Here is a 72,089-nt window from a genome sequence, read left to right on the forward strand (position 1 = left end):
CCCCAACATGGGCTGAAGGAGAACAGCAAAGACCCAAATCTGTAGCAGTCATGCAAGGACTGCTATTTAACAATACACAAATGAAGTTGCTAGTCAACTAAAGAGCATTGCACTTTCAGAAATTGCACAAGGATTTTTTTTAAAACCAAAAATTTGCAGAAGGTAAATCAAAAGACAACAAGAATAGAGAAGCATTTTCATATTTTGTGGTTTCTTCAGCCATGACATTCACAAGACACCTGGCTGAATCCAACTCCATAGTATTGGGTGAAAGTGTCTGGTGAAGCAACACTCAAGCCAGTCATTTGATCCATTCTGAATGTTACAACCTATTGATGCACTTTTAGTAACTAGAGCACAAAATTCTGAGTGTCGGTTTTAAACAGATGTGATCGGACTATTTCCAACATAAAATGTGTCTTGTCTTTACAATGGTGCAAATGTGTGAACAGATGTTTCTACAAATATGCAACTGAAAAGGAAGCGTTGGGAGTCCCACAGACTATTTTTGTATAACATACCTTCATATATGTAATGTTATGTTAGTAAGCCAGGTTTCATGTGAAAACCCCTTATTCAGTTTTGCCAAGACTAATGCACATGATCTATAAACTGCGCCATTAGCATATGAGCAGGTAGTTGGCAATCACCCCTGAAAAGACCGCCTCCTTTTAGCAGTGGGGCAGATGAGAATGCTACTGACCAAATCCTGCAAAATAACACAAGCTGCACCCCTGTGAGAGAAAAGAGTACACAAAATCTACATTAAATACAGCCGACAAAACATTTTATTGTCATATAACTTGAACAACTTTCAGAAGGGGGAGGGGGGGACAAAAAAAAAAAAGTAATTCCATTTCTTAAGCAGTCTGCAAATCAGTGAACCACTGCAAACACTGTAGCTTTAACATAATGGGCAAGGAAGCACTGAAAAGTACTGTTGCAAAAGATATTCACAACCTGCTCCAATAGATATGCACATCCAGGGTGAAAACCTACCCATATAGCAAACGTGTGATGGACGTACAAAGGCTGTTCAAACTATATATTAAAAAAAAAAGTAAAACATGGGAACAGCATTTTTTTATTATTAACTAAAGAGTACCAGCCTCGAAGTCTGGTGGGGAAAAAAATCTGCAAATTGCTTTTGGGATCAACTCATGAAAAAAGGGTGGCAAGGAGTATTTGATGCGCCACCAGTCCTCTGATAACATGCGAATGTGTCACAATTGTGAGACCTAGACAAAGCTCCTTGATCACTGTAAAACATAAGCAAACAGAATGATTACTTGTTCGCTACTTAAGTGAGCTTTCTTTATTTTTAAACAGACATATTCAGCTTTCCACAATTCACTTTTTATATTTGTTGAGGAGGGCTGGTCAACTTGAAGAGGATGCAGGTTAACGGCCAAGATTAACGTTTTATACTGCAAGAAAAAGCACCCACCTTTATGCAAGGTTCGTTCAGTTTTCGTTTTTTTTTAATCCTTGGCTATCCATGCACTTCTAAGAAGGTGAATAATAATTTATTGGGACACCATGGAGGGTGGTACGTGAAATGAAGTATTGGACTGAAGGCTCATCGGGAGAATACAGTTTATTTTTAATCCCCACCAGGTATTGCATCCTACTGCTCTCCCTCACCCATGAGGTCATTCCCAAACAGGTTTGTCATTCTGTGCGTAAAATTATGTGGATGCCAGAATCGGAAAACACTGGTCCGCTCATCTCACCAGGCCTCAGTGCAAAAGACGCATCTTCAAATGGTTTCTGCATGTGTCCTGAATAAAAATAAAAAAAAGGTTAGTTCCCCAGCCAGGTTTAAAGTTGCAATCCAAAAGTTTCACCAGCTTAAAATTACCCAGTCTAAATTACAGAAACCAAAAAGCTTATAGTTAAAGAAAAAAGATGGTTAATAAACCACCTTTACCAAGCGTCAGTCCACAGCCCAGAAAGTGGCTGGTACTAGACGCCTTCTGAAAAACTATGGTGAAGAACTATTTGAAAATTGGTGACCCATCCCACGCCCACAAAACTTCCACCCAATCTGTAATGTCAAACTAAAAACAAAGGAATGCCCCATATCGGTTCAAAATTATTCAAGCACTTACATCTTCCTTTGCTGTAAAGTAAAGAAGGGTGAGAGCACAGTTGCAGCCTGCTATGTTAAGTATTATCGTATTGCTTTGTATATATGTGTTTATTTTCCGAGCGGTATCAATGATCTTCCTAAAGATAAATGTAAGCTAACAGTGCATTCAAAACTGCTAGATTCGTCAGCTCGAAGATTACAGCATGCCAGAGTGGACTAGGGGCAAAGAACGTCCTGGTAAGTGGGACACAATTTCCTTCAAGATATTATGGGGGCACTTGCAAGTTAAAAGCCCAGGGCTTTCACAGCTCTTAGCCAATGTTGGCCTAGGTTCTCAAATTGTCAGGCTTTATTCAAAATATTCGACAGAGTATACTTGACAAGGTTTGTCAATGTTACCAGCATGTCCGAGCAGGCGCAGCAGCCTTTAAAGCGCACAATTTGATTTTAGCAAATTGAGACATGCCCATGCTTCACAAGATTGTCATAATCCAGTATCCTGGTATGCAACCCTTCATTCCACATCAACCTGCATGCATTGGTCAGGGATGCTACAGACAGGAACATGTCCTACCTCTCTCAAAGTGCCCCAAGTCACCGCCTGCCTTTGCCGAGCTGCAATCACTGAACTGGGATGCCAGCGCTTCAAAGTCCTCGTCTCCAGATTTAATTTTCTGAATGTAACCTGTTAAGGCAAAGAAAGTAGCAAGCATTAAAAAATGAGCACCCTTAATACAGAAGGCAGTTACCACTGCTGTGACATTCAGAAATGCGAAAATTGGTGGTGAAAATTGAAAAGAAAAAAAGATAGCAAAAATGAATATCCTAGAGGTGTAGATACTAATAGACTATGCACACAAGCTCACAAACATAATGCGTCACTAAACGAGGACACAAACTATTGTAATTACAGAAACCATAAAGGTGTTAAGACAAACAACATTTAATTAATTTGTTGAGACTATTGTACAGGCATGCATAATTTTAAACCAGACACTTAAGCAACAAAGAATGGCGGAGGCATTGGATAAAGTCAAACCTATTCCATTATATCAAACATTAGACATAGATTGGTGATGCAGTAAGTAGGCTAACAATGTAACATAGCGTAGAACCGCTCCGTAACATCAAGAGAGCACAGCTACTTTGCCCCGTAAATAAATTAGGAAGCACAGAATACCACTCAAGTCAAACACAAACAAGTTTATGAATTAGTTGTAGATGTATAAAAACACACATTTACTTTTGGCGTTTGACAGCCAGTCGTGTGTTTCCAATAGAGGGCTTGACAAAGTTGCTTTTTGGTACTTTGTGCAATAAAGGAGCATTGAATAAGTGGTTTCATTCAATGCAGGCTGTAAATAATGTCCAAATGAGTGGGCACTGCGGGAGTAGGGTAGTTTTCGTTGAAAACAGCATTGTAGACAAGCATCTTTCTGCAAAGAACACATCAAGTGGTTCTTGGAGCACCATACAGCAAGCATTGGGATAGCCAATAGGTCTCGCATTTGGGACTTTATAAGTGTTTAGCCATGCAACAGTTGGTGTTGTTGCACAAAGGATATTCTGCTGCATAACTAAGTACTTATAGGGTCCAAAAAGCAAGACCTATTGGCTATGCCAATGCTAGTTTGTTTAAGTTGCCAGATCTACAATAGCTGGGCATGATTTTTGTTAACAGTTCTTTGCATCAAATTAACTTGTTTTCATTGTTCTGAATGTTGTTTCCATTCTGGTTGTAGGAAGCAGTCATTCCCAGGGGTGTGAGGGCTGCCTAGCTGTTCGCATGCGCCGAATTTTACAAATGAGAAAAAGCCTTGTGCAGGCACAATTTACAAGTGTTGAATGAGTGAGCCCCAGGCAGCATGACTCACACAGTAGTTCATGCACTGCACCTGCATACTCAGCATGGTTTAAAGAAACTCGACCCACTCCGTCCCAAGCATCAAACAATCTCACTATGGATTTGCTCAACAGCCTAACATAAGCAGCATGGTACTATCCCTACACGCTAGAAGTTATAAGACAAATAACATAAGAGTGTGGAGCACTTGTCTGCAAGCCTTCGCCTGGAATGCACAAGGCCTTATGGCTGCATTAACAACCTAGGATATTTCCTAGGTATATTTCTGCTGTTCAGCAAAGGCTTTTCATAATCTAGGTCCAGTCTTTTTGTGGTCAATGGCGACGGTTGGGCCTCCTTCACCCTCGCCATACTTTACCAAGGTGACATACCCATGCACCTCTACCAAACATTTAATAATTAAAAATAAAAAAATAAATCAATATACTGACAAAATTGAAGGTCAAAGGAACAAAACTTGTTCCCTAACCCCTTCGGTGCTCATGACGGAACGGTTCCATCATGAGTCAGTTGGCCTGTGCTCATGACGGAACCGTTCCGTCATGAGTCCATAGGTTCTTTAGAACCTTCAGCACTGCAGAGGATGATTGATTACAGCTATTCTCCCAACTAAACTAAATGCAAGAATGAAAGGGGTAAAAAAAGGCAATCAAAAAGTTTTGCTAAAGTCAGTCTTACCAGGCTATCCGCCGTGAAGTACAGATCGAAAAAAGAGTTTTGTAAATGTATGGACAGGCCTTCAAGTGATGCCTTTACACATTTCTGAGATGTATCAGCTTTAACCTTCGTAGACTGGGATTTACATCTGTTAGGCACAGATTAATTTGCTAATTGATATTTCAGTAAGGCACTACAAACAATTAACCTTGAAATTAAGAGACTTTCTACTTGCTACAACCATTCCAACGAGACAAATTTACAAAGGAGAGTTCAGATTGCCTAACATCATAAGTATTAAGAACACTTTCCACAGTGAATGAAGGTTTCGGAAACAAAGTTGGCAAAGAAATGGTCTGACATGGAAAACTATAACGCCTATGGGCAGATAAGTTCCAATGGTTGTCTGCCATGAGCAGAGGCTATAGTCACTAGAAAAGCAGCTTTCCAAGTCACATGTTGCAGAGGAGCCTTAGGTGTAGGCTTACGTGGTGGGCCCATCAGGTTAGAAAATACTATCCTAAACTCCCGAGATGGAGATCTAAAGAGGAAACACTTTTCTTTTACCCACTAAGAAATCTGTCACTATTGTTGGAGATTACCTATAGGTAATAATAGCTGCGAGGTGTACATTAACAGAGATAAAGGCAGCCCAGATCTCACCAAATGTAAGACCAGGAAGCAGCTTTTCTTCTTGGTATCCGGAAGGATCATAGTTATTTGGAATGCCTATATGCAGAACCTCTTCCATTTGAAAGTATTAAGTTCTGGTGGAATGGTGAATCACCCCTTCCAGTAGACCCCACAAGTCATGTCGCAAGTTCAAATGCCTGTATTATGCAAGCTCAAGAGCTAGGCCACCAAGTTCAACAATGAGAGGCTGGGATGCAGAATCAGGGCTCCAGAACGTGAAGGAGAACCAGTCTTCACAGGAGCTGCTTGTGCATAGCCACTTCCAGGATACGAGGATTATCCGGGCATAACAGTGGGAAGGCTTGATCAGTGCCGATGAGACCCAAAGGATTAGAGGAAATATGTAAACACATTTCCCTAAACAATACATCTAAACGGCACTTCCTTTATATCCTGGATGACAGTCCCTGGAGGCGAAGTATGGACATGTTCTGTTTCTGCAAATAGGTCTAACTGTAGAAAGTCCAATTGCAAAAGCTGTTTTACAGTACTTAGTTGTTGAGAACCTACTCAAGGTTTCCATGAGACAACACTTTGAGTCTACCCGTTGCATTTTGAACACCTCAGAGGCAAACAGCCATGTGTAAAACGCTAGATCTGAGACAATTCCAGATCATTTGAACTTTTAAGAAGAGTGGTCTGGAATATATCCCTCCTTGTTAGTTCAGACCGTACATTGTTGTGCTCTGTCTGAATAAAAAAGGTACTTTAAATCTTGAAAGATGAGCAAGTATTACAGAAGCCAAGCAGACTGCTTTTAGTTCCAGCAGGTTGATGTGGTAAACCTCTCACTTGCTGTCCAAGTTCCCTAAACACGATGGTTGTACCGGTCAGTACATCATTCCAGAAGAGAGGTATCCATAAAAATGTTAGATCTTCAGTTTTCTTGTTGAAAGTGGATGCCCTTCCAAACATTTGAAAGAAATGACGAACCATTGTGTGCTATAGAGTGACAGACTAGGTCAGGACTTTGAGACGGTGTTGCTGTGGGATTAATCTTTCCTTCTTCCTGGCTCATAGCATAGTTATCAGCTGAAGTAAATGCTTTTTGTAATCCATCCCAACGTCTGAAAATAGGTGTGAGGAACAGGCTCAACTACAAATCTAAATTACCTCTTACTAAACACTGTAGACTATCTCGAAGAGCCTACATTTCTAAAATGATTAGAACCCCCATCTGTAATAAAACTCTGACCGGTTATCTTTTAATTAGAATACATTTGCATTGCAATTATGGTTCAGCTAGCACTTTCCGGATAGAAGTTCCTGTTGAAGTTTTAATCCATATTTTATATTGGATACATACATTAAGCTTAATTTTAGAAGTATTTACATTTAAGCATACAAGTGAATCATTTTTTTTATTCCAATTTCACGCATCTGCACTCTATGTAGCAGGCGATGTAGTAAAGTGGTAAATATGGTAACCTTGCACTACAATGGTTGTGCTTTTTAGCAGAGCTGATATCTGAGGTATAATCAGCAGGGTTTAGAAACTGCATTAGGAAAAACCACCTAAAGTTCAGAGTCAAATTAAATGATCCATGGAAGAAAAAAAAATATGAAATTCCTGACATGCCTCGAGTAATCAATCAAAATTCACACATCACACGAACACATGCCATTCAAATCCTGAAAAGCCCTAGTTGGATAGGTTCAGAAAAAACCCTGACATCACTGAATAATATATCTTTTGTTAGCAGTAGACCAGTACTGGGATTATTTGGATAAGTAATCTTCACAGATAGTTGAAAGACTGTTTAAAGAACAAGCTGCTTCTCAAAGTGCCATCATCAAATTCTCAAAAGTCACATACATGTTTCAATAACAGCTCATTTAGAAATGGAATAGACTGTTTTGAGGGGGGAGGGGCAAGGTCCTCTCTCTTAAGAACATACCATTAATGTGCTCCAAAGCTTCTTCTTTACTGCGAGTTATCTTGTCCTGCCTCCACGATGAGGGTCGCCTGGACTGATTGTGTTTCACCAAAAGATGCGAACAGCGGACTTTGGTTGGCTCACCCTGGTCCATTTTGCCACAGCCACTGGGTCTTTCCCACTGGCTAGCGTTGGTCATGTGGTTGAAGTAATACACACGGCCTCAAAAAGAAAAAGGATTTAACGTGAAAACAAATTGTAGCATTCACTTATAAAAAAACTAACATCTTTAAAATGATCAGATATTGAATTAGATAATGTAACTACTCATCTGACTTGAGTTCACGTGAAGGGCAAAATATTAACAAAAACAAGCTTGAACTCAGTAGCATCAGCCACAGCTGGATGAAGATGACAATTGCATTTTGGAGTCAGTCAACAAAAGAATTTCTTTCTCCTACTGCAAATGGCTGAAATGTGTATTAATCTGCAAGTGTGCACCGCCACTGCAACAAGTGAATGGTGAGCCATTCATGGACACCAAAGGAGACTCACAGTCTTCATATTCCCACAATATTCCCCATCAGGGGTCTCCAACCTTTTCTGTAGTGAGACCGACTTAGAACAGTGAAAATCATTGCGAGTTACTGAAGGCTAAGCAACTCTGGCATAGTTATCAGATGCCCCAACATCAAACCATTAATTGGCTTTAAACCTAATGTCCAGAGAGTCTGATGCTATGGTTTGAACAAAACACTTTGAAAAGGGGTACTATGACAGGGCTTCCATATGTGTTCAGTGAGAGCGTGGTCTTGGGGGGGGGGGGGGGGGATGTTATGACCATGTGTGCGTATGAATTGGATGTATGTGTGAGAGTGACAGACTGTCATTATGTACTTGTGGCACAGGACATACCTTTCATCGTATGTTGCACCTTACATGTATAACACAAATGGGAGACCTTTGAACTGCAGAAAAGTGCTAGGAAAAATGTGCAGAGTCTGGACAAAATGTTGGCACTTCACAATTCTTCAGCTTAAAATAATAGCTGTATGACTTATAAATATGGCACTATAAATCGAGAAAATTAAACTGAAGAGTTAACTTTGTTTATGTGGGTTCCATAAACGTAATATAAATGTTCTCCTATTTCCAAGTGTCACATTTCCAAACACCAAGCATCTTGCCCCCAGTGGCATGTAGGCATGGTGCCATATTAAGGTCAGAAAAATAAAGTGGTTTAAAAGGGATTAATTTTAAATGAATAAACCAGGCTTCATAAAACAGTAGGGGGTATTTGTCTTCATTAAAAGTGGAGAAAGACATTAATGCTTAATGTTTTAGAGAAAAGATTTTCTCCATTTTTAACTTCTCCCATTTTAAAAAATTACTATTTTTCAGTTATAAATACCACACAGTGTCTACTGGCTACTAAGAGCTTGAGACCTCCCTTTTGTAAAAGCAGCACTCTGAAATGGGTAAAAATTCAAATGAAGAGTTCATCATTAAGGTAACTTTATTTTTCTCTCATTCTAACGCATTCAGAAACTATTTTTGTTCAATCCTTTACTGAAGGGTTAAATACTTCAGTTCTTCACCCCCACAGCTCAGCTTGGCCCATAAATCTGACTTAGCACTGCTTATTATCAGTCTGCGCTATAAGCAGCATGATGTGAATGTACAGTAAATGTAAAGTAAGTAAGCACAGACTTTACTCAACCTTAAAAGAAAAATGTATCCCAGGCTTTATTTAATTGAACTCAAGGCTGTGACCTACTTTGAAGGTGTCAGGGAAGCTACTGGTATCTGGATGGATTGGTTGGAGATGCCTGTTCTAAATCTTCTCTAAATCCTTCAATAGCCACTCATTCTCCTCTTCCTATGCACCTTCTTCTATCGCAAATATGCGATTTGCGAACATCACACCTACTGCTAGCTTTACTATCCAACCATCTGGCATACTTCTGCCTACCATACTCCAGCCTAACATACTAAACAGTTAATTTCCTCTTGAACTCTCAAGTCAGCCGACATGCTCAATGGTCTCCGGTGACTCTCATAACAACAAAATACCAGAGGGTCTCTAAAACAAATGATGTGTGTGAAAAACGCTTACAAAAACTGCAATGAACCCAGTACAAAAAAGGGGGTTTCTATGACAGCCAAGTGGATGGTCAAAGATACCCAGTCACCACTCGGAACCGCCCTTCATCATTTGGGTTTCTTCCATCGCCATCTACCAAAGCAGGTCATTCTCAAAAAGAAAAAAAATCAAGGTGTAAATTGATTTCTTCAGTAGAGAGAACCGGTAGTATGGTATATCACTCCTTTGCTTGAATGAGTGAAAAAATGTGGGGCAACTGATGCAGTGCAGTGATAAAGGTGAGTTTAAATAATAATACAAAAAACGAAGTGTGTTAAAATTTGGATGAGGGAGTACAGAACAGACTTTATTCAGGTGATACTCACTCCACCAAAGATAAAAGAGTTTTCATAAGGACAGTTTAAAAGTATATACTGCCTATAGATGGAACCAGGTCTACATGTTTCAGCAACCAGGGGACAGTTGTGTCCTTGCTTTCTTCAGGACCTTTACAATTCAACTAACTGCTACTGCAAAAGCAAAATTATAATATGTGCAAAAAATAGTGACGAGAACATATTACCAAGATAAGTGCATTTGTCATCTGAAGCATCTAGGTGACAGGGCCTTGTCTCCTTCTTAACAAGTTGTGTCGTTCACATAACTTGCAAGACATAAAAGCCTCACCCCACCTGGCAGCGGCTCAGGGAAAGAGTGAAGCACCGCTCTGTCCGTCGGTACTTCAGCGCCGGCATCTAAGCCGACTGGGGACTCTCACCAAACACTTGCTATCAGCGTATATACAGGCACTGAAGCGAATGTGTACTATCCACTTAGTTTCTCCCCCCCCCCCCATAATGCATTTGAAAATAACCCAAAGTCTCCCACTGGGATGGATGGATAAAACACCACACAAGAGGCTTATCAAGAATTGTTGCTCTTGGGTTGTAGAGTGTGGGACCCCTTGTAGTTGGTCCCATGACTGCAGTGGCTATACAATTAAAATGAAGAAAGACTGATATACGTGCTGCAGTTTAAATGCTTTAATGACAGTACTGGAGGAGAACAATGCTAGGTTTGCTCTCATGAGTTCATTTGAATGGTGAGCTGTCAATGGGTGGCTGATGGCTAAGGGTGGCTCAGTAACAGGGTTGCTCCTGATAGATGTAGTGGTGGCCCCTTTGGAGCTGGAGGATGGGTAGCTAGTGCCCTGGTTTCTGCAGTTGGGATAGTAACTGCCCTGGAGATCAGAAAGGGGATAGAGGACACAATAGACTGTTTAACCGCATGCGCGCTAGCGGTTTTCCCGCTGTGCGCTGCGTTTCTTTTAAAAGCCGCGTTACATGACAAGCTCAGCTCGTCATAAGCGTATGAGCGTCGTAACTCATGACGAGCTGAGCTAGTCATGAGCGCAGAAGGGGTTAATGATAAACGCGGAGATATCAAGGTAGGATAGGCGACTGCCCGTGTACAGTGAAGTATGTCATCATATAGATAGTTAACCAGATACCGAGGTGCCGGCTGTGGCAACTCAATAACATAGGTCCCGAGTGGTATAGACAAGGAGGGGAAGGCCCTGTAGGTGGACAGTGTGCATGAGGCAGGCATGTGACCCAACCAGATGGCCGGGTGGTGTCGGTTCACAAGGGAGAGCCCCCGCCACCCCAGAGCATCAATCTGGGTGTTGTAAACCACGTTTGTTAGGGACTGCAGCTCTGAGCTGTCTGAAAAACAGCCTCCGGAGGACTTTGCCTTGACTGAATTTGGTCTGTTGCACTTTGTATGTACCAGCCTTAAGGAGCAACATCCTGAGGCCACTTAAAAAAATCCTACTATAAACAACAATCAGATCTGTCGGGTAGACGACAATTTCTTTGCATTTTCTTTTTTTTTTATTCATTTAAAAAGATGATTGAAATACACAAGAAAGAAACACACAGAAGGACTGATAGTGTATATTATCAAAATTTTACTGTATCTTTTCCAATTATTCATACAACGGATCAACAATTACCACAACAAAACAAAATTAACAAAAGGCTGTCTGGTAATTCAATTGATAAAAACGGCGCATGTGAGTGATCATAGTGGTTATAGAGCAAAAGCGACAAAATGTGTATGTAAACACAAGGGTGACATAATAATGTACACATTTACAACAAAAACATAGCGAAAATAGGTCCAATTTCAAATTAAGCAAAATCGCCCTTAGCTTAATGATTCTATAGATTCTGTGCTAGAAGGGCATTCCCAGACATGGATGGACAAGAAAACTTTCGACCCTACCAAACAGCCTAAGTTTAGGAGGTCAAAGGTGGGTCTTCATCAGGACAGGAGTTGTGTAGGACAGCTGGATATTAGAAAAATGGCCAGACTCCCAACTGACGAGTTAGAGGGGCCTAAATGTGAGAGGCACCAGTGGCATCATCCATCTGGACATAATCTATGGAATAGGACCGATAACTGAATGTCGAGGAGAATCACAACACTCAAAGCCAGATTAACTGAGGTGGTTCATATGAGAAGTTAATTGATAATGTTGTGTGGTCAGTATGAATCTGACAAGACTCGCGCCAGGACGTAGCAATAAATGTCAAACGCGGTATGTCAGAGTTGATCCGTTGTATGAATAATATACAGTAACGTTTTGCTCATATTGATAATATACACTATCCGTCCTTCTGTGGGTGTTTATCTTTCTTGTATATTTCAATCATCTTTTTAAATATAAAAGAAAATTACAAAGAAATTGTGGTCTACCCGACAGAACCGATTGTGGTTTAGAATATACATGCCCAGGTTGTGAGGGATTCTGGGTTATTCAGATTGCTTTGCACACAAAAAGTCTGGGCGTACCAGCATTTGCTTTGTCTGGTGGGGGTGGCGGTCAGCTAAGTGGTGCAGGAGGCGGTGCACAAACAGTAGCACAACACGGTGTTGTGGGCTCACGAAAGAGGGGAACCTCTGCATTAGTCTTGGCTTGTGCTAGACACTTCTGATCAGGTTTGTAGTTATTACCAGTCAGAAGAGCAGGTTGCAAAAGGCTTTGCCCAATGCACTTTGGATGTACCAGTTTAGTGGTGCATGCCCATGAGAAGATAGTAGGACAGGGGGTGGGGAGGGACCCAAGCAGCTCACGTCGGTAGCTCTGCTGTGCCCTCTCCGGACACAGAGCATCATTATGTGAGAGTAGCGAAGCACTTACATTAGAGATTGTGGCTCGAAGTGTATAGTAGCACAAGCTGCTGAGGGCTCTGCAGTAGACTTCTGCCTGGTGCACTTTAGATATACCAGCTTTTGGAAGCAAGGCCCTGAAGTCCCTCAGCAGGTAGAGACAGCCTCTTAGCTTAATGAGGCGATAGGCAGCAGCGTGTGCCATTCATGGTGACCTATCAAATTTCACAAACTGATCTTTAGGGTCCATAGTTGGTCTCCAGCTAAACTGCTTGGAAACCAGGAAGTAGTGTTCCAATCAACACCAAAGATTGATCCACTTGCTCAAACTAACACAATCCTACCTCAACTATTTGCCTCCGTATCTCTTCAAAGAAAACATTCACATTTTAGACTCAGTCAGGCATTTAAGATTGGATTTTTATTTCTCAGTATTAAAGACTTACAGATAGGTAGGTATTTGGTTATATGCAATGTCAGATTACCATTGTATGGAAGAATGTTGCTGTTCATCACCTTTGACAAACCCCAAGTGTAGAAGAGATTTCCACTGTAATATTTCGTGAGAATGGAAATGTAGGCGGGAGGGGGGGGGGGGGATTAATCTTCACGGCATAGTTAGGTGTGATAAAAAATAAGCAGAGATAACTAGAACTTGCTCCCCTGCCAGGCTTACGAACTCACATATTGCATCCCGCATGACATTTAATATGACATCTCAAATGACATCATTGATGACATTACTGATTACCTTCATCGAGGCTGCAATTTTGCACATATTGCATAATAAACCAGTATGGCATTAGAGGCCTGAAAGTAAGTACAAAATAGCTCAGAAGAATCTGAGGCATCCTTAACATCACAGATACGACCCTACCCCAATTCAACCCCTCCCGGTGCACAGCCTTTTCTGACTATTTGAGGTAGTTTTGGCTTGCTTGTCCCAGTGGTTGGTTACTTGCACATCTCTGAATATGTTGATACCCATACTACCATGTGATTCATAGGGTATTTATCAAAATATCTTCTTTTGCACACACTACTTTACATTTGGAAGGCACAAATGAAGAGAAATACAATTCACAATAACAAAAGTTCTACTATTTTTTATTACCACATCTCCTGAGAAAAATGGTACCTCACTTGTGTGGGTATGCCTAGTGACAGCAACAGTAAAGGGCCCAAAACACAACATGGACATAACACATTTTTCCCACTAAAAACTGGCACTTCTAAAAATGGCAGCTGCTCATAACGTAACAGCCCATGTCCACTCACATTTCTTAGGAGGATGGAGGTTGTTGGAAGCCCTCTGTAGGCATCAGATGGAACCGCGGTGTCATGCTTTGACAACAAAAAGGCCCACGTGACAGGTGCAGATAGCAGCCCATCATGGCTTCTAAGACTGGCAGAGATCCCTCTGGGAGCAGCGGGGCTGCACCGGGATGCACGTAGCTGTGGAGAGATGCCTGCTCTGCAATAGCACCGGGAGGAGGCTAACCTGCGCTAAGTGCAACAACACGTCCACAACACAGAGGTGAGTGGGGTCAAGGTGTAATGGGCAGTGCGTACTTATTGCGGGTAGGTGGTGGTAACCCGGACACCTTTCTTCTGGAGTCACTTCTTTACTCCCCCCACCTCCCCCGTCATACCAGTGCCAGGTCACATCAGGCTCCTGGAATCTCATACAACTGTTGTGGAATATGGTCCTTTTAAAAGGTTACCAATTCCATCACAAAACTAGCTCAATTTCTTGACTAACGGATCACGACACCTAACCTCTAAAGTGCACATAAACATTTGGATTTAGCTTTTCCTCAAGCATACACAGTATGGCGCTGTCAGTTTGTACTAAAACTTTGTGCAGAAGTCACCGGTGAACCATTTGTCAGGCAACTTCAAAATGAGATTTGGCAGGCAGTACTACAACTTCTAAAGACATGCCTTGCCTCAGTGTCCACATGAATATGTGGAGTGACTGGTCAGCTGGTATGTTGTATAAAGCTAAGAAGGATACATTATATTTTCCAGAAAAATATTTGTGGCAAACTAGTGTTTCAGATTTTATTTTTTGTTTACAATTGTATAACTTTTTATTCAAATGTGTAGAGCATGGTGATTAGAGCCACATTATATTCTTCTGTCTCAAATTACGAGTTCTCCAGATTTAATATCGTTCTACACTGGTGTGTTCCACCTTGTTAGAGAAGATATAGCCAAGTCGAACATAGTGGGTGAATGCACCTGCTACGGAAATATCTTGCTCTACAACGGGTGTCTAGCTTTGCAATTTAAGCGGTCATTGCCAAGGTACTTGTTTTTAACCATCAGGTCACAGGTTAAACTGCTAACAGGGCTGCATCATCCTTTCATCCTTCCAAAGCAATTTCAAGTGAAACTCATTGCCCTGTGTAAAGTTGTAAATACACCAGAAAATGTGGAGTTGAACAATTAAGGTTTATTCATTAACACCCTCACCATCAGCTACCAGGCAGTAACTGTCACATTAGAATCACATTCATCTAGACATTCCAGATTCCATGGTATGGGCCTAAGATAGACATAAAGAGCATACTACACATCCTCTTATAATAAGATAAAACTTTCTAATAAAATACAAATGAAACAACAAAATAATGAAGCATCAAAATTACAGCTTGGTACAAAATGCAGAAAGAGATCAACTCATATGATGGAAAAGATTTTCCCTTTTCTAGGAGGTGTAATCACTGAGATAAGAAGGTACCTTCTTAACAAGTGAGCTTGATCTAATTGCAGGTACCATAGTGGCATCAAAGGAGTTAGAACGATGTGCACCAGTATCAATATCAGCATTGCATTTTTTAAATATAGCAACACGATTCAAATTCCATATTTTCCCATTCTCTAACTTCACAGAATTATTAAAACATTTGATAACCTTCATGGGACAAGAGTACTTGGACCATGACAAAGCACCTACAGGAGCCTTGACCTTTACTTCATCTCCAACCTCAACTCTCCCTTCTTGCACTCTTTTCCTTTCATCAAAACACTTTTTATTTTTCAGACGTAGCTCTAACTCTCTCGTTCTCCATTCACCAATGCCATTATCCTTTATCCCCTTTCCCCAGAACATCCATGCCGGACTTAAACTGGTATTGGGAGTTCTTCCTTTGAAAAGCTCAAATGGAGTCTTCTTGGTTGACATCTGTGGTGAAAACCTATGCGCCAAAATACACTTCTGCAACTCTACCTTCCAATCCAATCCATTCACCCTTGAAAGCTGAAAATTCTCCTTTATCACCCTATTAAATCTTTCTACTGTCCCATTTGTCTCTGGGTGATAGACAGAAGATCTTTTATGCTTAATTCCACAAGACAACAAAAAGTCGACATCAAACCAGAGCAAAATTGTGGACCATTATCAGACAAAAGGGATTTAGGAAAACCCTCCCTTTTAAACATTTCTTTAAAAAAATCAATGACAGATGAAGAGGTCACCTCGGAAACGGAAGAGATCTCAACCCACCTTGAATAAAGATCAATCACTACAATCAAATAGGGGGTACGATGCTCACCTGAGAGAGGACCCACAATATCCATGGCAATTTCCTCCCATGTTCCACATGGAAGATCATTGGAGCAGTGCGCGATACTAAAATTTTATCACTGACCTTACACTGCAAACATTCCCGCACCTCCCTTTCAATTTCCAAATCCATCCCTGGCCACCAAAAAGAACAACGAATCCTTTCTTTAGTTTTCACTATTCCCATATGTCCTTGATGAGCCTCTTCAATCAACCTTTTCCTCAAACTACTCGGAGGTATTAACTTAGAACCTCTTAAAAGAACACCATTTTCCAAGGATAACTCATCCTTGACCAAATGCCACACCTTGGGCAGATTTTTTTAAATTAATATTGCTCGTCAGAGAAACAATCACACCATCAATCTCACCATCTTTATTACACTCCTCCAACCATTCCTCTTCAAGAATGACCCCAGAGGTAATTTCACAAACATTGACCGCACTTTCACCATCCAATTCTTCTTTATTCACCACAAGAGAACAATCAACAAAACGAGAAAGACAGTCCGCTGATACATTCTCCACACCAGGTATATAGTCAATTTCGAAACAGAATTATTCTTGTAGACCTATCACCCATCTTCGGATCCTTGAAGAGACATTATCCAACCCTTTCACCATGAAAATCTCCTTCAGTGGTTTATGATCAGAACAAACCATAAACTTCTGACCCCACAGAAAATTTCTGAATTTATTTAAAGACCAGAATATGGCCAAAGCCTCTTTTTCAATGACTGAATAGTTCAGTTCCGCTCCTCTCAAACTTCTTGAAGCACAGGCAATGAGCTTCTCATGTCCATTCCTTCTCTGCTTTAAAATTGCCCCCAAACCTTTTGAACTGGCATCAGTGATCACGTAAGTCTCTTCAAAAGGAACAAATGCCTTTAAATCAGGTGCTACAACTAAATCTTCCTTGATGCTCTCAAACTCTCTCCGACATACATCTGTCCACTTAAATTCTTTATTTTTTCCCAAAAGTTCTCATTCCCACAGTCTTACTAAATTCCTGAAACTTCCCACAATATTCCACCATGCCAAGAAAAGAAACAGTCTCCTCCTTATTCTTTGGTGATACTAAGTTCCTTATTGTATCAACTAGCTCTTTCTTTGGTGAAATACCAACTGCAGATATAGTATGACCTAAATAATTCACTTCAGAGACTGAAAACTTACATTTTTCAAATTTTAAAGTCAAACCCGCATTTTCTAATCTTTTAAGAACCATTCTTAAAATTCTATCATGTTCCTCTTGATTCACACCATAAATCAACAAATCATCCCGATAACATTTCACATTTCTTATACCCTTCAAAATAGATGCCATTACACGTTGAAAAACCGACGCAGCAGACACAAGACCAAACGGCATCCTCTTATACTTGAAAGCACCCATCGGAGTGATAAATGCCGTAAGATCCTGTGAATCCTGCGTCAATTCGATCTGATGATAAGCCTGTGTTAAATCAAGTGTTGTGAAAATTTTGGCATCCCCTAAAGATGATAGCAACTCCTCAATATAGGGCAAAGGAAATTTGTCCACTACAACTTCCTTATTGAGAGACCTCAAATCACAGCATAATCTTATATCGCCATTGGGTTTGCTTGCGACAACAATAGGGGCCAACCATTCAGTTGCCTCCACAGCGGTAATTATATCTTGTTTTTGTAATTTTTCCAATTCTTGTTCCACTTTTTCCTGCACCGCTATTGGAATCCTCCTAACTTTAGCAATCACTGGAACAGCATTTTTCTTTAATTTTATACAATGTTTATAGCCTTTCAGTCGACCTAAAACAGATTGAAAAAGTTTTGGAAACTCCTCCATAAAATAATTTTCCAGACAACCTCCTGAATTTGGATCTGAGGATTAGCATTTGGATTGAGTATGACACCTAACATTCGTTGATGAGGCCACCCAATTAAACAATCACCCACTTTTGAAACATAGACCTTTCCAACAATAATTATTTCCCTGAATTCAATGGCAGCATTGAAATATCCCATCATGCTTATAGGTGCACCACCATATCCTCCTGCACATACATCCATTTTGCTTAATTTGTTTCTATCCTTTAAACATCTCATAAAACTCTTTAGAAACAATTGTTATGCGTGCACAAGAATCAAATTTAATTTCCAGATCAATTCCATCAATCTTGACTAAATCTGTCGGATGATCCTTTCCTTCTTTAACCTTCACTTGACATATAACTTCTTTAATTTCTTTGGTTACATTTTTCTTTTCCTTGGATTTGCAAAACTTCACAAAATGCCCCTTTTTCCCCACACCCATGACAAAGAAAGCTCATCGCAGGACAGAACTTCGAATTCGCCTTATGACCAGCTTTTCCACATCTATAGCAAGTAACTCCCGACGATGAAGCTTCCTCCTTACCTTTATCATTTAATAAGGGCTTGCTTTCTTTCACCTCCTTTACCTGCGTTACATCCTCCCTTACTTCTAACTTTTCCACCTTTTCCTCAGACTTCCCTTTATCATGCTTCAATTCATCAACACATTTGATCATGTGTTCAACCCTCTTGGCTATACTTACAACTTCCTCCAGAGGTGGTTCATCTTTGAGCCACAATTCCTCTCCGATTTTATCTTCTCTACATTTCAAAACTAGTTGATCCCTCAAACGTTCTTTGTTTGCTGGACCAAACTTGCAAGTAGAAGCCAATTTTCTCAAAGCAGTTAGATATTCCTCAACATTCTCCTCCTTACCTTGCTCTCTTCCAAAATGATATCTTTCCATTATGGTACTAACACGAGGCAAATAATGTTTGTCAAGTTGCAACAAACAAACCTCATATTCATCCAACCCCCTCTGTTCTTGATGGGACAAAGCAGGCACATTTTCTAGAACCTCCTGCCCTTCCCCACCAAGACAATGCATTAATAAAGAGTATTTTCTTTCAGCACTTAAATTTGCACCACAAACTCTCGCATAGTGCGCAAAAATCTTTTTCCATTTGCTCCATTTCACCCTAGGCTCACCCGGATCACTTAAGAAAAACGGAGGAGTTGTTACATTCTGCATGCTTATAACCTAAACAATTAAAGATAACATGCACTAAGTTCAATGTTCGTTTTTCTCTTTTTTTTTTTTTTTACCTTCTAACAGCCTTTAAACTAAATGTAAAGTTACTTTCTTCCCGAAAAAGATGTGAATTTTTTTTTTTTTGCCCCAAAGCACATTACCTATACCTATTACATAGTTTAGATAAGACTTTAAGCAAAAATGTAAGTTTTCTTTTCCTTTATACAAATCAATGATTTGTAGATGAACACTTAGTCATTAAATATATCACAGCAGATGAATTCACCTTTAGTTTCAGCCAAACATTGCTCTTCCTTTCCAGAACGATGAACTAGTTTACAAGAAAAGAAAAAAAAAAACGCTGTCACTTTTATATTTTCACAAAGCTCCCACAGCGCTGACGGATCGTTTCTCTTTCCTCACGATGAAAAGGCTTCTGCTCTGACTCAAATGCGTGCCCTTTGAACTCCTGTCAGAGAGCGCGCAGACGCTCGGACTCTTTCGTTGCTCACACGTGCCCTTCGCCAACTCCCATTCCTCTGGCTACGACGTCATCACTTCAAGATGAACGCTGACAAGGAAAGAACTCGCCTCACTGGATTGCTTTCCCTCGCCGAGCAAGAACGGTAATTAATCAACAACTCCTTAACTTTCTCATTCACCGAGTGACATTCAAACGTTTACAACCATGTTTCTCCAGATAAGATTATTTTCCTTCCCATTCAAAAATAGACAAACTGCCGCTGGAGAAGTCGCAATTCACTTTAAATGAAATTCTTTTTGAAATGTAAAATTGTATCTACATTACAAACTTCTCTTTACACAATACAGCCGCTGGAGAAGGAATAAAATAACTATTTTCCCCTTATATTTAAAATAACGCTTCACATGTCTCACCAAGCACTTCCACTGCAATTTCCAACTGCCGCTGGGGAACCCTTTTCCTTCTTTTAAATCTACTGCCGCTGGGGAAGTGCAATATTAGTTAAAACGTCAGATATTTGCTTCCTTTTTTCTTTTATATTTGCTTCCTTTTTTCTTTTAAATTCCTTTAAGAGCTGTTCATTAAATTTCTTATTTACTCCTTCCAGAAAGACCATAAATGATTTTTTTTTTTTTTTTTTTTTTTTTAAAACAAGTCCATCCACTTAGCTTGACGTTAGGGTGTTCTTCCTCTTCCTTTTCACTCCATCCCGTCCTCGTCGCCAATGTAAAGTTGTAAATACACCAGAAAATGTGGAGTTGAACAAATAAGGTTTATTCATTAACACCCTCACATCAGCTACCAGGCAGTAACTGTCACATTAGAATCACATTCATCGTACGAGGAGCAAGATGGAGTCAGCGTAAGCTTGTGTGCGCAGCCGCCACGCTAGCCACCGGACCCTCAGGTGATCGGCTACCTGACCTGCGGATCGGTGATGCTGGGATCCCAGGTCCGGGTGCATCAAGGGTCGAGGCGGCGAAGGTTGCTGCAGGGCTTCTACGGAGCCACAGGATCGCTCAGGACACTCGTTGGAGCGGCGGAGAGATGCTGCAGCAAGGAGATTTGCCACGCAGATCTGCTGGTTCTCTCCACCGGGCTTAAAACACTTGTAATCACCGAGGTGTCTGTCTGCAGCAGCCGCAGGCTTAAAACAGACGCCCACGGAGCGCTCGGTGAAACAGACAGAGAGGCTCCGTTTTTGGAGGGAAGTGCTTTTTCGGAGCTTTAGCGTCCTGGTGCTGGTCCTGGTCACAGTGTTATCGACGCTGTTTGGATTTTGGGGGCAATATAGAGCATCGCAGGGAACGAGTTTTGGCAGCAGAACAAGAAAGATGAGCTCTCGGGGGAGCAAAAAAAATTTAAAGGTGAAGACACCTACCGCATGAAAGGATTCCTCAGCAGGAGATGACTCCAGCAAGACCAAGTCCAAACAGGTCAGTGGGGCTATTGGGGCGAAAAAAAAACACTGGACAGACAGGGGCAGGGGCTTCTAGTAAAGATTTCAGAGACAACAAAGATACTAGTTTGGCACACCCTCTTCCAGCCAAAATATTTCTAGCGGCCAAAAATCAGGCAGCCACTGTTAAAAACAGTATAAAAAACTTGCAATGCCCTAACAGAACTGATGACTCCTCTCAACTGAATAGCGATATTGGTGACATTAATCAAATACCCGCTATTAGTCTGGACCCCAGTAATGCCCCTTCCAGCCTGGAGGCTCCCTCCCTCCTGATATGCAACCAGCAATGCCTAACAGAACCTTCTCAACAGAACAGCGATATTGGTGACATTAATCAAATACCCGCTATTAGTCTGGACCCCAGTAATGCCCCTTCCAGCCTGGAAGCTCCCCCCATCCTGGTATGCAACCAGCAAAGCCTAACAGAATCTTCTCTATCATTGCATACTACAATTGAAGAACATGACTTTATTCATGGCTCCTCTAAGCCTCTCAATCCTCTCTTAACCCCACTCCCTATCGAGGGTGAATTCCTAGAACCAGATGTAGGAAACATTGGTTATTCCCTGTGTACTCCCTTTGAGAACCTGAACACCAGAGGTCACCCCACAAAGACGGAAGCTGCCATTCGAAACCTGGAAGTTCCTCCTGGCTCTACTGCTCCTTGGACCCCAGAGATCGGTCAGGAGGCCTTTTACTCGGTATCAGACAGTACTCCGAGTTCTTCAGGGGACGGGGAGACAGAAGAAGAAGATGAAGGCAATACTAACAGTACTAGCGAAGAGGAAAGAGAGGCTTCCCGTGATAAAACTGGTACAATCGTCCGCCCCAAAAACCCAAGGAATAAGGCTAAACGAAGGAGTCCGCTTAAATGGGATTACTCGGACTCACAGGTGTCTTATCACTTAGACAAAGATGAGCCGACCATGTCACACTCACTATCACAGGGGCGTAGCCCGAGAAGACTGCAAGCCAAAACTAATGAGACATTAGAACCCTCACTCGCCGCTATACTTACCTCGATTAAAGACTTCCAGGAGGAGGTGAGAGGTGAAAATCGGGCAGCTAAAAAAGCAGCAAAAAAACTACAGGGTGGTCTCAGACGGCTGAACAAGACCTGAACAGACATTAGCGAGAGAGTGGGTATGGTCGAGGCCAGGACTGAACATTTGGAGACTGAAGCAGTGGCAACCAAGCAGGCCACTGACTCCAATTCTGCGTGCCTTATGGATCTAATGGTGAAAATGGAAGAAAATGAAAATCGGCAACGCCGCAACAACCTGCGCCTGCTGGGGATTCCAGAAGGAAAGGAGGGGGAAGACCCCAGACAGTTCATTGTCAAGCTACTCCAAGATTCTTTCCCGGAACACTCTGGATGGGATTGGGACCGCGAAGTGCAGCGAGCTCACAGGTTTCCCTTTTTTCTGAAAAAGCAACACAAGAACGGCAACGTGACTGAAGGTCAGCCCCGGGTCTTCCTTGTATACTTTGGCAACTTTCTCTTGAGACAATTGGTATACGACAAGGCTCGCCCCAACTCAAAAAAAAGGGCTCATGGGATTACTTTTTTTTCTAAACCGGATTTTTGCCATCAGACCGTTGAGCGCAGATGGCATCTGCGGCAGCTGATCTCTCCCTTGCAACAACTAGGTGCAGAGGTGTATCTCATGAACCCGGCTAGGCTGAAGGTTATCCTGCATGGTACTACCAAGGTCTTTACTTCTGAGATCAAAGCCAAGGAGTACTTGGAAGAGATTAGACTAAAGAAAGGACACAAAGGGGCAAACTGACAAAACGATTTAACTGGTTACTTGATGCTAACCTGATGCTATCTCCTATTTTATAGAGAGATAGAAAAGAAAGAAATCCATTGACCCGCACCCTAGACCACGTACGCATACACTATGTGTATAATACTGTTTTTTTTTCTCCTCATTATTAATCTACCTTTTTCTTTTTTTTCCCTCACATCCTTTACCTCTTTCTAGAAATTAATTCCTCTGGCGGGGAAAGGCGGGGAGAAGGAGACAAAAGGAATTGGGGGTGACTGTAACTCTAGTTGGCCGATCACTTGAATTTATGGTCAAGCATTCTTACTCATTCTCTGGCGCATGGTGTGGCTGGCGGCAGCGGCTTATGACTGACCACCATCATTCAGGCCTTGCCTGATTGCTCACACAAAGGGGGGGGGGGGTAGGTTTACCAAAGGCACACACAGGTACTTACTATACGCACACACATCAAACTTTGACTAGTTTTTGTTTTTTTTTACTTTGGAATTCAGATGGGCACTGTTGTATTCTTTAGATGGCTATGCTAGAACCACTACGAATGGTCTCAGTCAACGTTTGTGGCTTGAACGATGCATCAAAAAGACAAAAAGTGGCCATGGGCTTGCGAACACTTGGGGGAAACATATGTTTACAGGAAACCCATGTAGAACAGTCCCAAATACATCTGCTAAATACATTAGGGTTTAAAGTAGTGGGCGCCACTACGCAAGGAGCTAAAACAAAGGGGGTTGGAATTTTAACTGACAGGAAATTTGCTATCAGTAATCCACGAACCAAAACAGACCCACTAGGAAGGTGGGCCGTCACTCAGATTTTACTCCCCAATAACATCTCTTTTACTCTTTGCTCACTATACGGGAGTAACACTGATGACCCCGGGGCCATCAATCAAGTCTCCAGCGAATTAGCACATTGGCCCACCCCGATAGTTTTATGTGGAGATTTCAATATTCATCTACCTGGCAATTGGGACGCTAACACAACCTGGAGGTATAAAGGAAGGAAACCCCAAGTCTTTCAAGCTCTAACCAACCTTATACAAACTCACGGACTGATAGACAGCTGGGCGAGCAAAAACCCTTCTCTACCTGGGTATACTTTTTACTCGGCCCCGCACCAAGTATTGGTAAGATTAGATTCTTTTTTGTTTCGGCATCATTAGCCACCAGTTATACTATGGATATTGCACCCCGTTTTATGTCCGATCATAACCCTATCATTCTTTCCATAAGGGAATTTGGGCAACCTAGAGAGGCTTCTAGATGGAGCTTCGAGAAAGCGTTATTGTACGATCCTAGCTATATCAATCATATGCAAGGATGGATTCAGGAGTTCCTGGAGATAAATATTGGTTCTGCCTCCCAAATGACAGTCTGGGATACTCTAAAGGCAGGGATTAGAGGTGAGACCCTTAGGTTCTCTGTCCAAAAGAAATAGGGCTGAAAAAGCCCAGGTCAAAGATCTCCAAGAAAAACTAAGAAAAACAGAAATGAAGCTAACCCAAACAATTCACGCAGGACTAGATTGTCAGTCAGACCACCAAGAAACAATTTTGGCTAAGGCGGAAATAGGGGCGGTGTTCATGGGAAAAATAGCGGCTAAATGGGCAGCGGCAAGGGAGAAGGCATATGAGTGCAGTGACAGCATTGGACATCACTTAGCCGTTCGGATGAGACAACAAATTACCTCTAATGAAATTCACAAAATTAGACTTTCTTCAGGTATTGAGGTTACTGATCCTAGCTGTATTAGGCACGAGTTTTATGCTAAGCTATATAAGGAAGAAAATTGCGGCATGGCCGATGTTCTAGACAGAGAGATCCTTGGATATCTCAGCGAGGTCGAATTAAGCAAGCTTAGCCTAGAAGACAGTGAATTATTAGACCTCATCCCTACATGGGAAGAAATTCTGGATGCCCTCAAGTGCCTCCCTGATGGGAAAGCTTCTGGCCCTGATGGCATTCCCGTCGAATTTTTCAAAATCTTTGCCGACCAAATCAAGGTCATATTTTTAGAGGTAATAACTTCCATCTTCAGCGGCGTCTCACCCCCAGCCTCCTGGTCTAGTGCTAGAATCTCTATCTTTCCAAAAAAGGATAAATCTCCTTTAGATATGAGCTCTTACAGACCAATAACCCTCATCAACTGCGACTCCAAAATATTTTCCAAGGTATTAGCCTCTAGAATATCTCGAGTAGTGGAACTCCTTGTTTCAAAATGGCAACATGGTTTTATACCTAAGAAAGGGACCACTGAACATGTCCGGAGGGTTATTACTCTGTTTGACGCTGCCCAAGTAGCTGGAGACCCGATGTCACTTATATTACTCGACGCCGAAAAGGCCTTCGACCGGGTCTCATGGCGATTTCTTTGGAGGGTAATGGACAGTATGGGGTTTGGGGGCAGGTTTACGCAGGCAACGCAGGCACTCTATCACAACCCAACTGCTAGTGTCGTCATAAATGGACACCTGACAGAGCCATTTAAAATGTCACGAGGCACCAGGCAGGGCTGCCCCTGCTCCCCGCTACTGTTCGCTCTATACCTAGACCCCCTTATCAAACAGATAGAGAAAAATCACAACATTTCTCCTGTAACATTTTCAAAATAGCTGTAAAATCCTGGCTTACGCTGACGATCTTGCCATTACTACTCCAGACCCTGCCAATTCCACACGGGCACTAGAAAGAGAGGCCCACAAATTCGGGTTACTATCTGGGTATGCCCTAAATAAAAGCAAAACACAGATACTAGTAAACAACAAAATCACTTGGGCTGACGCCAGAGTGGTACCAAAGGCCAAATACCTGGGCGTACTAGTATCACCTAGACTGGAGGAAATAGTCGCAGCGAACCTGGCCCCCCTTGCTGTTCAGACGAAGAGGGCATTAAAACAAATCGATAATTTACATTTAACGCTGGTTGGCAGGTGCAACGCCATTAAAATGACTTATTTTCCCAAGTTACTTATTTGTTTCGCTGCATTCCTCTTGAGTTCAGTAAAAAAGATTTACTTAAATTCCAACAAATCTTTACTCAATTCATTTGGGCATATGCTCAGCCCAGACGTGCATTAAAACATCTGACGCTACCGAAAGACAGAGGGGGATGGGCTTTTCCTAACATCATCCTATACTACTGGACGACAGTCCTTCAATACAGTTCAGTTCTACTAAGAGAATCCACCTTTGGAGCTGAACCGTCTTTACCCTCACCCTTCCGGTCCTTACTAGGGGAACAATATTGGGGCTGTTTAGCCCGAGAAACAGCTTATGGATATTACAATCGTGTTAAATTTAAGACACTAATGAATTCTTATAAAGTTTTTCGTCACATCCGGAGAATCTTTGGACTGGGTAGACACAACTTTTATTCCCCTATAATCAATAACAACCTACCTGCTATATTTAGTTCATCCTATCTAGCCGAATGGCACAGAGCAGGGATAACAAAACTAGGGGACCTTATAACAACCAGGGGGATCAAGTCCTTTTCAACCTTACAGACGAGATTTAAACTAAAAAGTCAAGACCTATTTAAATACATGGCTATTTATGACTACCTTGCCAGGAAAGTGGGAGGAGCCAACGGATTTGTTGAGGTTGAGCTTATGAACACTCTCCGGAATATCACCACTGCTCGAATTGGAAGTATTTACCAATTAATAAATAAGGAAACCCCTGACGATTTAGAAACTATCGCTTCTAAATGGCATACCAAACTTGATTTCCCTCAAAGTATATTTTACAACTCCATGCGGTTATCTCAGCAAATCCTTCTCTTCCAAATTACAAGCACAACATTTTAAAACTATATTTTTTTTGTATATGACACCTAGCAAAATCATCAAATGGGGATCTGGGAGAGGAACATTATGCCCACGCTGCTCTGAGGTAGGGGCGGACTCTATTCATATATTCGCAACATGCCCAACTATTAACTCCACCCTACTCAGAATACAGAATTTACTCTGCGAAATAACAAACCAATCAATCCTCCTAAACCCTACGATCATTCTTTTAGGAACACAATCTGACTCCTTAAGAGTAAAGGAAGAAGGGCTGATTTTTGTTGCAATGGCAGTATGGAGGATATGTATTTCCTCCGGATGGTTAGATTCTGAGTCCCCCTCCTACGCACAATGGCTGGCTAGATTATTTGCTACATACCATCTTGATAAATCTGTATATGCTAAGAAAGGACGAAGGAAAAGGAGGATTGGGCTTGAAGTCTGGGGGGCATTCTCCAAATGGATCGATCAACAAGGGCAAGGGGATCCAGAGATCTAGTAGGGCTACTAGAAATCTACAACACTTTTTTTTTTTAGGCAAATTCTTTTGTTGTTATACTTTTTAATTCCGTCCAGTGCCCTTTTTAGGTTTTGCCTAGCGAAAGCTGCGCTCTGCGCAGCTTTTCGCGCAGGCGAAATCCTGTTGAGAACTGTAGGGTGCTTTGGGTCGGCCCTCGTCATTGATTGGCTGGCTCCGTAAACGGAGCCTTGCCATTGGACGAGGGGCCTGTCCGTCAATGCCGGACCAGACACGGGGGCGTTCCTGACATTCTTTGCCTTTTGCCGACGTCACGCGACGCCGGGAACGCCCCCGAGTCTGTTCCGGCATTGCCGGCACCTCCCTTGCTCTACTGTCATCACCACAACACTGCGCCCATTTTATCCCAAGCTAAACACTCGGAGAGGCGCAGTGACCGGGTCTTTGAAGGCCGCTCTCCCAATGAAAACAAGTTTTCTCTCCGAGTCAGCACGAGCAGGAAGACGAGCAGCGCGCCTCCCAGCTGGCCTCTCGCATCAGCATCCAGAGCTGCCCTGCGCGGTGTGTAGCTTCAGTGGAGCTTCAGAGTGGAGCTTCAGAGTGGAGCTTCAGAGTGGAGCTTCAGAGTGGAGCTTCAGAGTGGAGCTTCAGAGTGGAGCTTCAGAGTGGAGCTTCAGAGTGCAGAGTGGAGCTTCAGAGTGGAGCTTCAGAGTGCAGAGTGGAGCTTCAGAGTGGAGCTTCAGAGTGGAGCTTCAGAGTGGAGCTTCAGAGTGGAGCTTCAGAGTGGAGAGTGGAGCTTCAGAGTGCAGATTCAGAGTGGAGAGTGGAGCTTCAGAGTGCAGATTCAGAGTGCAGCTTCAGAGTGCAGAGTGGAGCTTCAGAGTGCAGATTCAGAGTGGAGCTTCAGAGTGCAGAGTGGAGCTTCAGAGTGCAGATTCAGAGTGGAGCTTCAGAGTGCAGAGTGGAGCTTCAGAGTGCAGATTCAGAGTGGAGCTTCAGAGTGCAGAGTGGAGCTTCAGAGTGGAGCTTCAGAGTGCAGAGTGGAGCTTCAGAGTGGAGCTTCAGAGTGCAGAGTGGAGCTTCAGAGTGCAGAGTGGAGCTTCAGAGTGGAGCTTCAGAGTGCAGAGTGGAGCTTCAGAGTGGAGCTTCAGAGTGCAGAGTGGAGCTTCAGAGTGGAGCTTCAGAGTGCAGAGTGGAGCTTCAGAGTGCAGAGTGGAGCTTCAGAGTGGAGCTTCAGAGTGCAGAGTGGAGCTTCAGAGTGGAGCTTCAGAGTGCAGAGTGGAGCTTCAGAGTGGAGCTTCAGAGTGCAGAGTGGAGCTTCAGAGTGCAGAGTGGAGCTTCAGAGTGCAGATTCAGAGTGGAGCTTCAGAGTGCAGAGTGGAGCTTCAGAGTGCAGATTCAGAGTGGAGCTTCAGAGTGCAGAGTGGAGCTTCAGAGTGCAGATTCAGAGTGGAGCTTCAGAGTGCAGAGTGGAGCTTCAGAGTGGAGCTTCAGAGTGCAGAGTGGAGCTTCAGAGTGGAGCTTCAGAGTGCAGAGTGGAGCTTCAGAGTGCAGAGTGGAGCTTCAGAGTGGAGCTTCAGAGTGCAGAGTGGAGCTTCAGAGTGGAGCTTCAGAGTGCAGAGTGGAGCTTCAGAGTGGAGCTTCAGAGTGCAGAGTGGAGCTTCAGAGTGCAGAGTGGAGCTTCAGAGTGGAGCTTCAGAGTGGAGCTTCAGAGTGGAGCTTCAGAGTGGAGCTTCAGAGTGGAGCTTCAGAGTGGAGCTTCAGAGTGGAGCTTCAGAGTGGAGCTTCAGAGTGGAGCTTCAGAGTGGAGCTTCAGAGTGCAGAGTGGAGCTTCAGAGTGCAGCTTCAGAGTGCAGAGTGGAGCTTCAGAGTGCAGATTCAGAGTGGAGCTTCAGAGTGCAGAGTGGAGCTTCAGAGTGCAGAGTGCAGATTCAGAGTGGAGCTTCAGAGTGGAGCTTCAGAGTGCAGAGTGGAGCTTCAGAGTGGAGCTTCAGAGTGCAGAGTGGAGCTTCAGAGTGGAGCTTCAGAGTGCAGAGTGGAGCTTCAGAGTGGAGCTTCAGAGTGGAGCTTCAGAGTGCAGAGTGGAGCTTCAGAGTGGAGCTTCAGAGTGCAGAGTGGAGCTTCAGAGTGGAGCTTCAGAGTGCAGAGTGGAGCTTCAGAGTGGAGCTTCAGAGTGCAGAGTGGAGCTTCAGAGTGGAGCTTCAGAGTGCAGAGTGGAGCTTCAGAGTGGAGCTTCAGAGTGCAGAGTGGAGCTTCAGAGTGCAGAGTGGAGCTTCAGAGTGGAGCTTCAGAGTGCAGAGTGGAGCTTCAGAGTGGAGCTTCAGAGTGGAGCTTCAGAGTGGAGCTTCAGAGTGGAGCTTCAGAGTGGAGCTTCAGAGTGGAGCTTCAGAGTGCAGAGTGGAGCTTCAGAGTGCAGAGTGGAGCTTCAGAGTGCAGAGTGGAGCTTCAGAGTGCAGAGTGGAGCTTCAGAGTGCAGAGTGGAGCTTCAGAGTGCAGAGTGGAGCTTCAGAGTGGAGCTTCAGAGTGGAGCTTCAGAGTGGAGCTTCAGAGTGGAGCTTCAGAGTGGAGCTTCAGAGTGGAGCTTCAGAGTGGAGCTTCAGAGTGGAGCTTCAGAGTGGAGCTTCAGAGTGGAGCGTGGAGCTTCAGAGTGGAGCTTCAGAGTGGAGCTTCAGAGTGGAGAGTGGAGCTTCAGAGTGGAGCTTCAGAGTGGAGAGTGGAGCTTCAGAGTGCAGATTCAGAGTGGAGCTTCAGAGTGGAGAGTGGAGCTTCAGAGTGCAGATTCAGAGTGGAGCTTCAGAGTGGAGAGTGGAGCTTCAGAGTGCAGAGTGGAGCTTCAGAGTGCAGAGTGGACCTGTTGAGAACTGTAGGGTGCTTTGGGTCGGCCCTCGTCATTGATTGGCTGGCTCCGTAAACGGAGCCTTGCCATTGGACGAGGGGCCTGTCCGTCAATGCCGGACCAGACACGGGGGCGTTCCTGACATTCTTTGCCTTTTGCCGACGTCACGCGACGCCGGGAACGCCCCCGAGTCTGTTCCGGCATTGCCGGCACCTCCCTTGCTCTACTGTCATCACCACAACACTGCGCCCATTTTATCCCAAGCTAAACACTCGGAGAGGCGCAGTGACCGGGTCTTTGAAGGCCGCTCTCCCAATGAAAACAAGTTTTCTCTCCGAGTCAGCACGAGCAGGAAGACGAGCAGCGCGCCTCCCAGCTGGCCTCTCGCATCAGCATCCAGAGCTGCCCTGCGCGGTGTGTAGCTTCAGTGGAGCTTCAGAGTGGAGCTTCAGAGTGGAGCTTCAGAGTGGAGCTTCAGAGTGGAGCTTCAGAGTGGAGCTTCAGAGTGCAGCTTCAGAGTGGAGCTTCAGAGTGCAGAGTGGAGCTTCAGAGTGGAGCTTCAGAGTGCAGAGTGGAGCTTCAGAGTGGAGCTTCAGAGTGGAGCTTCAGAGTGGAGCTTCAGAGTGGAGCTTCAGAGTGGAGCTTCAGAGTGGAGAGTGGAGCTTCAGAGTGCAGATTCAGAGTGGAGAGTGGAGCTTCAGAGTGCAGATTCAGAGTGCAGCTTCAGAGTGCAGAGTGGAGCTTCAGAGTGCAGATTCAGAGTGGAGCTTCAGAGTGCAGAGTGGAGCTTCAGAGTGCAGATTCAGAGTGGAGCTTCAGAGTGCAGAGTGGAGCTTCAGAGTGCAGATTCAGAGTGGAGCTTCAGAGTGCAGAGTGGAGCTTCAGAGTGGAGCTTCAGAGTGCAGAGTGGAGCTTCAGAGTGCAGAGTGGAGCTTCAGAGTGGAGCTTCAGAGTGCAGAGTGGAGCTTCAGAGTGGAGCTTCAGAGTGCAGAGTGGAGCTTCAGAGTGGAGCTTCAGAGTGCAGAGTGGAGCTTCAGAGTGGAGCTTCAGAGTGCAGAGTGGAGCTTCAGAGTGGAGCTTCAGAGTGCAGAGTGGAGCTTCAGAGTGCAGAGTGGAGCTTCAGAGTGCAGATTCAGAGTGGAGCTTCAGAGTGGAGCTTCAGAGTGGAGCTTCAGAGTGGAGCTTCAGAGTGGAGCTTCAGAGTGCAGAGTGGAGCTTCAGAGTGGAGCTTCAGAGTGCAGAGTGGAGCTTCAGAGTGGAGCTTCAGAGTGCAGAGTGGAGCTTCAGAGTGGAGCTTCAGAGTGGAGCTTCAGAGTGCAGAGTGGAGCTTCAGAGTGCAGAGTGGAGCTTCAGAGTGCAGATTCAGAGTGGAGCTTCAGAGTGCAGAGTGGAGCTTCAGAGTGCAGATTCAGAGTGGAGCTTCAGAGTGCAGAGTGGAGCTTCAGAGTGGAGCTTCAGAGTGCAGAGTGGAGCTTCAGAGTGGAGCTTCAGAGTGCAGAGTGGAGCTTCAGAGTGCAGAGTGGAGCTTCAGAGTGGAGCTTCAGAGTGCAGAGTGGAGCTTCAGAGTGGAGCTTCAGAGTGCAGAGTGGAGCTTCAGAGTGGAGCTTCAGAGTGCAGAGTGGAGCTTCAGAGTGCAGAGTGGAGCTTCAGAGTGGAGCTTCAGAGTGGAGCTTCAGAGTGGAGCTTCAGAGTGGAGCTTCAGAGTGGAGCTTCAGAGTGGAGCTTCAGAGTGGAGCTTCAGAGTGGAGCTTCAGAGTGGAGCTTCAGAGTGGAGCTTCAGAGTGCAGCTTCAGAGTGCAGAGTGGAGCTTCAGAGTGCAGATTCAGAGTGGAGCTTCAGAGTGCAGATTCAGAGTGGAGCTTCAGAGTGCAGATTCAGAGTGGAGCTTCAGAGTGCAGATTCAGAGTGGAGCTTCAGAGTGCAGAGTGGAGCTTCAGAGTGCAGAGTGCAGATTCAGAGTGGAGCTTCAGAGTGGAGCTTCAGAGTGCAGAGTGGAGCTTCAGAGTGGAGCTTCAGAGTGCAGAGTGGAGCTTCAGAGTGGAGCTTCAGAGTGCAGAGTGGAGCTTCAGAGTGGAGCTTCAGAGTGGAGCTTCAGAGTGCAGAGTGGAGCTTCAGAGTGGAGCTTCAGAGTGCAGAGTGGAGCTTCAGAGTGGAGCTTCAGAGTGCAGAGTGGAGCTTCAGAGTGGAGCTTCAGAGTGCAGAGTGGAGCTTCAGAGTGGAGCTTCAGAGTGGAGCTTCAGAGTGCAGAGTGGAGCTTCAGAGTGCAGAGTGGAGCTTCAGAGTGCAGAGTGGAGCTTCAGAGTGCAGAGTGGAGCTTCAGAGTGCAGAGTGGAGCTTCAGAGTGCAGAGTGGAGCTTCAGAGTGGAGCTTCAGAGTGGAGCTTCAGAGTGGAGCTTCAGAGTGGAGCTTCAGAGTGGAGCTTCAGAGTGGAGCTTCAGAGTGGAGCTTCAGAGTGGAGCTTCAGAGTGGAGCTTCAGAGTGGAGCTTCAGAGTGGAGCTTCAGAGTGGAGCTTCAGAGTGGAGCTTCAGAGTGGAGCTTCAGAGTGCAGAGTGGAGCTTCAGAGTGGAGCTTCAGAGTGGAGCTTCAGAGTGGAGCTTCAGAGTGGAGCTTCAGAGTGGAGCTTCAGAGTGCAGAGTGGAGCTTCAGAGTGCAGAGTGGAGCTTCAGAGTGGAGCTTCAGAGTGGAGAGTGGAGCTTCAGAGTGGAGCTTCAGAGTGGAGCTTCAGAGTGGAGCTTCAGAGTGGAGCTTCAGAGTGGAGCTTCAGAGTGGAGCTTCAGAGTGGAGCTTCAGAGTGGAGCTTCAGAGTGGAGCTTCAGAGTGGAGCTTCAGAGTGGAGCTTCAGAGTGGAGCTTCAGAGTGGAGCTTCAGAGTGGAGCTTCAGAGTGGAGCTTCAGAGTGGAGCTTCAGAGTGGAGCTTCAGAGTGGAGCTTCAGAGTGGAGCTTCAGAGTGGAGCTTCAGAGTGGAGCTTCAGAGTGGAGCTTCAGAGTGGAGCTTCAGAGTGGAGCTTCAGAGTGGAGCTTCAGAGTGGAGCTTCAGAGTGGAGCTTCAGAGTGCAGAGTGGAGCTTCAGAGTGGAGCTTCAGAGTGCAGAGTGGAGCTTCAGAGTGGAGCTTCAGAGTGCAGAGTGGAGCTTCAGAGTGGAGCTTCAGAGTGCAGAGTGGAGCTTCAGAGTGGAGCTTCAGAGTGCAGAGTGGAGCTTCAGAGTGGAGCTTCAGAGTGCAGAGTGGAGCTTCAGAGTGGAGCTTCAGAGTGCAGAGTGGAGCTTCAGAGTGCAGAGTGGAGCTTCAGAGTGCAGAGTGCAGCTTCAGAGTGCAGAGTGGAGCTTCAGAGTGCAGAGTGGAGCTTCAGAGTGCAGAGTGGAGCTTCAGAGTGCAGAGTGGAGCTTCAGAGTGCAGAGTGGAGCTTCAGAGTGCAGAGTGGAGCTTCAGAGTGGAGCTTCAGAGTGGAGCTTCAGAGTGGAGCTTCAGAGTGGAGCTTCAGAGTGGAGCTTCAGAGTGGAGCTTCAGAGTGGAGCTTCAGAGTGGAGCTTCAGAGTGGAGCTTCAGAGTGGAGCTTCAGAGTGGAGCTTCAGAGTGGAGCTTCAGAGTGGAGCTTCAGAGTGGAGCTTCAGAGTGGAGCTTCAGAGTGGAGCTTCAGAGTGCAGAGTGGAGCTTCAGAGTGCAGCTTCAGAGTGCAGAGTGGAGCTTCAGAGTGCAGAGTGGAGCTTCAGAGTGCAGAGTGGAGCTTCAAAGTGCAGAGTGGAGCTTCAGAGTGGAGCTTCAGAGTGTCAAGAGCAATGCCAATAGCTCTAACTTTAACAAAGGCAAAACCATTGCATTGTAAATGCTTGTTCTTTGTTTATCTGTACCTGTGCCACTGGCTTTTAATGGTGGTGAAAGGTGGTAGGAGGGTGGGGGGGGTCCTGAACTCTCTCTTGTGTAACTTTGTTAAGACTCCGCTTTTGTGAAAACCAATAAAAACTTTATATAAAAGAATCACATTCATCTAGACATTCCACATTCCATGGCATAGGCCTAAGATAGACAAAAAGAGCATACTACACCCTGCATGAGAATAATAATTTTTATCACATTGCCTCTAGTAAGATTGTCGACTAGTTTGTAACCGGGCTGGGCGGACTCAGCGTTTCATCATAAAGTGGATTAAATCAGTACTGTTGCACTCTTATTAAAAAAACTTATACCCCAAATGTTTAGTGTTGCATAAAAAAAAAAAAAAGGACATTATTCTTTAGACAAGCTTGTTTTTTTCAAATGTTATTACTTGAGCACGTCAAATTGGAGTACCCCTTTTTTAGCTCTTGCCTGGCGGTGCAGCGCAAAGCGCTGCTAGCTGGGCGAGAGATATTGAAGGGGGCTCGAAGCCACGGCCATCATTTTCATTGGGTCGCGTCTAGCTTCCCATTGAAAATGCTGTTTCTTGGCCAGTGCCCTTTCTCCTTTTTGTCCGGTCCATCCGGACTTGCTCCTCTGCTCCACGGCTGTCGTGAAGCAATTTGTTATCTTTATGGAGGGCCATCTGTTTCTAATTAGCATGTCCTCGAGCGAGCTGGTTTTTAGGTTTCGCCTGGCGTTTACCGCACAAGCAGTATCGCGCAGGCGAAACTTTTGTAAACAAGTATGGAGCTTTCTCCAGCCTCTGTCTTCCATTGGCTAGCTCCATAAATGGAGGCTAGCCATTGGAAGACAGATCTGTCCGTCATTGCCGGAGCAGATTCGTGGGCGTTGCCGCGATTTTTACTCATCCCGCCCCTTTAACGTCGTGATTGCGGCGGTGGGCGGTTGTTGTTTTTTTTTTCTTCAGAGGTTTGTTTTCGTCATTCTGCGAAGATGGCGCCAGGGCCAGTCGACTTCTCGCATCTCAAGCTGTGGACGACAAAGGTGAGGCTTCCCGGGCAGAAAACTAGCAGGGGGGGGGGCGACCGGGGCAGAAAGCTCACAGCGGGGGTCACGAGGTTGCTCCAGGTTCCTTTCGGGTCTATGAATGTGGTGTCTGGCGTAGCGAGGCTCAGGACTCTGCTGAGACCCCCATACTTTGACTTTCAAAGAGATATATATATCTATCTATCTATCTATCTATCACATCTCATGAACCATTTACCAATGCTGGTCAGCACACCCAGGCGTTCCCAATGATCTATACCTGACATTCCCCCTGCTCTGCGTCCGTCCATGGCTCCCTGTGCTCTACGTCCGTCCATGGCTCCCTGTAGCTTCTTTACCCGCCGCTCTTTCCGCCACGATTCGAATCTGTTGATGTACACGCTATTCGCGCAACCAAACCCACTGTTAGAAGTTGCATGAAGTGAATGACAGTCTATGCAACCAACAAAACGCCGATTTCGCACTACGGCCTCTGCCGAACCAGATTTTAACCAATCAGAGATGTAATAAGGCATGCCGGTTTGGAACAGTTTTTTTTTAAAGCTTGGTTGATAAAACAGGTTGTCACGGAAACGGCTTCTCGGTATTCCAATGGTTTATGAGGTGGGTATAACCACGTGACACGCACAATGTATTTGTGCAATGAGCATCCAGAGGTTTTATGATTGACGCTTCACCTACCGCCTGGGATTGGAGACCGCTGAAGGGGAGGATCGTGCTAGAACTCTTTGCCGTTGGGTTGGCGGGCTGAAGGGAGCGTCTGCCGTTGCCATGAGGATTGCGGTGTTAGCAGCTACTGTTACAGCCTCAGACAAAAACTTGTGAACATGCGCTTCGTTTTTAAACTCGTAAGCCTTAGCCCCCACCCCCATTTCCCTGTTAAATGAGATCAACCCATCCCGTATTTGTCTCTAAAACGCCTTGAAGAAGCACAATTAAACCACCCCGTATTGGTTTCTAAAACTCTTAGAAGAAGCACAATTTGCCAACAAAAAAGAAACTTTATCGAACTCAACCCACTCTTTTGAAAATAACTTTCAACACCACCCTATTACCTTTTGAAGTTTATTTTACCTACTCATTTTATGATACTCAGAATATGTTTCGGAGCACTTCCAAAAGACACAAGTACCGGAGTAGTAAAGCCAGGAACGTGATTGTGGCAGAAGGAGCTGTGGGGGTGTAGGCCTACGCTGTACCGTAGAGTAGGCGGGCAACTAGAGACACATATGGGGGGGGGGGGGGGGGCTGAAAGGTTTTTTTTTGGGGGGGGGGGGGGGGGGTAATTCTTCCAGCCATGGGCACAGTGGCTTCAAGAGGAGGCGAAAACTTTTGTAAACAAGTATGGAGCTTTCTCCCGCCTCGGTCTTCTACGGACAGATCTGTCTTCCAATGGCTAGTTTATGGAGGCTAGCCATTGGAAGACAGATCTGTCCGTCATTGCCGGAGCAGATTCGTGGGCGTTCCCCCGATTTTTACTCATCCCGCCCCTTTAACGTCGTCATTGCGGCGGTGGGCGGTTGTTCTAGTCTGGTACTATTGAAGGTCAGATTACCAAATACAGAGGCTGCATATTGATTGAACCTCATGCTTGTTTCATCCACCACCATGCAGTCCCAGCTTCTTTATCTCACTCTCACATTTGCGAGAGATTAAGCTATTGGCAATGTAAATGACAATGCCATTTATTTATCAGTTTTCAAAACAAACACAAATACAAATGTTGTCATTTACAATGCCAATAGCTCTAACCTTTCCAAAGGCGAAACCGTTGCATTGTAAATGCTTGTTCATCTTGTCCTGAGATAACTCATCTTCCTAAGGGCTCATTAGTTAAACAGAGTCCTGTATTACTATTTTTAGTGGGGGGGGGGGGGGAAGGATGTGTGAATTTCCCCCCCTTTGAAAGACTTCCAAAAATGTGTTTTTTGCCTGCTCTTCACACAAGGCCCTAAACTGTCACCAGCTTTACTCTTGCCTGCTCAACGTGGTTCATTTAAAAAGATGGCCTCAGCTGCCAAAGCATGCGCAGAGCAAGGCCGAGGGGGCTATGGTTCCTAATGCGATGCTCACTCTTGCCCAGACCCCGCATAGAATGCCACATAAATACAGAATTTTGCACAGCTGCGCCTAATGCAGGCAGCAGCGCTAGTCAGTCGCCTGGCTGCCGCAATGGGCCATTAATTAGCAACAGAAATTGTCTTGGCGCCTCGCAGCAGATGGGGCAAATCTTTTACAAAGCAATTTTACATACCGAAAACATTTGGGTTACGTGGTAACGAGGTTTGTTTTGCCTGGCGTTAAGTGTACATTCTGCTGGGTATTTCTTCTTTTCTATGCATTGGTGTTCTGTATTTTAAAATCTGCAGCGCAAGTGGGAGGGCATCTCTTGGCAGCTATGCACCTGGTGAGGGCCTTTCGCAGAGCGCCAGCCGAAGGGAAGGGGCAACTATCGAGGGCGATGTCCTTAAGGGCTTTTTGTGAACCGCTTTACGAGGAATCCACCACATTTCTCAGTTGAAACCAAAGGCCTTCGTCAAAAACCCACTTCCCGTCTTTAAGAGAAGAGCCTAGATCAAAGTTTTTTTGTCTTCCCCCACAGTTTTTGCCGGGGAAGTTACTACTTTGTGGTTTTTCATAGTAGCATCTTCTCCAGGAGCTATTCAAAGTGTGTTAAGACTAGAAGTACCTCAGGGGCTGGGAACATGCATGTCTTTCAGGAGGTACTAAAGGGAGAAGCCCTGTCCTCAGTCTTTTTCTGCAGGGCACAAGTCTTGAACAAGTATTTGCAATGCAGTAGGTCCCGCAGTTGATAGTTTGAACTATTGGCATTGTAAATGGCAATGCCTTTTATTTACGTGTTGGTTTTTAAAACATAAATAAAAGGCATTGTAATTTACCATGCCAATAGCTTAATCTCTCTCAAATGCGAGGCCTATTGCATTGCAAATGCTTGTTCTAACAAGTTGTTGTAACAGAACAAGTTTGTTTTAAGTAGTACACACCTCTTTTGTTCGATCACTAAAAAAAGGTGGTCATTTTGTATGCACACAAGAGGGTACATTCATGGAACAACAGAATGATGCTGCAGTCAGCAGCAACTTCATTATTGTGCATTTTCTATTTGCCATACTGAACAGCACCGGCAAAAGAATTGCTTTTTACCAATGTAGTTCAGCATCAAACATGGCCGTTAAAGCCTCTAGTTCTAATTGCCCAATTGATTTTTTTTTTCAATTTTTGTTCTGCATTGAGCTTGATTCAACATTCTTGTTAACATGGAGCACATTACAGATTTTTTTAACCAATTAAATAAACTACAGATAAGTTCTATTGCCAAAGGCAATAGCTCTCGTTTTCAAATGTGGGTACTTGTGAATTGAATGCACCCTCGCAGCAGGAAACCTAGCAAAACTGTACTTTTTTTTTTTTTTTTTAACTAGACACAGAGGTGTTTTGTGGGTGATTTGTGTGGCTCCCAACAGGGACCTTGGGACTGTGACAAGGAAGACACTGGCTGAGTAGTAAATATTACCGGTAAGTAACCTCCTCGTCCGCCTTCCTTTCACTGTCCTCAAGCACGAGTTCGTACACAAGCCAGAAACTGATTCCAACCAAAGACACCACGCTTGAAGCAAAACAAGAACATGAATGCAAAGATCCAAACATGAACTGCGGAATGGCCCACAGAACTCAAACCAGCAGCCCCAAAAGCAGAGGGCTCAGCACCACCGAGAAGCAAACTGCAATGGGGCCAATAATGTGGGCCAGAGGCCAAGAGACTGCAAAACAAACGCACTGACAAATGCCGCCCTGTGAAAAGCAGGAAACATCCCCTCGCCAGACCCAGGGAGACAAACAAGGCCTCTGACGTGCAAAGAACAGCAGCGCACAGAAACAGCATGAAGTACATCCAGGGAAGGGAAACAACTCAATGGAGCTGACACAGGAGATGGGCAAAAAAATTGTCAAAGCAGCAGAATACAAAGGAAAAGAGGACACCCACTAACAGGGAGAAATGTTGGAACAGGACCAAGCACCAAAACATCTGGAAAATACAGAAGGAATCAAGGAGAGGACTAACAATGACCCAATCTGGCACCTAGAAGAATGACCACCAGAACAACTGGAGTTTAAACAAACCTGAAGACAGCTGAACCCAAAAGATTAAAACGGAGCATCCTGCAACACCAGCAGAACCAGAGGCAATGCCCAAAACGGCACAGAGGAAGGGACAACAGGACGCCAAAGAAAAGTCAGCATGAAGCGACTCACCAGAGGGGTAACAGACAAAACCCTCGGAAGAGAGGTGGTAGGGAGCCAGGAGATAGATAACGGCCCAGCAGCAAAATCCCAACGAAAGAACAGAGGAGTTCAGACTGACCCACCGGTGCACACAAGGGCAAACAAACGGGATCACCGCCACAATCCCAACAGCCATGTGCAACAACAGGGGATGGAACAACCAAAAGGCCATCAGAAAGGCAGTCAGCCAGCCCCCATCGGAAGAGGGAAGAGACCCCAACTGAGGCCACCATTCCAGAGCAGCAGAATCCCTCAGGCATCGGTTGTAAGAACCAGGGCGGGAAGAGGCAGGAAAAAAAAAAAAAAACAGGCAAGAGAGCAGGGCCCAGCCTCCACCAACCCATGAACCCTCAAGTCACCCTCACCTTCTATCCGCCAGGAAACCTAAAAAGCAGCTCTTTAAAATTTACGTTAAAAATATGTAAAACAAGCATCTACAATGCAACGGTTTCGCCTTTGGAAAAGTTAGAGCTATTGGCAATGTAAAGGACAATGCCATTTATTTATCTGTTTTCAAAACCAACACAAATACAAATTTTGTCATTTACAATGCCAATAGCTCAAACTTTTCCAAAGGCGAAACCGTTGCATTGTAAATGCTTGTTGTATGCATGCAGCACATTATAATGTGAGATTACCGACACTTCTCATGAGCAAACAGGCCCTTTAAACAGAGTACCTGCACCTATATATTTCCCATTAAAGCACTGGTTACGAGTGAGTGACACACACACACACACGTCCATCTCTACCTCATTAAAACAATTCTAGAGAGAAAAAGAATAGGTACACCATCCCATGCTCACTCGATAAAGCCGGTATCAGGAGAGTAACTATCACCGCACACAAGCAACTTCCGCCATATGAACAACACACATGCGCAGCTCCTCCTGAACAGAGATAGCACTGAGAAAAAAAAGCCGAGTACACGCGAGCTGTCATTCGAAGAAAAACAGAGAAATCACACACAACGGCCTTCCTTTCGGAGCACAGAGCTCAGAATTAACACTTGCTCGAAAGACCATACTACGGAACCCCAACATTCAATCGAAACACACGTCTACCATCAAACTGCAGTCTTCTCCCAAGATCTCGCGCGAACGCACCTTGGGCGCTGCAATTGCGCATGCGCAAAGTTGAGACACGACTTTCTTGTACAAGCCTTTGTTAACCTACAAGTGCTATCCTTTTAGCATTTTCAGGAAAGAAGAAAACAAGGCCAAGTCAAGTCAGAATTTATATAGCGCACTATATACCCATAGGGTCTCAAGGCGCTTGAGGAAGGGGGGGAGGATTACTTATCGAATATCCATGCTTTAAGTTGTTTTCTGAAGGCTAGGTGGTTTTGAGTAAGGCGGAGGTGGATGGGAAGGGAATTCCAGGTCTTGGCCGCTAAGTAGGAGAAGGATCTTCCTCCCATGGTGGCCTTGTGGATGCGCGGTACAGCGGCGAGGGCTTGGTTGGACGAACGCAGCTGGCGGGTGGGGGTGTAAAAGGAAAGGCGCGTGTTGAGGCAATCAGGTCCAAGTTCGTAAAGGGCTTTGTGTGCGTGGGTGAGGAGACGGAACGTTATTCTCTTGTTGACGGGGAGCCAGTGAAGGTCTTTCAGGTGAGCGGAGATGTGGTCTGTGCGGGGGATGTCTAGTATGAGTCTGGCTGAAGCATTTTGGATGCGTTGGAGTTTTTTCTGTAGTTTCGCGGTGGAACCGGCGTAAAGGGTGTTTCCGTAGTCAAGGCGGCCTGTAACCAGTGCGTGGGTGACCGTTTTTCTTGTTTCGGTGGGGATCCAGTGAAATGTTTTTTTGAGCATGCGTAGTATGTTGAAGCATGAGGATGAGACGGCGTTGACTTGTCTGGTCATCGAGAGTGAGGAGTCCAGGATGATGCCCAGGTTCCGTGCGTGGTCCGTCGGTATGGGGGCTTTTCCTAGGTCCGTTGGCCACCAAGAGTTGTCCCAGGCGGAAGGGGATGAGCCTAAGATGAGGACTTCCGTTTTGTCCGAGTTCAGTTTCAGACGGCTATGCTTCATCCACTCGGCTACTTCTTTCATCCCTTCGTGTAGATTGGTTTTGGCGGTGGTTGGGTCTTTGGTGAGTGAGAGGATCAGCCGAGTGTCATCAGCGTAGGAAATGACGTTGAGGTTGTGTTGACGTGCGATGGTTGCGAGGGGGCTCATGTAGATGTTGAAGAGGGTGGGGCTGAGTGATGATCCTTGCGGGACGCCGCAGATGACTTCGGTGGCCTCTGACTTAAAAGGGGGGAGGCGGACTCTCGGAGTTCTTCCAGCGAGGAACGAAATGATCCAGTCCAATGCTTTTCCTTGAATTCCGATGTTTGTGAGGCGTTGTATCAGGGTGTTATGGCAGACTGTGTCGAAGGCTGCGGAGAGGTCAAGGAGGATAAGGGCGACTGTGTCTCCGTTGTCCAGTAGTGTTCGAATGTCGTCTGTTGCTGCGATGAGGGCGGTCTCGGTGCTGTGTTTGGCTCGGAAGCCAGACTGTGAGGGGTCGAGTGATTTGTTGGTTTCGAGGAAGGTGGCGAGCTGATTGTTAATGGCTTTCTCAATGACTTTGGCAGGGAATGGGAGGAGCGAGATGGGGCGGTAGTTTTTGAGTTCGGTGGGGTCAGCTGTGGGTTTCTTCAGAAGGGCTCCGAGTTCGGCGTGTTTCCAGCTTTCTGGAAATGTGGCGGAGTTAAGGGAGCAGTTGATGACATCTCGGAGATGGGGTGCGATGATGGAGTTTGCTTTGTTGAAGATATGATGGGGACATGGGTCTGTAGGGGAACCTGAGTGGATGGAGTTCATCAGTCGAATGGTCTCTTCTGTGGTGATTGTGTTCCATTCGAGAAGGATATTCGGAGGAGGTAACGGTTCGGAGGTGAGTGGGGTGGACTGGTTTGCAGGTTGACTGTCGAAGCTGTTATGGATGTCGGCGATTTTGTCATGAAAGAATGAGGCAAGGGAGTCACAGAGGACTTGAGAGGGGGTGATGTCGTTAGAGCTGGCGGTGGGATTGGTGAATTCTTTGATGATGTTGAAAAGTTCCTTGCTGTTGTGGGCGTTGTTGTCAAGTCGGTCTTTGAGTGCTGATTTCTTGGCTGTCCGTATTAGTTGGTGTTTGCGGGTGGCGTTTTTGAAGGCGGCTTGGGTGATAGTGTTTGGGTCTGTTTTCCAAGTTTTCTCCAGGGAACGGCAGAGCTTCTTGGATTTCTTAAGGTCATCGTTGAACCAGGGGGCGTTCTTGCTTCCTTTGGGGTCTGTTTTCCAAGTTTTCTCCAGGGAACGGCAGAGCTTCTTGGATTTCTTAAGGTCATCGTTGAACCAGGGGGCGTTCTTGCTTCCTTTGATGTTTTTCCAAGGGTGCTAATTTGTCGGCGGTTTGGGTTATCCATTGTGTGAGGTTGATGGCGGCTTGGTTAGGGTTCGTTGAATAGGCAGGGGGGTTTTGAAGAAGCGATGTTGAGATCTGGTCGATGGTGATTTTGTTCCAATTTCTTCGCAGAGTTGGTTGAGGGTGGCTGTGGGTCGAGGTCTTATTGTAAATAAAGTGGATGCAGCTGTGGTCCGTCCAGTGGAGGGGTGTGGTATGAGTGAAGGAGATATGCTTGCTGGAAGTGAAGATAGGGTCGAGTGTGTGTCCTGCATAGTGTGTGTGGGTGTTAACAAGTTGTTTGAGTCCAAGATTGGCGAGATTGTCCAGAAGGGTGGTGGTGTTATTGTCGTTGATCTTTTCCAGATGAAAATTGAGGTCTCCCAGTAGAATGTATTCTTCCGAAGGGAGGGCGTGTGGGGTGATAAAGTCAGTGATGTCTTCGCTGAATTTTGTTTGGGGTCCTGGTGGCCTGTAGAGGAGGGTGCCCCTAAGTGTTGTCTTGGGGTCGGTGTGGATCTGGAAGTGAAGGTGTTCGGCGATAGCGAGATTGTCATCTGAGCTCGTTGAGACGCGGATGGTGTTCTTGTGGACGATGGCGATGCCTCCTCCTGTTTGGATGGGGCGGTCCTTACGGATGATCTTGTAGCCGTCCGGGATGGCTATGGAGATGTCTGGAGCTGACGAGGCATTCATCCAGGTTTCTGTTAGGAAGGCGATGTCCGGAGAAATGGTTTCGAGTAGGTTCCAAAGGTCGATTGCGTGTTTGTGAACCGAGCGGGTGTTGAGAAGGATGCATTTGAGGTGGTTGGTGGTGGCTCTCTGTTTGGTGTTAGTGGATTTGGATTGGGGCTTGACGCAGGTGAATTTGCAGGAGTGGCAGGTGAAGGGTCCATGGGTGTGTCCCGGTGCGGCTTGGGCACAGATAGGGAGTCGGCCGGGGTTAAGTGCAAGGAGGGAGGAGGTGTTGTATGTAATGCGGGGAGGATGGGTGAAGCGGGGACCAGGGGGGCTGGCTCTGGGCGCGGTCCAGGCGTAGACAGGCTTACCTTTGGCGCGGCCGCAGCGCGTGGACGCTGCGCGTTGATGCATCTGTCATAAGTAGAGAGGTGGAGGGGGGCGGAGCGTGGGAGGGGGAGCTGGGAGGCGGGAGCGTAGGGGGGAGGGACGGGCTGCAGACACAGCAAAATGGTGGACAAACAACAAAAAGGACAACAGGACGCTATGGGCGCAATCAGGCAGCAGTTGTGCTCAGGGCGGCAATGCGGGTAATGCGATCTAGCGGTGGAGCACACAGGCGCTATATAAATCAAATCACCAAACCAAGCAATGCAGAGCACTATGCCTCAGACCGGGTTCCAAATCAATTGATTAAAGGTATGGCAGTGGGGAGAAGCAGCGACACGCACACAGGCACGATATAAATAATAAACACAGTGAGAGCGATGCGCTTACGCTACAGACCGGGAGCTAGATCAATTTGATTAAGGTATGGCAGTGGGGAGAAGCAGCGTCACGCACACAGGCACAATTTAAATAGTAAACACAATGTAAGCAGTGCGGAGCGCTACGCTACAGACCGTGTGCAGAATCAATACAAATAAAGTGTGGCAGTGGGGAGAAGTAGCGCTACGATACCAATAAAGCGCTACGAGGTCGGGAGGAAGGGTGGAGCGACCGCTTCACAAGGAGTCAGAGCGAGCAGGCACAGTGTGTTCTGCCCCCTCTGCGGCCGCCGCGCAGGGAGGAATTCGCTGAATGCCGGGGGTAGACGGAGACGTCAAACCAGCATTAGATAAGAGCTGCTGCCCGCTGTCTGCCCCTCTGCCTTCAGCCACAGTGCCCTCCCGTGCCCCAAGCAGGGAGCTGCGAGCCGACGTGCATTCACAAAGCGAGCACTGTCAAAGCCAATAGGCCTGGCTACAGCAAGCATACATTGTGTTACTTATTTTTTTACAAGCATATGCCATAGAAATTAAACGTTTACAAATTAAAACAAGAAACAACGGCACAAACAGGGGGGCAAGGCTTACCGCATGGCCTCCGTAGACGCTGCTCGGAAAGCACAGCGTCCTGTAGGGATCCGGGGGCGTGCTCTCCCCTTCCCATTGGCTGGAAGGTAAAATTCCAGCCAATGGGAAGAGGAGAGGGTGTGACTTAAAAAAAGACACGGAAACGCCCCCGAATCGCGTCAAGGCGGGCCCTGAACTCAGTGACGCTCCTCTCCTCCAATGGCTGGCCAGCATTTACGAGGCCAGCCAATGAAGAGGGGCGTGTTCAGGCCCCCATAGTACTAACAAAAGATTTCGGCTCCGCCCACCCACTGCTTACGCAGTGGGACGGTAGCCGAAACCTAAAAAAATAAGCGAGAGAACACAATGACCTGCGTGGTAAAGGAAGTTTCCCCTCAGACAGTAGGACACATCCCAGACCCTTCCTTAAGAACTATCCTGCCTTCAACCCAACACCTCCAAACGTTTTGGAGCACGGTTAGTAGTTTTGTGCACTTCAGTATCTTTGAACACCTTTGCCTACAAAAGTTTGCCCCTCCCTCTCCGTATATTTTAGAGATTTAGAGCGCATGCTTGTGAGATATTTTGTTTACCTATGGGGGCTTAGAGTCCACCCACTGCTTACCATTGGCTGACTTAAGTTACTTTCACTTCTCGGTTCTCTTTGGTTAGAGAGTGCAGGCTACACATCCTCTTTGTATATTTGACCCTACCCTGGAGCATGGCCCAAGTACTGCTTCCCTCGCCCAGAGTGCTTCCAAAGGTACTTTTGACTTTCAACCCTTCCTCCTTGTCGCTTTGTTGTTTGCCCTACTACCCACCCTCCTCCTCAATTGCTGCTGGTCTGGTCCACACCACCCTAGCCAATAGCTCGTACGTGGCTTTGCCAATGCTTCCATTTTATTAGTCAATTTGGAAAGGGACAAACTAGTGTTTCAGGATAAGCTGGTAGATTCATTGATTTGTCTATTACACAAGGAGGAGTACGTAATTCCTGTAGAACTAGGATACAAGATTTTTTTTATATTGAGGTGGGCTTAAACTTTGAAACCGGTCTGTGGTGATTTTAAAGCATACATTTGGAGATAATGACATCCAAGACTTTCAAAGTAAACAGATTAGAGAAGAGTTAATTAAAATAAAGTTGCATGAGTCCAAACAAACAGTTCAACTAGCCAAAAAAATTCTTTCCATACAGGGTTCTGGGGCTTATCTTTGTGATTTCTGTACCTCTTGACAGTTTAAATGTGCATGGTTGCTTCCGACACCAATCAACTTTTTCAGGTACAATCACGGTGCTCTACCTAGGCACCAGAATGCCACTGTTAACCAGATATTACCCTCACATGAGCTTCTAACTCGGCTTATGTGCTCATGTACAATGTAGTTACCAGGACTGTGACTTCATCAAGGAGGTCCACACTTAACTCAAAATTTAAGCAACATCCATTGACCAAAAAGCAGAATAACTCAACAGCATAAAAGTTTCTCAATGTGCTCAATGCATGTCAAGGAGTTGTAGCAGGTCCCTTTGTGTCCAATATGTTTTAAGAGACAAGACATTACTTTATTTAAATGGGGAGATAGGCCCGAGTGCAGCTATGCATGGGATATCCTTAAGCGAGTACAAAAGAAAACACTTTTCCCCAATCAATGTCATTAGGCAATTAAACCAGTAGCTCACTGCTCCAAATACACATTTTTGGTGATTAAGCAATATCCGCATACTGTACAGTAATTCACTTCAATGGGGACTGAAAGTGTAACCCACACTCCGTTTTGCTACTCTTCAGCAAATAATGTCAGCAGCACTGTACCACAACCAATAAAAAGTTTAAGCAGGTCACAAGCTGCATCAACATGCATTGGAAAAATCAGAGGAAAAACAAAGCCCTGGATTTGCATAAATACAACACCCGATAATGTCTCAGGGCACAACAAGTGCAACAATCATGTAATTACCACTAGCACTCCTATGTTCGCTTTCATTTGCTTAGAACTACTTGCATAAGACAAACGGACATGCATTTGCACCAAGTTTATGAGACACTCTTAAGGCCACAGACGCAGTGACCTCAAATGTCTCTACAAACGCCACTTGTTTCCATCCATATATTAGTGAAGTTGTATCTGCGTTTACGTCTTTAAAAGTGTAAACCAAATAAGCGAGTGTTCACTATGTATGTCAGTGGTTCTGCTTTGTTGTTTTTTTATGCTTAGAGAGACACTCTTAAGGCCACAGACGAAGTGACCTCAAATGTCTCTACAAACGCCACGTAATGTCTCTACAAACGCCACGTGTTTCCATCCATATATTAGTGAAGTTGTATCTGCGTTTACGTCTTTAAAAGTGTAAACCAAATAAGCGAGTGTTCACTATGTATGTCAGTGATTCTGCTTTGTTGTTTTTTATGCTTCGAGACGCAGAACAGCAGAAGGCACTTTTTCTTTTTATTTTTTAAAGGTGGGTCATTACCTACGCTCCAGCAATTATCCAAAGCAATCACGTTTACCTTCGAGGGTAAGATTCATGCGCAATAGGCATAAGGGCCTTAATACACCATCAGACAAGTATCCTTGACTTCACAGAAAAACGGGACAAAATTATCAGCACTTTCGCTGCACTCTTCCAGGAAAATCACATACGCGGTAGCACCATTAAAGAAATAAATGCATAGGAACACACCACCCCGGGAAAGGCTGCAGGGCCGAGAGCCACGCCCACAATGGACAGTCATAGGTTCTCCTCTGCGGCAGTACGCACGACTGCAAGATGCAATAACCTATGCATGCACAGAAGGTGCAGTAACACCTCGGGCGTACCTCGTACTTCGAATTTCTCGGGTTAAGCATCATTACACTGTTAGTTCCCTCACCTGAACTGCGACTCATGCGCTTCTCCCACCCAGACGGCAGCTTCTCATCATCAGCCATCTTGTTTGGCTAATGCTGTGAAGTAGATGTACCAAAAACAAGGACCACGCCCAGCGCGCTGACGTCACCGAATCGGGCAGAGCTACCCTCTGATTGGCTGAACGGGGAGAAAGAGGCTAGGTTCCTGAATCGAAGTCGGCTAGGTGAGTAAAAGCGGACTGTGACTGGTTCCTTTTTACAGTCCCGCCACTTAAATCGAGTGCTCATTGGCTTATTTCATGAACCTTGCACAGACTTGTGATTGTACTTGGACACATATGGCCCTTGCGACGGACATTTTATAATGGCGCAATTTTTGTTTTGATAATATGAAACAGAAATTACAGTACTCCAGGAATAAGACCATGTTTGGTTCAATTACCATTTTATGAGAGAATATTTTGACTGTATGTGCCCCAATAATTATTTGACGTCTTACTGGCGGCACTGAATGTGTCTTGTCTACTGCTTTTTAGATGTACTATTTTATTTATGAAAATCTGCTCTTAATTTCGTCCAAACTTGTCAATGAATATGCCACGCCATCGTAATTACAGTCAAAATGTCACTTTCAAAGATGGCCGCGTTGTTTACCTAATTCGACTGGACTAGTGGCTTTGGATGAACAAGCATTTGCAATGCAATAGGTCGCTCATTTGTAAAAGTTTGATCTCTTGGTATTGTAAATGACAAACCTTATATTTATGTGTTGGTTTTGAAAACAGAAAAATAAATGGCGTTGTCATTTACAATGCCAATAGCTTAAACCATACATGTCAATATTTCAACTTCGATAAGAGGGAGAAATATACGTGGGTATAAAGACCTGAATAACGTGTAACACGAAACGGGTCAGACATAACACAAAATGGATCACAGTCAGTGGTGGCTGGTGACATTTGATTTTTGATTTTTTTTATTTTTATTTATTGAGACCAGACATTTAGAGATACAAATTCCTACTTACATAGCAGAGTTGGTTATTAATACAGAATTACAAAGAGAGCCGTTAAACAAATTAGGCAAATGGTGCAACAAAACATTCCTAAAATTTGAGAATAAGGAAGCAGAACAGAAAGGAAAACATAGAAAATGATAATGCTACAATCGAATTGCTATTCCTTTATCCAACCCATTCCGCCACCGGCGCCCAAATCCTGGTTGCTAGTTGTCGCCTCCTCACCCCTTTACATGAAAAAACGGAAAATTCTAGCCGGTGTATAGCTAACAATCTTGCTCGCCACTGCACAAAAGTTGGGGCTTCCGGAGAAAGCCACTGCAATGTTATGCACAGACGGACCTGCAACATCGCAATAAATATAAGGGCTGATTCATATAGGGAATTACTGCCTACTGATATGTTACCGACCTCAACCCCAAATATCACCAGTCAATGCACATCTAATCTTAAGTGTAGCATTAATAAAGCACTCAATATCTTCTAAAAACCCACAAAGGGTTGGACAGGAATGAAACATATGTATTATATCGGCTGCCATTAGCCCACATCGTGCACAGGCATTACCCTTTGTGGCTCCCCACTTTGCAATCTTAGCGGGCGTGTAGTATAAATCTAACATTGCCATGTAACTTTGTGTCTTAAGTGAGCCTGACACAATAACCTGACTGGCAAGTTCTAACACCGAAGTTAAATCAATACCAGCCCTTCCAAGTTTCGATTCCCACTTAGCGCTTTGAACTGTTAGATCATCCGGAAGAGTTGAAACTATATAATGATACAACATTCCTATTCTGCTTCTCTTCTTGATCAGTTCGATAATTGGTACTTTCTCCAGCATACCAGGTGTTTACTTCAGGTATTTTTGGATGAAGCTTTGAATCTGTAAGTACTTAAAGAAGTCGCGTGGAGATAACTTAAATTTGTTCCTAATATCACTGTAGGGTAAAACCACTCCGTCCTCCACTATATCACCCAGCCCATAGATACCCTTGCTTTGCCAACTATGCATAACGCAATCCTGAAAGATATTAGGAAACATTTGAGTGGCTTTTAAAGGCTTATATAAATTCATATTTGGGATAGCTAATTTCCTCCTTATAAATCGCCAAATAGTGCATGCAGCAATCAAAACTTTGAAACGAGTTCTCTTATAATAACTCGGTTCAAGGACATCGAGTAAAATACCCTTTGTACCAGACCCCAGCCCAATCTCAAAAATAGTAGGGCGATTACATATTGGTACGTTCGCTTTATCTCCACATAATAACACGCCTATTGCTTGTAACATTGCTGCCCAATAGTACATAACGAGACTGGGAACCGACCAGCCCCCTCGATCACGGGGAAGACACATCCATTTGGCTACCCGATGTGCGCGCCTATGGCCCCACAAAAACCTGTGACAAACTCTATCTGCCTTTGTCAAACTTGTTTGAGAAAACAAAAGAGGGATGGTTCTAAACAGATATAAAAACTTAGGAAGGAATAACATTTTAATGACGCTGCAGCGTCCATATAAAGATAAATGTAGGCTATCAAGTCGCTCCAATTTAGTGTTTACTTCATCTATCACCGGTAGAATATTTAGATCCGGAATACTATCCACTACGGAGGTTATACGCACCCCTAAATACATAGCTTCGGGAACGACTGGGGCATCAGAAATTGCCATGCCAGGCGACTGAATCACCTGAGTCTTTGAGACATTGAGCTTATAGCCCGATACTGCCCCGAAGCGCCCTGCTAGTTCCTTGAGTTCCCTAAATGCAGATGGGACGTCTGATGTTATGACGACTATATCATCTGCATACGCTTACAGATTATACGACATATTACCAGCTCTTATCGGTACTATGCTCTGATTAGCTTCGATTTTAGAAAGAAAGTGGTCTATGTACAGGGCAAACAGCAGGGGTGAACAAGGACACCCCTGTCGCGTGCCCCTAGTGATGGAAAAGAAACTAGTCTGCTGTCCAGAGATACGAAGTTGCGCTCTTGGAAAGAGATACATCGCACAAATCGCCTGTATAAATTCTTTTGGAAATCTCTTCCACTTCAGGACAGCCGACAAGAACCCCCAGGAGACCCTGTCGAACGCCTTCTCGGCGTCCAACAGGATCAACCCGAGGGGAGAGTTTGTAACATGGGCCCAGTCCAGTAATGCAATGGAGCGTCTAACATGATCAGCTGTATCCCGACCCGGTATGAATCCGTGCTGATGTATAGAGACCAGTGAAGTGATCACTTTCACGAGTCGGCCTGCCATAATTTTTGAATACATTTTCGAGTCGCTATTGATTAGGGAGATCGGCCTAAATGAAGATGGTAACAACTCAGGTTTACCCTTTTTTTTAAACAACACTATGGTTGCATTTTGCCATGATTCCGGGACTATCCCCCTCTGGGCTGATCTTAAGACCTCAAGAAAAAACTGTCCAATTTCAGCTAAAAAAACCTTGTCGAATTCTAGTGGGACTGCGTCTGGGCCACTAGCCTTACCATTAGCCAAAGATTTTACAGCGAGCTCGACCTCCTCCCATTGAATGGGGGTGGCCAGAAATTCGGCTTGTTCGGGAGAAATAACAGCAGTCTCAACATCTGCTAAGAAATCTTCCACAACCCTCTCTGTATTAAGCCCCGAAGTATCTTCTCGATATAGAGAGGAGTAAAAATCCAGGAACACTTTGTTAACCTCTTCTTGAGTTTCGCGTATTATTCCGCGTTCGTCCTGGATCCTTACAACCTGACTCTGTATACTTCGCTGGCGAAGTCTTTTTGCCAGGTCCCGGCCCGAGTTCTCACCGAACTCAAACATCTCTGTGCGATATTGTTGATACTTAGTCGCTAGGTCCTGCCCGAAAGACTCCAGCAGCCGGGCTTTGAGAATCGCTACCTTTTGTTGGCAGGGCACTATATCATGTCCATACTTAATATTTAAAGTGAGTTCAATTTCTGCCTCCCTAAGCTCTTTAATCCCAGTGCGCATCCGCTCTTGTTCTGAATTCCACCTAAAAGAGGAAAAGCTTTTAGTCTCGCCCCATAGTCCAGCTTTCAGCGTATCCCAAACAACTTGGTCTGTGGCTGATCCCCTGTTAATATTCAACAATTGAGCTACCCATTTTTTAATGTGTAAGCAGTATCCCTCATCAAATAATAGCTTCCTTTCAAACGTCCAATCCCTAGGTGGTTTCCTAATTCGCGGACAAGGACATTCAGCAATCAGTGGATTAAGGTCAGAAAGGAGCTGTGGTGGGCAGAAAATAGCAGAAGCAGCAGCCACCTGTTTTGACAGAAAAACATAGTCTAGCCTAGCATTTTTCTTGTGAGGTATAGAATAAAACGTAAATCCATCCTCTATTTTATTATGCAGAAACCATAGATCTGCAATCCCATGTTCCTGAAGAAGAGCCTGAAGAGCTTTAAATACTTTTGGCTTTCTCCCCACATAATTATGAGCGCTGGCAAGGTCAAAATCACTTAAAATATTAATATTCATATCTCCACATAGAAGAAGTGGGCTAGGCCAGGCTGCCAATTCAACGTCTAAATATTTGAACACATCCGGATCGTCTAAATTCGACCCATATACATTGCAGATTGTTAACAATTTACCACCTATACACAATTCCACAATGGCCCACCTACCCATTCTATCCCCCAATGTCCTTTTACATAGACCTACGCCACTCTTCATAAATATGGCGACCCCTCTAATCATAGAGGTCTGTTTAGAACAAACTAAAACCTCGAACCCAGGCAACCTTAGGCAATCCCGCTTCCCCCATGGTATATGTGTCTCCTGTATACAAAGTATATCTACCCGCATAGAATTGACAATTTTAGAAAAAAGAGCCCGCTTTTTGGGATCGTTGAGGCCACAAATATTCCAAGTGCCTATAGCAAGTTTATCCTGCGCCATCAAAACATAGAAGAATCAAACATAGATAAGCTTTCCTCAGCATTAATAATGTTCCGTAGTACATGCCTATCATTGTATAGACAATCTGTACTGCCAATTCTGCAAAATGAGTCTATGATTTTTTTAATTTTATAGCCTCCCCACTCTTCCACCCCCACCCCATGCCACAGCCAACGTCGCCCTCCCCCCTCCCCCCACACCCCCCCACCCAGAGTGAGGCCTAAGGACGCAGTCCTCAGTGATGTTGAGGTGCAACAACCGTTCCCCCGCCCCATCAAATTCCCTACCACACTCATAAGGCACTCTCTATCCCCTCTCTTAAACACTGTCTTAAACACGATTGTATTCTCCTCTAAACAGAATTAGATTAATTTTGGGTACCAAGTTTTAGATCCGAAATCAATAAATACTATACATTGCATAGCTACAAAGAAACAAGACCTACACATTTCCCTAAAAGGAGAAGAAAAAGAAAAAAAAAAAAGAAAGAATTTGCCCTACTCTGCCTATGCATGCCAAACAGTTACAATTGACTCATTATCTCATGAACAAATAGTTTAGCAGAGAGAGCAGAGTACCCAATTATATCTTAAGACATAAATAGAGAAGTGGATATCCTTAGATAGAGATATACCCTTATTAATACTTCAACAGATAACTAATGCAGTGATTGACCCTACCCTCCACCAGATATTCCCAATGCAGTGCATAAGATAACAGGTTATAAGTTCCAGATATCAAAATCCGATAATAAATGACTTGTCTTTAGCATTTTTGCGTTTTTCTCCAGACCCGATAAATAGTCCTGCGCCATCCTGCCGGATGTAAAAAACTTCGTTTGACCATTGATAATGACTTTTAGTTTGGAGGGGTTGAGCAGAAACACCTGGGCTCTTACTGCTTGAAAAGGAGCGAATAACTTCCGCATTTGCCATAGTTCGTTGACAATCGTCGGGCAAAAGTCCGGGCGAACAAAAAACTCACACCCCATACCAATTCGTTTTTTCCCCGGCCTTGCTAAATCATAGAGAGCTTCTCGCAACAAATAATTATTTAGGCAAATTAAAATTGCCCTTGGGTATGGATCTTGGTCGCCCTGTCTTTCCCTCCCACGCTGTCGCACCACAAACGGGAACCTATGGGCACAAATTACTTCTTTTTCCCAGTTCCATGAAGTCAATTCTGGAAATGTCTCCTTGAACAACTGGACAACAAACTTACGAGGATCTGCCCCCTCTCTTGTTTCTGCAATTCCTAGCACGCGAAGATTATTACGGCGTGATCTATTCTCTAGGTCTGTGAGCTTCCAGTCCACATCGACCTTAAATTTCTGTAAGGGCTCTACCACAGTTTGTTGCTTCGCTAAGGTGTCTTCTGCAGAGGATACTCTCTCCTCTACTTCCACCACCCATGATGTTACTTCAGCACAAGTTTTTATCAACCGCCGTACATTATTCTGTAGTTTCCTTACAGCGCCTTGCGTTCGCTGTCCCTCCATTTTTGTTTCACTTCGGTGCACCATGACAGTCTTATAAATCAAGCCAAGCGTAATTGACTCCTCTTCCAGCTCTTCATCCAGGTTAATCTGTGCTAGAGGCTGTTCTCGACCATGCTATACTCCTTCACTAATATCCTTTGTTTTCTTCACCATGTCCTGGGACAAAAATTGTTCAGGTTCATCTACTTCTTCGTCATCAGGAAGATCCCCCCAGTCCCCTAGATTGCTGGCACTATCCACTTCATTTTCCTTGTCAGACAAGGTTGTTAGGTCCGACATTGAGTAGAATTTTCCATCTGTCTCGGATTCGAGCCCCTTGTCCAAGACCAGAGTAGATGGTTCTATAATCGAACCAGACTGAGAGATAGAATCTACTACGACCATTGCCGATGTGAATTCCTCTGTCGAAGCCAAATTGCCTTTTATCGCTGACGAGACCTCTTTTCTTCCAGCTCCCATAACATTATTTTTATCTGTATGCTCCTGGCCCAGCTCCACATTCTCTTTCGGCCTGGCACCCCGCCTTTTATCAAAAATTGCTGCAACAGTTTTTGGCTTGGTAGGTGTCTCTTGGGTCTGGTGGGCTGCTGAGTCTCGGTAGTGATTCTGTATAGCTCCTAGTGCACCTTGCCCCCCTTGAACTTGCGTTTGTGGAGCAGCTGCAGATCCAAGCTGTGTTTTCAAAGTTTGCCCATTGGCGTCTCCTCCCCCTGCTCCTGTAACCATACTGCCAGAGACACCATCAGCGCAAGCTATAGTCGGTGTGCTGGTAGCACCTCTAGTTTTGGTGTCATTGCTTGTTCTATTGCCAGGAATGCTCTGCTCCCTGCTGATTGGGGTCTCAGCCGGAGTCTCGGCCGCTACCTCACCTTTGTTCCTCACAGTGCCCCTCCCCTTCGGCGCCATCCTTGTATAGAGAGAAGTCTATCGCAAGTTTACGAGGGTTTTTAAGAACAGAGTTTAAGCCCAACGCAGAAAGTTTATTATTGGGTATATTGAATATTGAATATATTCTTTTTTGCCCCTTTTACCTTCAATTCTTCCACGGCATCAAAGCTCTCCACTTCTCAGCAGGGTTCCGTAGGGTTCCGTAGGTTATCAGACTGTTCGAATAATTGCAACACGAAGATAAGCGGGCTTTTCAAACGCTTAGACGTTTGGCTCGATAAATGAACAGAGCGCAGGTTACAGCCTCCAAACAACATAGAGGCAGAGTGAAAATAGGTAATCATCCATCACCCGGAGCCCAGGCAGTCACTACCTCGGAGCTCCGCGCTCATTCAGTCAGATGCGCCCAGCTGGGACCGCTCTCTCCTTACGCCGTGGGGAACGCCCAAAGTAGTGAAACGAGCCGCCTTCAGCTTTCAGCTGCCGGAGCACACGGAGCACGCGAAACACCTCTGACTCGGCTCAATACAGATCCCAAACTCGGGCAAAAGTCAGCGGCATTCAAACATATGGAGCAGGTCGGTAACGGGCTGGTCAAATAACAATCCGAAGCTGTTACTCAGGAGGGCAATCACCGCTGACAGGGAATCTGATCGGGGTCATCAGCGGAGCACCTCACACGGCCACAGTAGCGGCCGCCATCTTGCCCGGCTGGTGACATTTGAAAGTGGTGAGGTGTAAACTTTCTGTCGGAGTGCACTATGGCGAGCAAGCCCAGTGAGCGTGGCTGAACATGTTAAGGGGGTCCGGGTTGTCCCCCGGAGAAAATTTTGAAAAAAGAATGGGTAAATAGTGCATTTTCAAGAAAATTTGAGTAGCAAGAAGGTTAATAAAGAAATTGTGAAAGTGAAGTTATTACAACAATAAAGAGATGACATATAACAACATGTAGATAGAAATGTTTCTGAAGCTAGGCCCTGCTAGTGCCATGCACCTCTGAGCAATATACACGCTGTGTGCCAGCAGGGTCTAGGGTCAGAAACATTTCTATCGTTATGTTTTTGAAGCTAGGCCCAAGTGGTGGCAATCAGTGTGTATGCTTCTCAGAGGTGCATTGTGCGTGGCAGGGCCTGTAGCTTCAGAGTGAGAAACATTTTCTGCACCACTCTTCAGCGATCAAACGCCGTGAAGCCCAGTAGGCAGAAGTTGGTGAGCATTGAGGCTCTGTAGATACCCCGGAACAGGAGCTGGTGAGCAGCGAAGTGCGGTACATACTCCAGGGCAGGAGCTGGTGAGTAGTGAGGGGCTCTCTGCCCCAATTATTGTGCCCCTACTGTTGTCACCTCTGCCCCTACTTGTCTCTGTCCATCCTGTGCTCCGATACTGCTTCTGCCCTGTCTACCCACACTCTTCTTCTGTCCTTTGTGCTCTCCCTCTCCACCCATGTTCACTTCTACCTCTCACTTTTCTGTGCACTCTGCCCTATCCTGACTTCTCACAGTACTCTCATGCTCTCTGCCCTATCCTAACTTCTGACTGTACTCTTGTACTCTTGTGCTCTCTGCCCTGTCCTAATTTCGGACTGTACTCTCATGCTCCCTGCCCTATCCTGACTTCTTGCAGTACTCTTGTGCTATGTGCCCTATCCTGACTTCTGACAGTACTCTCGTGCTAACTGCCCTATCCTAACTTCGGACTGTACTCTCGTGCTCTCTGCCATATCCTCACTTCTGACAGTACTCTCATGCTCACTGCCCTTGTGCTACCTGCCCTTTATCCTTTGTGCACCCTCTGCTACTTGCCTATTGTCACATTCACCCGTACGCTATCTGTCTCCTTCAATCTCTGCCTTCTGCTCACTGCCCACTCCTCCCTGTTCTCCTTGTTTATTTTGCCCTCGGACTCTCTCGCATCTTCTCTCTCTGCTCACTGTCCCTGTCCTGTCTGCCCTCCCTGTCTTCCATGCCTGTTCTACACTTGGAGTCTCTTCCACCTCTCCGCATCCATCCTTTATACGCTCAGGGTTCACTATGCACTGTCCCTCCACGTGCTCTCTGCCTCTAATCACTGTCCCTGTTATGTCCTGTCTGCCCTCCCCCTGTTCTCCGTGCCAGTTCTACCCATGGTGTCTGTTCCACCGCTCCTCTCTGCCCCTTGGCTCTCAGCCTTCACCCTTTAGACCCTCGGGGTTCACTGTACACTGTCCCATCACATGCTGTCTGCCTCTGCTCACTGTTCCTGTCCTGTCTGCCCTCCACCTGTCCTCCGTGCTTGTTCTACCGTTGGGGTCTCTTTCACCTCTCCTCTATGCCCCACAGCTCTCTGCCTCTACCCTTTATACCTCAGGGTTCATTGTGCACTTTCCCTCACGTGCTCTCTGCCTCTGCTCACTGTCCCTGTCCTGTCTGCCCTCCCCCTGTACTCCGTGCCTGTTCTACCCTTGGGGTCTCTTCTACCTCTCCTCTCTGCCCCGCAACTCTCTGTGAATACCCTTTATACCCTCGGGGTTCACTGTGCACTGTCCCTTCACGTGCTCTCTGCCTCCTGCACTTCCTGTCACATTCACCTTCACGCTGCCCTAGGTTTCTGCTTCCTTTCCTCCCTGCTCTCTGCCCGACCCCTCTCTGGCAACAGTGGCACTTTGGGGCCCCAGCGCATATTTTCCTCATGCGCAGAGTTTGACCCTCAGCAAAAAAGAGAACAAGCATTTTCAATACAATAGGACTCACATTTATGCGAGCTTGAGCTATTGACATTGCAAATGACAATGCCTTTTAATTATGTTTTAAAAACCGGGCGCCGGAGTGAGTGGTCGCAGCAGCAGTGCGCTGTGAGCCTGGGCAGGCTCGTCAAAAACTCTAACCTTGACCTCGACCCTTCCATGGCACAGATGGCCTAAGAAAACCCAGATGTAATGAAAGCATGAAGGTTGAGCCCTCTAAGGAGAGACACTGAAAAAAGAAACCCGTGACAGGCTACAGTTTTTGACATATTTTCTTTGCGATAGCCTCGCTACTTGTATCCTGACACCTGATACTGGAGCTGATACCGGAGCTCAGAGCTCGGAGTTTGGAGCTTGCGCAGTGTTTGGGACTGAGATGCCTTCTCTTTTTTTTCGGTGCTCGTAGCTGTGACTGTGATCCTGTGATTCTGTGCCTGTTCCCGTGCCCCAAATAAAGGGAAAGAAAGACGGATGGTCTTGGCTGTGAAAACTGTGAGTTATCCGTGCAAACCCATCCTCTGAATATATACATACATACCTTCAATGTTTCTCTCTTTTCTACGACCCTAAACTCTACTTGTGCCTTGCCTAATCACCCCCAAGGTCGGACTGTGTTTTGAAAGGAGAAAGAGCACTGCATGTAAGGCAGTGAGGGAAGAAATTAAGAATAAAAGGTAACAGAGGCTTCTGTTTTTTTCTGCCGAATTTCTATTTTCCCTGGCTTTCCTGGACCTTCTCTGCCTGCCTGTCCGCCAGTCCGTCCTGCTCTTTGCTCTTTGCCCGCTCTGATTGCTCGTACTTTGGCCTCATTCACTCTTCATCTCACCTGGTATTTCTCGGCGTCTGACTCGGCCGACTTGCCTGACTCTGAACTCTGAACTCTGTCAGTACTGCTTGGCGTCATCTGCTCACACGTCGACAGGCGCCGTAAATCTCACGCGCAGCACGTATCCTGTGCATCTCGGTGCCGTGGAAAACGTGAGAGCCTGAGCCTATGCACGCAAGGAGAGAGGGGCAAACAGAAAGGAATAAAAGGGGGCGAAAAAAAAAAGGGGCGAATGCAATTTAAAAGGCAATCCAAAAGGCCGGTGTGGCAGGAAAAGCCTCGAGAATATTTTGGAGAAACTAAAAAACATTTTGAAACAGTAAATAAAGTCAGTGCCACAATAATACTCAAAATACATGTTTTCAACACAGACTGGCATATTGCAGGTGCCCTGAGCAAGCAATATAGCACATTTAAAGGAGGTGCTTGCAAAACCGTTAAAGCAGCGCCAAAAGTGACCAGAAAGCTGATTTATTGGTGTACCAAAAGGGGCAGAGAAGGCAGAAAACTACCAAAACAACCTCAAAACTGGTGGCAAGTACGGGCACAGTGCCAGATAGAGAAAGAGGCTTCATCCTTGAAAACTACACAGGATATGGAGAGAAGGGAGAAAAGAGATGCTGCTGCCGGAGATGTCGGATCGGCAGCAGAGGCACAGACAATTGTGAAGCATACTACAGCACCTACTGGAAATAAGGGGGAAGAGGATGCAACGGCTTTGAAGAGCACAAGTGAGGTACAGACCTGAACCCTAGAGGATCTAGAGTACCTGAGAAACTCACAGATTCTGGAAAACAATCAACCCCCACAAAACGCTGAAATGGAAACGATATATGCTTCGCAAATAACTAATGATAGACAGAGAGGCCCTGAAACAAGAGGATCCAAAGCAAAGGAAAAAGATTTGGAAAGGCAAGAACCTCATGAGAGTGGAAGAAATAAAAATAAAAATGCGGAAAAAAAACTAGAGAAGGAGAAAGAAAAAGCAAGACGGAAAGCCAAAGAGAAAGAGCGTGAGAATGAGAATGAGAAGGGGAGAGATATAGAGGATAACGCAAAATTGGAGTTAATGGCCAAGAAAGCACAGAGGCTTCAAACAATAAAAAATTTAAAGGCCGCTGCAAAAACAACAGGCTCCCAGGCTACTTCTCAGCCCAGAATCTAATATTTTTAGTCCCCTACCCAAGGACGGTCCGACCAATGCTCTAAAAAATGAAAAATTACTGCTCAAACATCCAAGCGATCTGAGCGTGGATGTCCCTGGTATACCCCTAGAGAACCTCGATGTAGAGAAAAATAACACTTTAGATCCAGACCTAGGAAATCAAAGCACAGATTCTAGTGTGGACATGGAAGGGACTAGGGCTCCCATAGGGGTAAAACCAGTGAAAACTAAGCAAGGGGAGCAATCAGACCAAGGCAAGATGTACCCTACGGGCGTTCTAAATATCGAACATCCCTCTTCTTCTCTTAGTTCCCAAATGCTTCCACGGGGGAGAGATCTACATTTAGGAAATAAATCATTCTCCGAGGAAGATTCTGATTCGGACATCTACGAAACAGGGATGTCCATCTCAAGTGAGTCAAGCGAATTAAGTGACACAAGTAAAGCAAGTCCAGGCCTACAAATGGGGACCTTATCCTCGGAGGTCTCCGGCTCTCACGAATCGAGAAAACCCATCGAAACAAATCCCAGGAAAAAACGGGGAAAAAAGAGGACGAGACGCAAAAGAGAATGTAATCCTCCTAATGAAGAGACAACAGATCCAAACACTAATACGGATCACGCCAAAGCCCGAACGAACTCCGCACGAAGAAGCCAGATTTCAAAATCATTGGGAGAAACACCACGTCAAAATCACAGCTTGGATGAGATAGAAGAGGGAAGTCAAAAAACTACGGGAAACAGAGGCAGCCTTGGAATAACAATAGAGCCCTCATTGAGTGAAGTGTTGAGCTCAATAAAGAATTTTCATATGGATGTTAAAAAAGATAGCCAAAGGAACCGGGCTGCCATTGAAAAATTGCAAGGCGCGGTTAAAAAAGTCGGCAACATATGTACTGAGATCTCAGAGAGAATGGCCGCAGTAGAAACTCGCATGGAAAATTTGGAAACTGACGTCGCCAAACTACAAAAAACAGAAAAGGAGCAGGGTGGAATAATAAAAGACCTCATGGCAAAAGTCGAAGATCACGAAAACAGATCCAAACTGAATAATCTAAGGTTTCTTGGTATCCCAGAAAATTTTGAAGGCAATGACGCTAGAGGGACAATGATCAATATACTCAAAACAGCGTTCCCGGAATTGGAGGCATGGGATATGGACAGAGAGACACAGCGTGCCCATCGCTTTCCTTTGATGCTACCAAAACACACCCATAAGCAACGCCAATATCCCACGGCCATGCTGGTTCATTTTGGAAACTTCCTTCTTCGTGAAGCAATCTACAATCTTGCCAGACCTACAAGCCAAAGGGAGTACAAAGGGTTTAAGTTTTTTGTAAGACCAGATTTCGCCCATACCACCGTTGAGCGGAGATGGAAAATGCGCCAACTTTTCGCGCCTTTTGAAAAAATTGGAGCGACAGTTTTTTTACAAAACCCGGCACGGCTGAAAATTATATTCAAGGGCTCAACAAGAAGCTTTACTAGCGAAGTACAGGCCGAGGACTACTTAAGAGAAATTTCAGAAACTGGGATACGAAACTCAGGGAAATAATTTAAAAAAAAATACACTTAAAGGAACTATAGAAAGAGATGGTCATTGAACTTAGCTGTCCTAAACAGCTTTAGAAAGAGCTAAGGTTTGGAATTATGGGGAATCACTAGAAGGGTAAATTGGGGTGGAGAAGAATATAAGTTTATAAAGCAAAATTTTGTAATGTTATCTGAATAAGTATAAAGACTCTGGGAAACACTATATTCCATCAACCTGCTCAGGCCACGGGGTCCGCTGTGGCGATCTGAACATACGGACGCCCACAACTAGGACCCGGGACCTAGGATGCCTCATAGGATGGTAAGGGGAGGGTGGGGGGAATCAGGAGTGGGATAAGGGAGTAGTGGGGGGAAGTATAGGACCAAGAAATTCCAAGCATATGAAGGATAGAAAAGTCTTTGTTACTATGGTGCCAGATAATTCTGGAATGACCAGGAAAATAAGACATGGATATGATGCAAGGCAAATGATAATAATATTCATGATATTATGGCTAAGTTGAAAATTGCTTCACTAAATATATGTGGCCTCAATGATATTAAAAAAAGGCAGAAGGTAAAAAAAAACAAAAATAAAAGGCATTGTCATTTGCAATGTCAATAGCTCAAGCTCGCATAAATCCAAGACCTATTGCATTGCCAATGCTTGTTTAAAAAGTGGGTCAGGTGCACAAAACAGACTCTTTATAGCACTTCCTAACCTTCAAACAGGTGTTATAACTTATCTCAGCACAGTGGGAGCAATGGTGACGGGTCAGTAGAGGAAGCAAGGTATACATCAGAGGAGATGGCTGCTTGGGCAGATTGCTCTTCCAAATAACTTCTTCTCATGAAGACGCACATTAGAGCAGCTGGTAACCTAATTAGTGCTGGCATCGGGTTTCTAGATGCAGGAATCGGGAGGCGGGAAACTAGCCTTCAAATCGGTAGTTTCCCGCCTTAATCGGGAGGGTTGGCATGTCTGGCTTAAACCATAGCTGCCAAGGTTTCAGATTGCCTAAGTGTGACATTTTCATATTTCAGTGTAATTATGAGTGACATTTTAATGACTATGAGTGACAAGCAAAATCAAGCAATGAAGACTAGGGAAGCATATATAAATATCAGAAATGACACACCTATGAGCAACGAGAAACTATACAGGCCGGCACTGACTGCAGGTGGCAGCTGCCTGACCACGCGCTGCCATTCACTGTGTAAATCAGACAGGTTGGTGGCACTTACTTGGGCAGTAGTACGGAGGAGTGTGGCTCGAACTGCTTGACACTCGACGTCGTCTCTCTGTAAGGCAGTGGCTGCAGGCTCACTTAGGCAGCGCAACACTGTAAGTGCCATATTTGAAAACATTTGCGGAGCCGCGCAAGATACAGGCAGCAGGCACTTTCGTTTACAAACTTCCCGGACCGGCCTTGGCAGCAGGATGTGATGTCCTGCCCCACGCGCCGGCCTCTAGCACACATCATCATCATGATTGTCCGCTGCTCAGCGGGGATTCAAGGTGATACATTGTATCAGTGTGAGTCACACTGCGAGCAGCCTGCCTTAATTATAGCTCAACTGCAAGCATGGGAGAGCAGTGGGGGCACGGCGCACGCCACACTAAACAGTTTTAACAGCCTGTAGCACTTCACTGGCCGCTGTGAGACACATGCATTATGCGTGACAACGCATTTCAGGGCAGTGATGCAGAACACCACACTGAAATGCTTTAGCGTCACACCTAATGCGCAATACTTGGCAGGCCTGTTAAACTCTCGCAAATGCGAGACCTATTGCATTTGCAATGCAATAGGTCTCGTATTTACGCGAGTTTGAGCTACTGACATTACAAATAACAATGCCTTTTATTTTCGTTTTAAAAACTGCTGCGATCCTTGTCCGAGTTGGCCTTCTAAGGCTGCCTTGCAAAACATAAAGCCTCAGATCATGATGGAGAGAGAGTCTGCACTGGCTAGCATTGGATTTGGTCTGGAAGCATGCCCTTCCAGTACAACCTCCTACGCCTAGACAAACTCAGAAGGATCCCACACACTGGATGTGTGGTGTGCACCAGCACACATGCAATACATGGCATTTATTGAGAAATTAAGATATTTCTCCTTGTTAACGGTTGCTTCAAGGAAGTGTTTGTTTTTTTATATACATTCCAGGCTGGCTATCATAGTAGATCAGGATTTGCATCAGAACCTATGAGTGTTTTCACAGATCCACCTAATGCCCCTCGACACAAAGTGATGCAAAGCAGTACAGATCTCTTCTTGCACTGAGAAAAGGAAACTTTCCAGTGACAAAATATTTCTGTGCTTGAAAGTAAATACTAATGTGGCTATTTGTGTTGTCTGATGCTAGTGCAAAGCCTCAGTAAATGTGGCCATCTGGCCTTAGTTTAAATGTAACATTTTTCCTCCAGCCTAAGTCATCTGTACTATAAGATAGTGTGGTCTCCTGATACAGATCACTTTCCACTAAGTCTTAGAAATTGACTGAGGGTCTGCTTTTGAGTTGGGTGGTAAGAGACAATGCTCTAACTAGGACTACTGCTATTACTATAGTAGAGGCAAATTAATCTACGAACTCTGCTCCATGTGATGATTGAACTCATTTTTCCAATTTGCCTTCCTTATTTTTTTCAGATGTTTTGTGATTTTGCATTTTATGAGAATGGTTTGCATGTGGGAATCTACTTTTTTTTCTACTGTGCTGCTAATTGAGTGTTGTGTATTTAATTTCCTAACATTTTTTGATAGTAAATCTTCAGTTTAGCCCTCAATAGTACATTTTGGGACAGGGACACCAATAAGTAATCTTTGCTTTGCTTCTGCGCTGTCCTTCTGGAAATGCTTTGTGGGAAAATAACCCTTAGGTCATACAAATGTCTCCAGACACCTCACCCTTTGCTCCCCCTCTCCTCCCAGCCTTAGCTCGTATGAATATTGTAGGAGAGTAGGGTCTGCTTCCTATGGTCACCCCTACTTTTTGCTGTGATACTCTCATTTTTCGACTTTAATGTGGATGTGGGCCTGCTAATCAGACCCAAAGCACAGCTATTCTCTCTCTAAATTGATACCATGCACTTTAGGTGCATACCAGGTTGGGTACTGGGTCACCCTTGTGAGCCCCTGTGTAGTGTTCCATATGTACCCAGGGCAAAGGTGCACCCTAGGCCTACCAGGGGCTGCAACATGTATTGTGCTACCCCTGGTTTGCCTTCCAAAATGACACCACAGTTCTGTTCACACAGCCTGGATAAGATGGCGTAATTACCCCTTACTTAGATATAGTATACCTATACCTACCTTTACATATAGACACATATACACCTATAAGCCACTCCTAATGTAGGCCTCGACAATCCTGGAGGCAAAGTGCTTGGTTTTATGTGAGATAGTGCTCGTCATGAGCTGAGACCCTCTGCAGCTTTCGGAACCATCTCCTTATAGCTGTTCTATGATATAGCCATACCATATACTCTTAAGTACATTATAACCCTTGCGGTTAATGCTAACTTTGGTTTGGCTTTATCTAAACATGTCGTGTAAGGTGTCAAACACTTTGGAATACTACCCCCCACCAGTTCTGGCGGTGGGGGTAGCATTCCACCCTTCTAGAGGGAATAGACATGTCTGTTACTGTTTTACCCTGTTAAAGTTAAACAGAGCGTCAGCATGACAAAATGGATGCTGCTGCCACAGACACAAGTCTGACCTCCAGCTGCTGGACGAAACTCCGCAGGAGAGACCTGGACAATAGATTTCCTGTCCAGGGAAAACTATTGCTGGCACCTCCCCAGACAGGGGTTTTGTGTACTGGGGCAGGCAGGGCTGCATTCAGTGAATGCATCTAGACACTGCCTGGGCACACAAGGTGCTCCATGCATAGCCCGGTTCAAACCGGTGGCTGGGGCACTCCAGCCCCAGCTCTGGCACGAAACTGGACAAAGGGAAAGGGGTGTAACCACCCCCTTCTTAGGTCCACCCATAGGAGGGACCTAGTCAGGTAATCCAGCCCCCATCCTTAGTAAAAGTATAGGAGCTGTGTCCCCAGGACTTCAGATTATCCTGGAACAAAACTTTGATACAGAACTCTTGGACCATCGACATTCTATTCTGACTAGAATATGGAAGACATCTCCCTTGTGGTCAAGGAGTGACCACCATGTTCAAACAGGCATCATCATCAACTTTGCTGGTCTGCAGTTTCAAGGCTCCCGCTGGAACCCGAAGAATCTGCGTCTCAAGAACTGGACTTTCAGACTTTTCTGACTCCAACCCACATCCACAGCAAAGCTGAGACCCGTGGCGGACACGAGAGACATGGGACAGGACAACTTGGACATCCTACATGTTGCTAACTGCACTCCTTTCTTGAATCCTCAATGAGTTGTGCATTGGGATATGAGAAGCCCCAGCCACGAGCATCAATTGCACCAAAGCCCAGGCCCCCACACTCCACGAGTGTTCCGTGGGCCCCGCCTTCATATTTGTTCTTGACGCGTCTTCCCTGCTGTTTGCCCGTTAGCTAGTGAGCCCCCCGAAGATGCCATCTTGAAACTACTTTGCTTTTCTGGTTGTTCCAGGCTTGCTCCAGCTTCCTTCAAAAGGAGAAGTGCCACAGACCTTGATGGACTGCAACAGAGACAATCTCAACATCCTGCATGGGTTGCAGTTACCAAGGCTTGTTGGGTCCAATCCAGATACCGACACTGCAGTCATCTAGATCCATCCTGGGACAGCTTAAATCCTGCTCCTGGTCATCGTCGATGCCTCCTGGACCTCGTGGCTGAAGAGACAAGCGCACCATCTTCACCTGCAAAGCATCTGACATCGCCTGGTTCCTTTCTGGTTCCTTCCTGGTCACTGGCTAGTGACCCAGACTCTGTCCGCTCTGCTTACAGGTTCTTCACATCTCCAATCCACCCTTGGATCCATCTGGACACTTTTCCTCTGGTCGCCTGCAGCACTTCTTTGCAGCTCTCCATAGAAAACGACGACGAAACCCGACACGAAAAGACACCTATGCACCCGGCTTCCCTGGGTGAGGTAGCTTGAGTACTCCGCTGCTCCCGTGGGTATTGACTCTTCAAGTGTCCTAGTTTAAAAGGGTTCCATCCAAGTCCATCCGGAAGTGTCCTTAATCTTTAACTTTGTAACTTTTACGAACACCATAGTAAGTCAATGGGAACCCGCGCCTGTGTTTAGACACTGCACGTTTAGTGTAGCCCCAGCGATTCTACAGGCCCTAGGCCTGCTTTCTAACTCTCACATGGTTCTTATACCACTTTCTTAGGATATGGTTAGTGAGGCCCCTAGGGCATAACATATACTGTGCAACTTATTGTGTATTAACTGTGTGCCTTGTATTGTATTTTTACCTCTGAGCTCATAAAGAGTGCAGAGGGGTTGTTTTTAGATTTAATACATATATATTTGATATATACCATCAGTCCTGTCAAGCGTCACGCAACAGGTGTGACACTCACGCATTTCAGTGCGGTGATCCGCATCACCGCATTGAAATGCATTGTCACGCATTTTCGACCTGTGCTGCCAGGCGCCCAGCGGCGCTCCTGTGCCCGGGCTCTCTCTGTGTTCTGAGAGGTGCTGCCAGCCGCCTGAGTGCCTAAACAGTTAACCGAGATCGCGGCGTGCTCAGTATCTTCTGCCAGCAGCTGCCTGTCCGACTGAGAGGCTCCTGTTGCCCTGGAAACATAATGCGCAAATCAGGGCGGCCGGCGCCGGCGCGGCTAGTTAGACTCTGTCCTAGTCTGCACGGGGGCCGGGCTGCTCTCTGAGTCGGATACTCTAGCTGTCAATCACCGTCACATATGGCGCACAGGGGGCCGGGATTAATCCGGATGTGCCAGTCGCGATAGTGACGCGTGACGTCACTTCCAGAGGAAGTAGGGTCAAGTGCTCGGCGGGGGATTCGACTCCAGACCGTGGGAGGCGCCAAATTCGATTCTACCGCCCGCAGCATCGCGCTGCCTGCTGCAGCTAACAAGGCATGCATGGGCCACATCCTGCGTGCTTTCAGCTCCCCGGCCGAATCAATTGCCGCAGCCAGCCAAGGAAGATAGAGAGGAGTGAGTGACACGAGACCCAGTGACCTCAAATCCCACCCTCACCCATGGACCTCCTGCAGCAGCCGCTGGTGCTCACTGTAACAGCAGCTGTGTTGCGCCTGCTGAGCCAGAGTCTCATAATGCCCGGGCCGGGCGGGGGCAGCGCACCGTTCGTGCATGTTTTCTGACGGAGTGCAGTCAGACACTGGAGAGGCCAGGAGTCGGCCAGGAGTCTGAGGAGGCGGCGGCCGGCCCATAAACAGAATAGCTCACCTCGAAACTGTAAGTGTCACATTGTAGACTGTGTCAGCCAAGTGTAAATCATCTGCACATTTACATTTTTAGCGGCAGCGTGTTTTCAGCTGCCAGTTACTTACTGCTAGCTTAATTCTGCTCTGGCTCGAGGCTGCACCCCGTGTACCGCAGTCTGAGGCTGTATTGCCCAAATTCAATGCCCTGAGATTGCGTGCTAGTGGTTTGCAGTGGTGGCGACTTGTGGGAATGCTGCGTCAGAGGTATGTGAGTGCACATTTAGATAACCATGCGTATGTATTGTGGTACAGGTGATGTCACAATTTCAGGTGCACGTACATAAGATACAGAGTGGGTGCACTGCAAGTTTCATGCTATCCTCACATGCAGCGATGCCAGGAGCATGAGTGCACATTCGTCAATAAACTCAGATGTGTTGAGGTCGATGCACAGATTGTTGTCTGTGACTGCATATACATTGAAGAATGTGAATTCAGTGCGTTTCAGGTGAATGAGTGCAGGCCGTGAGTTTGTCGCCACGAACACTATGTACATAGTGTTGCCTGGCAATTGACTCCTCTGCGAGTACACCATAGTTTCAGCATATACTACTTCACCCCCTCAGTCAAACAACTGTGAAATGCCACTCCTTGTGTTTGGCCAGTTGGAGAGCTGTTCTCATGGCGACCATTGGGAGAGCAGACAAGCTTTTATAGGCATCTCTGCTGAGGAAAGACCTCAAAAGATCTGACTGCCTCCGGTGCCCTGTTGTAATAAGAGGCCACTAGTTGGCCGCTCAAGTCTGATAATTCAGGACTTCTGACATAATGTTAATTTACAACATTAATAGTAATGTGCACAAGGGGACAATATCACCTTTTTGTGAACAGCGTTAGTGATTAAGGGGTATTTGAAATGCTAAACCCCTCATAATAGTTGCAGAGGAAATAAAAGCAAGCTTTAGCAACGGAAGTATTTTTTGATCATTATCTTCAGCTCTGACAATATTCAAAAATACATGCTCACAGCAGTGTAATTCAAATAGATTGCTCTGCCTGTATTAACCGCTGATAAGATTCCAAATTAAATGTGTAATGACAGCAAACTTTTCAGTGTTTTAAAATAGTCCCTCATGAAGTTAAAAGGAGGAGGGAGGGGTGGAATTTCTGCTAATTGTTTTTCCTCATCTTCATTGCTTAATTTTGCTCGCGAGAAAGTGTCACTCATAGTTGTTGAAATGTCACTCATAATTGCACTGAAATTATGGAAATGTCACACTTAGCAATCTGAAACCTTGGCAGCTATGTACCATGTGTGGTGTCCTTTCATTTGGTATTCAAGGGATTATATATGGTAAAACAACTTGCTTCATTCACCTACTGAAGTCTTAGCCTGAAGACTATCGTTCATGCTATCACTAGGATAGCTTTCTATAAGGTTGACTTTACAACCATCACCAATAAAGGTTGATTAGACTGGTGCAATGTGCCCACTAGAACTAGTGGACATCATATGCCAGGCTAATTTCTCACATTGGTGTGCAGCGGTTGGGATAAGAGCTTGCAATTTGTTTTACCAAATAATCTTGTAATATCATCTGAACGATCATATCAAGGTACCTGTAGGTACATATAAATCAAGTCTTAGATATACCTAAGTTCTACTGAACTTAGTTGCTGTAGGTGGCAAGGGCCTAGCACACCCTGACTACAACTCCTAGAGAGGTTCTAGTAGGAAACCATTTAGTGTAGGTAGGTGCACACACCACACCTCACTAGAAAATGTCATTGGAAGCAGGCCCTAGTGGACCTCTTCAAGAAGAAACCCAGAGGGTGACACATTTACTTTTCTTGAACTGAGAAGTTTGTGTTCAGTCAGAAGACTGAGACAAGGACAGAGTCCAACCTTTAACCACCTGGTAGATATTTTAATGGAGTATGATGCAGAAAGGGCACCCAACCCAGATCACCCAGGTAGTACAGAGGGGGCCATCCCTCAACAGAAGATCCCATTGGTGAGACCAAGAGGATTCTGATGATGATGTGGATGCAAACCAGGTAGAGGTCAGGGAACTGAACCAGGTTAACCTAGGACTACATGGGACTTGAGGAGGAAGGATCCAATCGAGAGCCCCAAGTAGGCATAATGGTGAGTACAGAAGACCCAGGTCACTTTCCAGTGCATCTGGCCATTCAGATTCATCAGTGGGGTCCAATGCCTCAGCTCTGAGGAGAATGCCTTCACCTCAGAAAAGGGAGCATAAAGCTATGATGAGATAAGCCAAGCTTAGGATCAAGAGGCAAGACGTTGCCCTTGCAAAATAGACCCTGGCTCTTGAAAGAGAGAAAAAGTTGATATGGCTAGAGCACACTGGAGGAAGCATCATTCCTAAAGATAGGGAAAGGTCTCATGACCATAGAAACCTGAACAAGATTGTCCCTCCCTATCAGGTTGGGGATGACATCCACAAATGGATAACTGCTTTGGAGAGGGCTTGCAAACTACAGCAGGTACCCCAAAGTCAGTGGGCAGCAATCTTGTGGCTCTCCTTTTCAGAAAAAGGTACATATAAGCTCCTTACAGTTAATAACCAGGATGCTGACAATTACTATGTCCTGAAGACTGCTCTGATAGATGGGTTTGGCCTAACCACTGAGCAGTACAGGTTGCTGTTCAGGGATATCCAAAAGACACAGACAGGACTGGACTGATTTTGTAGATTGTTCTACTAAGGCTCTGGAGGGCTGGTTACTGGGCAGTAAAGTCACTGACTACACAGGATTGTATAATTTAATTATGAGAGAACAGATCCTTAACAACTGTCAGAACCAGCTATTGCATCAACACCTGATTGACTCTGATCTGACCTCTCCCCAAGAATTGGGAAAGAAGGCGGACAAATGGGTCAGAACCAGGGTGAGGCAGAAGGTACAGAGCCAAGGAGGTGATCAGAAGAAGCAAGACCAAAAGGGTGGGGAGAAAGCAAAAGACCAGAAGTCTTCTCAAGGTCCCCAAAAAGCTTCTAATGGTGGGGGTTCCCAACAATCTAAAAAGAAAAAAGGCCCAAAGAAACCATGGTGCAAACTTTATAAGGTTAATACTCACTGGACCAGTGATTGCACCAAGAAGGAGGCAGCTCCAGCCACCATTGCCCCTAAGGTAACTTTTCCCCCTAGTCTAGCTCCAAGTGGTGGTTCTCAACAGAAAGGTGTAGTAGGGCTAACCCTGGGAACTGAGATGGGTCCCGGCCTAGTCAGAATACCAACTCAAGCTGTTCTTGTCTGTGATGTGGACATGGCTACGTCCTCTACTGTGAGTCCCAATAATTTGGGTAAGTACAGACAGACTCCTTTAATCAATGATAAAGTGGCTCAGACCTACAGGGACACATGTGCTAGTGTCACAATGGTGACGCCTGGCTTTGCGGACCCTGGACAGATCATACTAGGTGAAAATTACCTAGTGACCAATGCTAGCAATGTCACTACCACTCACAGTATGGCAATTGTTAATTTCTCCTGGTGAGGGGTAACTGGCCTCAAAAAGGTTGTGGTTAGCTCAGACCTCCATGTAGAATGCTTGCTTGGCAATTACCTACCTGGAGACTTCAGCTTGGGCTGAAGTGGAGTATAGGACACATGCAGAGATGTTATGGATATCAGCACATGTCCTTGCTGTGACCAAGGGCCATATGTATCAAGCTAATTAGCATTTGCAAAGGCTGAAATTCTGCGAATTTCGGCCTTTGCGAATGCTAATTAGACAAATGGTATGTATCAAACATGTTTGATGAAAAATAAGGAATAGCAAAATTTGCTATTCCTTATTTTGCGATTGCACTTAAGGAATCGCACATTTTGCGATTCCTTAAATGCAATGTATCAAACAAAAAATATGCAAAAAATGCCATTAAGGATTAGCAAATTACCACCAACTTCTAGTTGGTGGTAATTTGCGAATTCTTTTCAAAAAGCTTTTTTCCAAAAAACAAAAGGTGCCATATGACGCCCATACATGCCCCAAATGTCTTTTTCAGGGGTGCAGCAGGGTGTTCTTGAGACACCCCTGCACCCTTGGAAAAATTCCTAATTTGCGATTAGCAAATTGCTAATCGCAAATTGCACTTTCATTCCTATGGGCCTCCTGGCCCATGGAAATGAATGGGTAATTTGCGATTAGCAATTTGCTAATCGCAAATTAGGAATGCTAAGGAATCGCTATTGAAAAGCAATTTTGTACATACATACCGTTTTGCATTTCCTAAATAGCGATTCCTTAAAATTCGCTATTTAGGAAATGCAAAATAGTTTGATGATACATATGGCCCTAGGTCACAGGTCAGAAATAGCAACAGTGAACTGGCACTGGATTCTGGAACAATGGACCAGTTGCCTACCAGGAGGAGAAGCAGTAGTGTTACGGCAGTGCCTTCCCCCTTGCCTCAGGAAGAGGATCAGCCTTCACAAGAAGCTGATTGTGAGGCCCAGGAGGAAACTGTCCTAGAAGAGCTTGAGCCTGATCAGGTTGAGTTTCTTGGGACAGGGGAACAGTCCAGGGCAGATCTGAGGCAGGCGCAGTTAGACTGCCCTTCTCTTGAACCCCTCAGACAGCAAGCTGCTGATGAGGCTGCTGGGAATGTTAGTGGGACCCACAAAGTCTATTGGGATGATGGGCTCCTGTATTCAGAGGCTAGAGACCCCAAGCCAGGAGCTTCCAGGAGGTTGGTCATACCTTTGGCATTCAGGTGCTTCCTTCTCACACTAGCCCATGATATTCCCCTTGCAGGACATCTTGGCCAGAACAAGACTTGGGACAGGCTTGTTCCACACTTTCACTGGCCTCATATGTCAGAAGATAC

At 45.3% G+C, this 72,089-nt stretch overlaps 1 protein-coding gene across 2 annotated transcripts; it reads right to left on the bottom strand.

The window, feature by feature from the left end:
* Window positions 1-770: 770 nt before the first annotated feature.
* Window positions 771-47,500, bottom strand: PIN1 (peptidylprolyl cis/trans isomerase, NIMA-interacting 1). Of its 2 annotated transcripts, none has more exons than XM_078680975.1 (4): window positions 47,349-47,500; window positions 7,205-7,405; window positions 2,667-2,777; window positions 771-1,781 (listed from the first exon to the last, which is right to left on the bottom strand). In XM_078680975.1, the coding sequence occupies exons 1-4, from the start codon at window positions 47,404-47,406 to the stop codon at window positions 1,672-1,674; spliced, it is 480 nt and encodes a 159-aa protein (XP_078537101.1). In that variant the 5' UTR covers window positions 47,407-47,500; the 3' UTR covers window positions 771-1,671. The 2 variants fall into 2 exon arrangements, with proteins under 2 accessions (XP_078537101.1, XP_078537111.1); XM_078680985.1 differs by lacking the exon at window positions 47,349-47,500 and adding an exon at window positions 19,344-19,531.
* Window positions 47,501-72,089: the final 24,589 nt, after the last annotated feature.

This window comes from Lissotriton helveticus, chromosome 1_1 (assembly GCF_964261635.1).
Source record: "Lissotriton helveticus chromosome 1_1, aLisHel1.1, whole genome shotgun sequence".
Lineage (NCBI taxonomy): Eukaryota > Metazoa > Chordata > Amphibia > Caudata > Salamandridae > Lissotriton > Lissotriton helveticus.

Bases quoted from the DNA above. Each gene is read 5' to 3' on its own strand.
- PIN1 (XM_078680975.1), bottom strand. From the start codon at position 47,406: ATGGCTGATGATGAGAAGCTGCCGTCTGGGTGGGAGAAGCGCATGAGT. The intron at 7,406-47,348 runs GTGAGGGAACTA...TTTCTTTTTGAG, and splicing joins GCGCATGAGTCGCAGTTCAG to GCCGTGTGTATTACTTCAAC. The intron at 1,782-2,666 runs GTAGGACATGTT...ATTTTTATTCAG, and splicing joins CTTGGGGCACTTTGAGAGAG to GACACATGCAGAAACCATTT.